This window comes from Micropterus salmoides, unplaced genomic scaffold (assembly GCF_014851395.1).
Source record: "Micropterus salmoides isolate LMB-PRFRI ecotype aquatic unplaced genomic scaffold, ASM1485139v1 Ms_hic_scaffold_14, whole genome shotgun sequence".
Classification (NCBI taxonomy): Eukaryota; Metazoa; Chordata; class Actinopteri; order Centrarchiformes; family Centrarchidae; genus Micropterus; species Micropterus salmoides.
Genome location: NW_024040485.1, coordinates 21,160,568 through 21,229,892, shown reverse-complemented (window position 1 = coordinate 21,229,892; position 69,325 = coordinate 21,160,568). Strand labels below are relative to the sequence as shown.

The following is a 69,325-nucleotide window of genomic DNA, read 5'->3' as shown; positions in this document are numbered from 1 at the left end:
GTTCATATTATTGACACTTTATTGATAAGTAAAGGGTACAAAGTTGATTATACACTCATTAATTCTGCTTCAGGGACTCCTGGTTACGTATACAACCCCAGTATTGTCATACTTAAAGTATTACGGATATCAATTTAAACTATCAAAAAAACAGTGTCTTGTCCACAAGATTACACTTATTTTTAGAGACAAGCATGTGTTTGATATCAGCCCTAAGATACCAATTACATCTCATATCTAAGATCTGTGAAATACTGTTTTATCATCCCATCATTTATGAATAATTCATCCTCATCGCAGCTGTGTCATATTGTGTTGTTGTCACAGAAGGAACTGGAGTGTTTGGCACTAGAGGGCAGCAAGCTCCTGTACTTCTCATTTTAGACCACCACCTCTTCTCCCCCTTTTTCTGTCTGTTATCCCAGCGGTTCCCAAACCAAACTTTTTAGGCAACTCACCCACTTCCACATCTTGGTTACTGCACCCCCCACCCCCCCCCCCCCCCCCCCTCTCTCTCTCTAGGTTTTATTTATTTATATATATATATATATATATATATATATATATATATATATATATATATATATATAATTTAAAACAAACAACTTATTTATTTATTTACTTATTTATTTGGTCAATGTCCCGCCCACAGCACTATCAGATTGGTTACATGTTGTGAATTATGGCCTATTAACACTTTGAGCAGCGGAGCTTTGAAGGGAAGGCAGTCGATATTGCTGAAGGTGCAATAAACATCAAAATCTGATGATCTGTTTCTATGATGACAGGCAGCACCAGTGAACATAGCCATAGTCACAGCTACTGGGTTTCACTCAGTGACACTCTTGAAAGTGACAGCTTTTAAGTCAGTCGCTCTCCCCTTACACCCACTCACTGCGCTTAAACACAGCATGCATATGCCTTCTCTGTCTTTTCACTGTAACTCTGCATTGCGATGTAAGATTATATATTTATTACTTTAAAAAGTAACAGTAGCAGAAAAAAAACCTCTTCTTAGACTGAACTTAGCAATCAATCCACAGTTCACCTGCGTGCAGAACCGTGCAGAGGGAGGTGGGGGATATTTCCATGACAAAAAAGAATGTTTCAAACCCCCCCCTGTTTTTTTTACAAATCACACCCTATTATAGCCTCATAAACAGATAACATGGACAAAAACAGGATCCATATGAGGATTTGTAAGTACAGTCTGTGTGGTTCAGCCTGAGAGAGGGAGAGGGAAAGAGGTGTGTGAGTAGCCATTTCCTGTGAACTAACTATTAATGATAACGTTTTTTAAATTTTTTATTAAATTTACATAGGAAAGTTTTCAATTCAGGTTTTTATCTCGTGAAAAATTCCACAAAAAATAATTGTTGTAGTTGTTACACTACTACTAGGAATGTGAACAAAATTTTCAACATGGTTAAATGCTAAAGCAAATTGTACAGAAAGAAAGTACAGAAAGAGCTTGAAATATCCTTTAAAATGATACCAAGACCATGTTTATAGGTTCAATAATCGCACAACACTGGTCATTTGACAGCCAAAAGTAGTCACTTTATTTTGTCCTCTGTTTTCCACTGAAGTCAAAGCAAAAGGTGTGACCCTGCGGCACGGCTAAAGCACACTCTGCTGGCTGCTTCTTACGTTGTTAGCCAATGGAAGCAGATTTTGCGGGCAATAAAACTCCCAAGGTCGTCGTTCAAATTCATTGAAAATTCGTTCACACGTAGTTTAGCAACTAAACTAAATGTCTATTACAGTTTAAAGAATGTTTTTACTCACTTTCAGCAAAAAACGAGACAATTTTGTGACCAACAAACTTTGACTTGCTCAAAATGCCAGTATTTTTTATTTTATTAACGGGAAAGACGGAGACTTGAAACGAGGAGGTATCTATGGTTTTCCTGGTGGTGTAATCAATCAGAACCCGGAAGTTCCACAAAAAACAAGCCAACAGGAGCAATTATTTTCATAACACTGCAAGTTGTCAGGGAAAATCCCGAGTTACGTCTGTTGGAACCAAGACGGCAGCCGCGATGGTGGAGATAGTCACGTACCTACTACTACACCATTACATTTTTCCCGTCGCGCACCCCTTAGGGGCAGCTCATGCACCCCCAGGGGTGTACGCACCACACTTTGGGAAATGCTGTCTTGTCCTATTTACTGTCTCTCTCTTTCCAACTCATCTTTTCTCTGCTGCATTTAATGTTTCTAAATCTGGCTGCCCAAGTCAACACCAACTAACATATAATATATGCTCTAGTATCTTTTGACCATGTTTCTTCAGTCACATGCTTATATTAGAATAAAAGAGCAGCTAAATTCATAAATTAGATCATGCTCTTGAGATATTGTAATGTTTCCAAGTAGCCTGCTTTCTGTTATTTTAATATAACCAGTACCCAGTCTGTTTTATTGCAAAATTCCCCTTTAGCAATGACTACATGTCTTCTCTGCACAAGATTTAATGCTCCACATCTGACTGCAAGAATCATGTGATGTCACTCTGTGCCATCTATTCTTCCAGAGCAGCGCTAATTTTCATGTAGACAAAGCTCAAGGCAAGGACATCTGTAGTGACTCCCCCTCCACCCACATTTCCTCCACCCTCACACACACACTCATTCTGCAGTACTCATAGCCGACACAGTACAGTAAACACATAATGCAACCCACTTTCTCAAGTGAGTCCCACCAGTGGCCCTAGCCCGGGGTTACCTCATCTGTTGGTGCGGTGCGTGTCCTCCATTGCTGGCGCAGGTGCCTGCTCAGCTGCAAGTAATACACAGAACAATGCAAGAGTATAGGGAGTGCTTAGATTGTATAAAACAAAGGCCTAACATGCACATACATACAGATCTTGTTCTGTGTAACCTAAATGTGTTGAATATTTGAAATAAGTATAGTACAGTAGAATCAAAAGTTTAAATTGATCTGAAATGTTTCCTTTAAAATATCATCATACTTGTACACCTGTTACGGAATGTATGGTTATCAGGGATGTGATTTTTCCGGATTAATCCGGAATTCCGGAAAGCTAAAGGAAGACAGGAGAACGGGGAGGAGAGGTATTTTCGACAGCTGTAAGTAACGTTGTTGCCTATAGTAGCCTATATGCTAAGTGACTAGGTAATAGCTATATTATTTCTGAGTAAGTTGCCCAACACTGAGTCGACAGTAAGGACCGGATAAATTGGGTATGTTTTGATTATTGCTTGTTATAGGCTATTTCTAATGTTTACTTTGAGTTGTGGATTTATCAATCATATAGCCTACATACACTTTGCTGTATGAATGGTTGCCTTTGTCTTTATGTCCTTATGTTAAAGGTTTTGGCAAGTTATAAATTAATTTCTTGTGAATGGTTGTTACGGGTTTATATAAGGCCTTTTCAGACGGCTTTGATCCGCAGGGTCACTCTGCGCTCCTCATCAACAGACAGGCAAACAAGCGCTCCGCGAGGTAACCATGGCAACGGCTTCTGTGTAACTGGCGCGATCACATGTGTCCAGTATCAGTTATATAGTCTGTTGTGTTTTGAGTTTCTCTGAGTTAGTGTTTTGTCTGTTCAGTATCTGCTATTTAGTCGGTTTTAGTTCCATGTCATTGTTCCCAGTCCTGTGCCTTAGTTATGTTTTAGTATTCACTCCTAGTTCTTGTTTACATTATTTTTGGGTTAGTCTCCTTTGTACTCTGTTCTAGTTCTGTGTTCTTTTAGGTTCTGGCACTTTGTAACATGTGTGTTCTGTCTTTGTTGGTTATTCATGTTGCCCCATGTCTATCTGAGTTCTGTTTTACCATAGCTTCTGTCTTTGTTCCTTGTTGGTGTTAGTTTATTTGTGATCTGTCCGCTTGTATTAGTTTATTTATATTACTCTGATGTTTAGTGTTGAGTAACTTGTGTTTTGTCTTTTCTCCCCTCAGTAATCTGCCTGCCTGCTACTCTCCCTGTTTTCCCTGCTGTCTCCCTGCCTGCCTGTGTCTCGTTAGTCTCATGTCTGTCAATTGTGTTGCTCCCGCCCTGCTTGTTATTCCCTGTGTATATACCTGGTGTTTCTGTCTTGTCTTTGTCGGGTCATTACCTTGTATACCTTGTGTACAGTGTGCTCCAGTGTGTTGTTTGCTCGTCTGCTCAGTCTCGTTTTGCTTGTCCCCCGTCAGTCGTTTGGATTTTGGATTTCGACCTGTTCTGGATTTTTCTGTTGGATTACCCTGTTTGTGTTGGATTGTAATTTTGGATTTCCTGAACTCAGCCACTCTTGTAAGTGTGCCCGCCCTTCATTTATTAAATCCTTGAACTATACCTGCTCCGCTCTGTGTCCTGTGTTTGGGTCCTACAACCTGCCCTGCTTCACCACACACAAATCCCTGACAGAAAATTAGTAGTTATATATATATATTTAGTTATAGAATCAATTATTGAATGTTGCACATTTAACTGTTGAAGCTTGGTAAAAAAATTTATACAAAATAATTATTATAGAGAGGTGCAACACATCCACCAAATAAGTTGTTGTCATGGGTCCTGCTTTACCATCCATGTTATAATAGAGCCGCTGCCAGTTTTATCGGGGTGTGGGGGGTTCTCAGTATATTTTCCTGCTTTTTTGCCCTTTGCCAATCACATGCCTGGGTTATAAAAGATGGGAATGGAAAGAGATAGTAAGTAATGCAGATGTTAAAGGAATAGTTTGAAATTTTAAGAAATTAGTTTATAGTAGTATAATAGAACAGTTTATTTGCTTTCTTGCCAAGAGATAAGAAGATTGATAGGCTACCCCATTCATGTCTGTCCATTAAGTATGAAACTTAGCTTAGCTTAGTACAAAGACTGGAAGCAGGTGAAAACAGCTAGTCTGGCACTAGTCTGCAGGCATGCTAACATCTCTGTGAGGCTGTAATTAGGCACAATGGCGCTTTGAGCTAAATGCTTACACATCTTAGTTTAGTGTGTTAGCATTTGTAACACTTGTTTTAGCACTAAACCAGACTAGAATTGAGATGATATTGTCAGCAGCTAACCTAAGCTAACCATCTCATGGCTATTTCCTTTACTGAAGTGGTTGGCAACTTACTGCACTGTAATGGTATCTCTGGTCTATTTTTTGTCTAATTGCATTTTCTTTTTTTTGATTTTATTCTGTTGATCTCATTCTAGTTTGGTTTACTTTACATTTCTTGTTATTATTAGATGTTGTTCTAATGCCTATCTTTGCCCTTATGGAAAGCATTTTGAATTGCCTTTATGTTTTGTGTTATACAAATAGGGATGGGGATCATTAACTTTTATTGATATTGATACCCTTATTGAGGCTGCTTAACGATCCGATTCTTTATCGATACCACTATCAATACTTTACTCTTACTTAGTGATGATTTATTTGGTAAGACCAGACCCAATGGGCATGAGGTAGGCCTGCACGGTATGAGGAAAATATGTGCAATAACGTATATTGAGATGACATATCACTTGCGATAAATAAACATATATTGAAGTGTACATATTAACTACCTGGTTGTTTTTAATTTAATATTTTAAATACAGCTAAATGTTGTTTCTAGAGCAGCAACATTAATGTTTACAACAGCAAAGTAACTGAATAACTTTATCTGACATCACAAGTAATGAGTGACGTTTAGAAAGAATCAGATCAGTCTGTATCAGTCCCTCCTCCTCTCTCGCTGGATGCAGGTGATGTTACCAGGTAGGAGGAAGAGGAGCGGCTGCATTGAGTTTTTAAGACTACAGACCAGTCTGTGCTCCAGACAGACAGCTTTCTATTTAGCTTGTTTTTAACATTTGGCTAATGCCAAGCTAGCATTAGCTAGCTTACAACATACAGGATAAGATACTGAGGACAGAGATGATTAAATTAACCGAAGGTTTTATTGCACGTACTTACAGTAACGAGCGTAGTTGTCATCAACTAACGTTACAGTAGTTATTATTCCACCGCGACGGCGCAGCCTCTCGCTCTGCTGCCGCTGCGTGTGTGTGTGTGTGTGTGTAGGAGCCGACAGAGAGCAGGCAGAGACTGCAGCCTGATGATTTTCTTATCCATTGCGTTGCAAAATAAAAACGAATTGACGCTCGAGACTTAACGTTATATCTCAATAGCAGTATCGATAAGCTCGAACCTTGTTGATTTTCGGGTTTTGAGAAATTTTGGAACCGGGTCCTTTTGGAACCGGGTCTCGATCCCTATCCAAATAAACTTGACTTGACCTTGACATGCCTATAACATCAGTTTTCCATTGACCTCCATGCATTTCTGACATTTTACATTTACTTTAGTGTTTTGCATTTGCTAACACTGCAAGTGTTTATTCTTTTCAAAGAGGTCAACTGTATTAATCGACAGCCTGACCTTGAGTGCCTCATTAAATAGTGATGTACTGGATGATTAAGTATTAATAGATGAAGCAGTGATGAGTAATGTCAGTCTTCAGTACAAGTTTTGGTGGCTGCATAGAGAATGTTAATGCATATAAGCACATTCACACTGTAGATACATGCATGTACACTTTCATGCTTGAAGTCCTGACACATGACTTGCGGACTCCGACTCTTTCTTTCCTTCACAGCTAAATGAAGCAGGGAAGCCATGGCAGCGTCCAACAGACAACCTCATTTGTATCATTTTTCATTTGTTCATTCTGCCTCAGATCTCTCAAAGAGAGAGAAATGAGCAACAGAGGAGGACACACAGATAGAAAGAGCTAGAAAGACAGAAAAAGAGAAAGGATGCTGAAAAAAAATGACTCTCAAGAAAGAACATTGGGTAGAATGAAAAGGCCCTTGACACCCACTCTCCACCACTACAACATTGTGCATTAAAAAGGCCAAAAAACAGGATCAAGACTCCTATTTTCTCTGATTTCCCCAAGTGTATGCCAAACCACGTTAGCTGAAAGTGATAGGGAGGGCATTAAGCTTAATGCAGCTGCTAGCTATAAGCTCCCAGGGCAGGCAGGGAGAAAAGTGGGGCCTCTAATAAATTAAATAAATGACTTCCCCTGCCTGCTGCAAACTGTCCCCGAAGGACCTTTTCACACTCTGGAATGATCCTCAACACCCAGTCATCTTCAGTCTTCTGCAACCTGCTTCCTTCTCTTGCCTTTTCTTACTGTGGACTGATCTTCAGTACCCTCTAGGGGAGATCTCTGGTAATTTGATTCTTTTTTCTCGTCTTTCACATTTAAACACAAGAACAAGTAGTAGCTGGATAAATTATCTGACATTAAAGAAGGAAATAATGGACAGCTCACCTGCTCAGGACATAAACTAAGCTGGGTATCTGTAGATAAACTGGGCATAACTGACCACCTTTCCAATTGGGCTTGCACTGTGAAACTAGATTCTGATCTACTAGTGTGTGTTTGAAATCACAAAAGATTTTTATCACATATTAAATGATAAAAACAAAACAAAAACAATATTCCATTTAATTATGCTGCACTTGTATGGGAGGGATAAAGAACAGAAGAGCTGTGCCCTCCTTTTCCACTGCTGCATATCTTTGGGATTGTACTGCAACAACTACAGGGTGACTGACTCTGCCATTCTTGTGGGATATCGGCCTGCTGCCAAGTCCCTCCTGATTTGGCAGTAATTAACCAGGCTGTGCCTTGTTTGTGCATGTGGACATGAATAGTAGCTTGTTATTTGAACATTAATGGCTGTGTGTGTGTGTGTGTGTTGTGGACAGACCATAGTTCACCTTGGAACAGCTCCTCAGCAGCTGCGTGTCCTCTGGAGCAATGTTTATGATTCGTCAATACATCCTCCTGTAATCACGTTTTAGGATGTCCCTGACTCACAGTTTTAAAGGAAGCATGATGTCTGTATCTGTCCACACACGTGTCAACCCACCTTTGAGTGCCACAAGTGACTTTAGGCTGCTGCCATTTCCCTTTTCCTTGGGGTAGACCTTGTGTGAAAAAGTTTCTGACTGGAGGACATGCAGGAGTATGGACAATTATTTTCTTGACTTGATGTAAAATGAAACACAATTTGATTTCAAATTAAAGGTTCATCTACAACTGCCAAAAAAAGAGGAAGAGAATTTGTGGTCATAGCTGAAGATAGTCTTTAATGATCTTGACCTTGGTGTCTCTCCTTGCTAGGACAAAAGTTCACCTGCAAAATGAAGGAACAGCCAACAGTACAGAGAACATGTTAAATCCATTTGCCATCCATTAAAAGTTGATTTATTCCAGTGCTACTACGTACATTATGCATCATGTGGCAGTGTACACAGAACAATGATTGGGTTACATTTCTTCACTTTTTCGGGGTTTTCACTCTGTTATTGTTCAGTAGAAGTGTGGTCTGATTCCTGCTCTAGGAGGAAAGCCTACTTTTCAGGATAATAAAAGACTCTGGGATGCGTTTATCACTTTGACTGATCTATCATCATCAGAATAACGTCATGAATGTCCCTCACTTCTACAAAATACTGCATATTTTTTATTGTCTGGTGGAGAAAATCGTGTCACTATCAAATATTGGAATGGTGTTTTGGCAGGACTTTGTTAGTAAGAATGAGGACTGAAGAAAACAAACCTTTACAACAGGGTCAAAAACAACAGAACCTGATCATACCGCCATCAGCAGAAATAAAGTGTGAAAACAATAGAAATGTTACCTTTAATTAACCAGAGTTTCAAACCCATCATGTCCTTTATAGATATTGTTTTTCTACTGCATACTTGCAACATATTGTGCATTGCACCCAGTTACCTAAACTCCTGCGGTTCATCATTTGTCCCGTTTACTTAGCGACATCTACAATGAGGTCATATTTACAGGACACCCACTCTTGCTGTTTACAACACCCCTGGGCCAAAACGGACATCTGTCAGTAAATGAGCTATTGCTCTCAGCTTTCCCCTTTTTTAAAATCTACTCTGTCCCTCTTGTCCTTAACACTAGTACCCTCACATCTCTCTGGGGAAGACACTCCAGCATCTGTGTAAATGCAAATGATCATTACACAGTGAGTGCAACATAGAACATGACCTGTCAGTTCCCCTGCTTCTTCCTTTCTATCTGTTTTTTACATTCAAACCACTCAAAGGACTTTGCTACGGGCCAGTTGGGAATCCTCTTTGTGTGTGGGGGACTGATGTTCTTAATGATGACAGATGGCAAGCGCGAGGCTAAACCTGATGTAATGAAGAGGTGGAAACCTTAGATATACGAACAGGCAGGTGAGGTCGTAATCGAGCAGATAATCTTCCATTAGCTGTCCTGACTCATTGGATAACACTGATTGAAACAGAGACTGTAATGGCATGATAGATCCCTTCATACTGGAAGGGTAGAGTGTAGCACTGTAAGAGAAGTGAAGAGAGGTGGGAGCAGTAAAGAGTCATGCTTCATCAACTCAAGTTGAAAGGAAAAAAGCTAATATTCATGCTTGATTAAGTTCCACTCGTAGCAAACTGAATATGTTCTTAAATGAAGTGCTCTCTGGCCAGTGCAGAGCCAGTGGAAGAGTGGAATTGCTGTCTCAAAGGGTTTGACTTGGTTTGACTTCAGCCTGAAGAAGCTTGGAAATAATTAAGATCCAGGAAATAATAATGATCCTATTTGTTTGTTAGCTTCAGGGGCCATAAAGATGATTTTTAGCACTAACATCCTTTCGGGACTATCTAACTATTCAAACTACTTTAGGACAGCATGCTAGCCCGCTAACCCGCTGACTTCCTGATCTGCCTTTTAAATGTACTGTGAAATCCTAAAGATTTCTCTTCACATAAAAAAAAATCTCAGCACAACTTTAGGATGCTTTATATACCATGCCTTTGATATTTAAAATGTTGTAATTTCTCCTTTTATCATAGTGAATGTGTTTCAGTGTCTTTTAGAAAGACAAAACACGGTCTTGATGCTGTAACGTTAAAGGAAAAGCATATGATAGACAATTTGGGGAAATGCACTTATTCACTTTCTTACTGAGAGTTACATGAGAAGATTGACACCACTCTCCTGTCTGTATGGTAAATATAAAGCTACCGCTAGCAGCCACTTAGCTTATCTTATTATAATGAAAAAATGGGGAAACAGCTAGCCTGGCTCTGCAATCCACTGACTGACTGAGCCAGGTTAGCTATTCCCAGTGCTACCAGTCTTTATGCTCAGGGTAGCCAACCGTCTGGTAGCAGTCGCTTCACATTTACACTAGAGAGACGAATGTGGTATCAATCTTCGTATCTAACTCTTGGCTAGAAAGTGCTTAAGTGTATTTCTCAAAATGACGAGCTATTCTTTTAAAATTGCAGAGGGACCAATTCATCAAAGTTTCTTCAGCACTTTTATTTGTATCCTTTCAGGATTCTTTTGTATTAGCACTTTGTCTTCATCTCATATTTTTAACAGGGAATGCATTACAGAATCACATTGCAACTCTCTAGGTTCTGCAACTCTACAAACCCTAGGTATCCTAGTAAAAAAAGGGAACTTTTAGTAAAAAATGATAAAAGAAATAGAGGCAACAAACAAACAAAAGTAAACTAAAATCTAAATCATCAAGCCATCCACGGAAGATTGTGTTCCATTGTTATTTTTGCACTAAACCATGCAAAGGGGCAGAGTTGGTTTCCTAGTTCGACCAATGATGTGCGCCTGTGGGTCCGTATATACCAGCAGACCTCAAGCCATGCCATTATCTGAAGACCACAGGAAGCTCTAATTGGTAGTGGTGAGAAAGGTAGACTACTACATATTTCATTGTTATGTGTATGACTGTGCAGCATTGAGTTAAAAGTGAACATGTTCTCTAACAAACACAGTCACAAATATTCTCTCAGTCTGTCTCACTTTCGCTTACTCTCTGAACTTTTTCATTTCTCATGGTGTTAGTAGAAATAGGGGGGAAAAAAGGTTTTCAAAACATTTAGAGTTGCTGTGTAATGGAGGCAATGTTATGCATTACATTAAGACATTTTCTTTAAAGTTTTGGAGAGGAATGTATCTGAAAAAGGAATGCAATGCTGTATTCAGACTGTTAACATCGTAAAAAAGCTCTGAAATTAGTAATTAAATAACCCTCTACTATTTATACATTCAGGCACTGAAAAATCACATGTCAATATGTAACTAAAAAAGATAGTCGCTCTCATTTTCCCTTGGTAAGAACAAGGAAGCTGAAACCTTGAAGTTGGCAACTGTGTAAATTTTTCCTACCCAGTAGTAATTCCATATGTATCCCCTTTGCTCTTCTTTTGTGTGACAGTTTCTCCTCCCCCTTTCAAACACTGACCTGAAGTCAGAGCTATCATAGCCTCCTCTAAAGCTTTCACTCTAACCTATGGGAAAGAATCCATGACACTAGTCTTTTGAAAGGGAAATCCAATGGTTTGTCTCGCTCTCCTCACCGTATAAACAGATAGACGGACGGATGGGTGGACAGATGTCCTCCATGGCCTCAGAGGGCCAGCAGGTGAGCCAAGGCCCTCAGCTCCACAGACCAACTTCCCCCCTCTTGGTTAAGGACTCTCCGGTGTGATAGCCAGCTCTCACCCCAGCGACCCTGAACTCAGTCATTTTTTAACTATACAAGGGCTTTTACAAAAAAGCTAACTTGAACAGCCATACAATGGCTAAAACATAAACCATATCTCTACTTTATCTCGGTTTTTCAGTCATTTTTAATTTTTTTTCTCTTTTTCTTTTTTCAGATGCATTTGTGTTTTTCTTGATTTAAGTCTGTTTGCTTTTCTTTGTTCTTTTGGAGTAGCTCTGATCCAGTCCTGTGCTGAGAGGCTCAGTCACAGAGGAATTGGTTTTTGGATTTGATGGGTGGGGAGGAAAGGGAGAGGGAATGGGTGGAAGGGAGAGAGAGAATAAGGGCAAGGATCAGGCCAGGGTGAAGATATGGGTTCATTATTAGTCCAGACGTTGGACTCGCCAGCGGTTACAGGGATGGCTTTGGATGGGACAGAATGAGGTGATGAGTTAGTTTGGGAAAGGTGAGGCTCGATGGTGATTGCAGAAGGTTTGTCAAGGTTATCCGCTATCAGAGGAGGTGTGTGGTGCTGTGGAGGGAGAGCGCCGCCTACGGGCGGTGGAAGTCCAGGATCGCTCAGAGCGTTCAGAGCGCTCTGAGGCTAGTGAGGCGGGTCGAAAGCGGTGAACAAAGCCGTCCAGGAAGTCCTGCTGCTGCTGGGTTATGGCTTGGGAGATGAGGCAGGGCAGCGCCTGCAGGCTGCCCGTCACCGAGTCCAGCTTGTCCTCCAATGTGCCGATGCGCTTGTCCAGCTCCTCACTGCGCTCCTGCAGCTCTGACACCAGGTCATACATCACATTCTGGGTCTAATGAAGGAGAGAAAATAAATGTGTTTGGGGAGGTGCAAGAAAAGAGGGCGGGACAAAGGAGGGAGAGACAAGATGGAAAAACATTAAAAATCTGTTTTACAACTTAATATCCACAAGGAGAGGCAATACATGAAGTTTACAGAAGGCACAGTATGTATACGTTGCCATAGGAAAAAACGTTCATGTCATAGTTCATCATGAATTACATGACTAGACAGTCTAAATCTGACTTACTCAGTCTGAAGAGAAGGAAATAATGACAGGAAGCAGTGTGAAGAGAAGCTGTATACTTTCAGAAAGTCAGCATAGATTTTATCTACCCACGGTTTCACAACCAGCTTCTCTGATCTATTTATAACTAGAGAAGGTCTTTCATGCTTTATGTATACTTCTGACACAACTTATTAATAAAATAAAAAGTGTCTATATTATTATATAAATTATTATTACACCTATTGTTGGGCAGTGGGCCCAGTGTTAATGTATGTTGTATCTGCATGTAATTCTTGTATTCAGACTATGACAATTTTATGTTATAGAATATAAATAGTATATTCCATTTATTTTGAGAAAGTACTTTTCATGTGACACAGTCTATGAGTAGAACTCACAAAAAACTTTATACCCATTTAAGGCATTTTTAGACCTTCATGTGTAAGCCAAAAATCAAAGGGTTACTTCTCCTAGGGGCTTAAAAAAGAGACATTGAGCAGTTGAACTACTGTAGGGTGTACACAGATGGATCTGAACAGAGTAAGGGCAAGTAAACACACATTAAAGGAGTTGGCCTTAGAACCTTTTAAAATACACACTGTAGTGCAAATGCCATCCACATCAAATAAGGCTGCAGTCATGTACTTCCCTTTGAACCCTCTCTCTGCTTCGCTTTGGAGGGTCAGCTGACGTCTATAGAGTAGGACAGTTAAGCTACCGAGGCATGACTGCATTCTTCCTCTTACTGTGTTGACAGTGCATGGTTAGGTTCAGGTTTCCTCAAACTCTTACACTGCCATATGATGTTACCCGGAAACAGGAATTCTGTCTGTGTTGAGTGTGATTTGACAGCAGGCTTCGGGGATACTTCTGACTACTAACTACAACTACTAAGAATGTTGCAGTTAATCTACACTGAACATTGTGTGTCATTTGGTGATGGGAAGGTTATGCTGCTAATGAGAGCGGTTAGAATAAATCAAAACAGTAAAGACCCTACAAAGCTCAGCAGAGCTATGGGGAATTATATTTTAGTGATAATTCTGTACAGGTGTGTTCATTACAAGCAACACCTTTTAGATACAAGAAGTCATATGATCACTAGTTAATGTGAAAATATTGATTATATCCACTTTAACTCCACTTACCTTCGCTAGGTCCACCAAGGTGTTGGCCTGATCATTGAGTTTCCTCTGCTCCATCTTCACACTGCGCAGTCTGGTGGAGGCACAGGAAGGTGGGAACAGGAAGAGGAGGGAAGGAGGAGGAAGACAAGGGAGAAAGGGGAGGGGATGAAGAAGAGAGGCAGACAGAATAAGGGAATAGAGGAGAAGAGGGCAGTTTGCAGGAGTGGAGCATAGAGAGACAGGTTGTTTGGGGGTTATGAAGGGGCAGAGAGGACCAATAGGGAAGAAAGAAGGAGGAGGAGGAACAACACATTTTTTATCAGGCGTGCTCTCACACTGATGACATTGAAAAGAGAGAAGACAACCTGCATGCATCGTAAATATATGTACCTTACATATGTATATGTATACATATATATATATATATGAAAGCATTCCTGGTCTTGGTCAACGCAATACCAACCAAAACATGCAAAATTGCGGAAGCATAGCACGCTCATTTAGGAAAAAATAAAGACTATGTTTATCATGTTTTATCTGGGTCTTTTTTGTTATAAGACCTTTTCCTCATAATGGTACAATGCTTTAAGTAGCACGTTTTAACTACATAAAGTATTTTTCACTGCAATGAGAAACTACTTGCTACAACCCAAAAATAATTTGTTTTTGAATATGGGGGAGGGGGGGGGGGGGCATTACTGTGACAAAACATGATGTTTTTTCCAGCAAGAACACAATATGCTTCCATACAAGAAAACCCCAAAATCTATGTTTGAAATCAAAACATTCCCATCTCTTTCCACCCAAAAGTAAAACGTTAAAAAAGGAAAAAGATGACATGCCCTTTGTCAGTGCTACACACAGCTCAGTGGTAAGACTTCATATATACACACTGGTCATTCAGTAAGCGTGCAGTGACTGTGGGTGACATTGTGCACAATGAAACGTGAGTCGTGTGTGTGTGTGTCTGTGTGTGTGTGTGCGCGTGCTTGTTTGTGCATATGTACGTGGGTTGATGTGTGTATGAGTGAATGCCACAGATAAAAGATGAAGCTTGCCAGAAATAAACTGTCTAATGACAATGCTGAACATAGACATTTGAAATAACTTGCGCAATGATACATCAGACATGTTTTGTGATGCTTTCAACATTGTGCCTCTTTACCTCTAATCAAATACATTATGCCACTGTAAGAAATGGTAACGCCGATGTCAGTAATGTGTAATTGTTAGTGGTGGCATCACACTGCCATCATTCTGGATGTGTGAGAGGAAGAATTTCCCTGTTCGGCAAATTATGAGACAGGATGACATTCAAGGGCATTTATTCATGTGCAAATCAGTATATCAGAGCAGAGTGAGACTGCTCGCTTACGGCACTATCTCTGTGGGAACCCGTTTCAACTTGCATGTGTCTGTTTGCTCGGCTTTGTCATCCCTTATGGCTGTCGAAGAATAGGGGCTAAAAGTTAAATGTGCTACTTATTAGTGTAACGCATTATGAGTACAATTTTATTCTACAACCTACGTGTCTATGTGTTTTGTGCTATGTCATCAATGTCATGTTCAAGCTTTGGCATTTGATCTTATATATGTGACAGGAAAAAAACAAATTAATTTTAAAATCCAAAATGTATATTAAAACAGCAAACATTTCAACGTCATTAGAACTACAGTACATTACAGTGTGTGTGTGTTCACGTCATCACAAAAACATCAGGAGTGTAGGATGAGCTCTTTTGATGCAGGTTAATATAGCCTCTACAGCAGCTATATTAATCATGGGCAAAATTATACAGTAAGTCGTAGATGATTATGAACCGCTGGCCAGGCCAACAAAGCTCCAAGCTCATTCTGCGCAAGATGCTTTTTCTTTCACACGTTCTCTCCAGACAACCCTCCACTATTGACACCGGTGGCAAAATGTTGATGCTTTTTTTTTTGTTTGTTTCATTCCATTCAAGGGGGATGGGAGGGAGAGGGAAGTAAATGGAACACGGAAGTAAAGAAAAAAATCAAAAACGATTCAGCATCCAGCATTTCTTTTTTTTTTTTGGTAACAAACGCTTTTTTTTTTCATGCATGTCAAACGCAGACATGGATAGAGGAGGAGGAGGAGGAGGATGTTGAGGAAACAGTAGGAGGAGGATACATAGAAGACTCAACTTACTTCTGAGCTCTGCAGTGATAGAGCAAAACAAAGACAGAACACAGTACAGAGTTTTAAACCCACAACATTCACGAAACGAGTGAAACCATTACACTTCTCACTGTAAGCACAGGGTAAAAGGGGGCGGAGGGAGAGGGGGACAGGGAGGGGAATAGGAAGGACCATTAAACTACATTGCAGTGTGTGTGCTTGTGTATGTGTGTGTGTATGTGAGAGTTTACATGTGTGTGAGCATAACAATCAAAGGAAATGGTATTCTAGGAGAGGACATTGTAACACTACGTAACGCTAGAGGTGATACTACCAAATATTGTCAGCTACGTCTGCATTTCATCAGCTTGTTAGCAACACAACTGTTAATAATACAGGCAAAATATTTTACTACATTACATAACATACTGCAGTTTTAGTTTTTGGGCATGCTGAGTGATTTCCCCTTGGTGACTGGTGCTGAACAACTCTGTCATATTTCTGTCAAACATTTCATTACACATTAGATGACACATAAACCATCGCAGTGCAGGACTTACTGGTGAATGGCTTGGAGAAACTTGCGCTGGTGTTTCCGCACCTTGGCATGATCAATCTTCTTGACCAACTTAGTGTGTTTGTAGATGAGCCATGTTTCCCTGAGTACATTGGCAGCTGTGTTCTTTACCTGTGAGACACAATTGAAGATTGAAAGAATCAAATTTGAAAGTCAGGCATCCATGGTTAATATTACTGTCTGAAAAAATTTTACTACAAAGGAACTAGTGAACTAATGGCAAGTTAGTAAGTAAACTTTATTTAAATAGCACTTTTCAAAACCAGAGCTACAGTGTGTCTTTGTTACAAGCTAACATACAATACAAATCAATTAATAATTAAATACAATAATTGCAGGGATGGATAAAAAAATTAAAACAAATAAACAAAAAAACAACTACTGGAGTAACATGTTTTAAACAGTTGCCAGGCTATGCAGGTGGATGGGGGTTCAAAAACTTTGAAATGTGTCTACAGATTTAAATGTGTCTAAATGTGTTTACAAGTTTACACTTAAGACTATGTAAGATAATTGGATTAGTAACAAGGTAACAACATTTGCCCTGAAAGTAAAATATGGACCCCTTGCAAACCAGTGTCTCTAACACTGAGGTTGAGGACCTCAAGATAAATCCAAAAAGTTGCAAGAAATTTAGCGGGATTCTTTTGTCTTTTAAATGGGTTGTTTTACCTCTGGACAGGTTTAGATACATTGACTTATTAAAGCCTCTGTGTTGGGTGCGTGGACCCCAATATACCTGTATAATCTAATTTTAGTCTAGTTCTATAGGCATCTAAAAACAATTAAAAATACATATCTGGAATTTAAGTTAACAGCCTTTGAAGGCGTTTACAGCACAAATCCATATCCAACCTGAGGGGTCATATGTAAACAAAATTCTGTTTTCAGGGGTTATAAACCAAAACATTCGGGTACTCTTAAAAAACAGTACTATACGATCACCTATACTCAAGATGCAATAGTATGCTGTGACTCACTCGTTTGCAGAGTTGTGTGTCCATCATGAAATTGTGGACATGCTTCTCAGCCTTGGTAAGCTCCAGCTTCCTGGCTACCACTGCAACCACCAGTGCAGTGCAACCAGCCCCCTATTGTACAAAGACATGGTAAACAAAAAAGCAGCATTTTGTCTGTGAAGTTCCAAAATGCAATTTGTTAACTTTTAATACTAATACATTAATAATAAAACAATGAGAACCAGTAAATAAACAAAACCGTGTCATGGAGTGTCCTGGATGTTATTTAACTAGGAACAGTGAGTTGCATTTGGAGTCACTTAAATCTTTACTGAAGCACCAGCTGATAGAATAGTGAAACTGTAAAGGTTTTTTAAATATATAAATTACTGGTTAAGTAGAGCACAAGAACTAGCAAGCTGTGTTCAAGTTTCAAAGAGGTTAGGCAGGCCAATGTGTATATGTACCAATGTGTAAAAAATGATGGGTAAGAGAGGACTGTACCCAATAACCAGGCATGTATATGTGGGTGAATACAGTAAACACTGTAAAAGGCTTTAATTGATTGTTGATCACAAATTGCTCAAAATTTTCACATATTTGGCAACTCAATAAAAGTTACACAAGTACAAAAAATACAGTTAGCTCAAAGTTGTGTTTCTTTTTGCAGTTCATCATGGTTAGAGTGTAGCTGGCAGCGAGAGTAGAGAGAGCTGAGGTTTAGTTTTATAACTGTTCCCGTCAGAGTTGTGCTGTGAGAATGTTATGTATTTATCTGAGTGAAGAAAAAAGGAACCCACCATAATCCCTGTAAGCAGACACACGCCTTTCCCACAGTACGTGTGTGGTACCATGTCCCCGTAGCCAATCGAGAGGAAGGTAATCGAGATGAGCCACATGGCTCCCAGGAAGTTACTGGTCACTTCCTGTTTGTCATGATACCTGAAGTGACGAAGATAAGCAGAAGTGGGATAGACACAGTCAGTAAAACTGCACGCAATTTCTTGAACTCGAGCATGCTGGAGAATGACGTGGTGCTGTATGAACCAAACAGGGGTGGTGCGTGGAGGAGGTGGAGGTGGTGAAGATCGAGGAGGAGGAGGAAAAAATCATGGTGCAAGGTGTTACACCAATTTTGTAAAGCCAGTTTGGCAGAGAGTCTAAAAAAATGCATCGGTTCATTCTGAGTAACAAAAATGAAGGTATTTTCAATGGATTTGTGAGAGACACTATAATTATTTTCTATCCTTCTTTAAGTCTTTTCTATCTGAGACAGTTTAATGGAGAAACATGTTTAATGGGGAGGAAACTTAAACTGACATGAAGGCAGAAAAAAGCAAATAGTGTCCATTTTTCAAAGAAATTGATGGAATCATTTTAAACCGAGAGAGCAAAGCCACTGAACATGTGTTTCATGTTTAGTGTCTGTCAACATAAAAATTATACATTTGGTTAGAGGAATGATATGAAGGGGCATTCAAAAAATGGGTGTACGCTAAATCACTTACTCTTGTCACACATTAGCATAGAAATGACAATTTTAGACATGTTTCAAATGGCAAAGAGACAGGCCATGTCGCTGTAAGTGACCGGATCAAGAGTACCGCAGGTCAAACTTGCTTTAAATATGACAACCAAGAAATGTAATGTCAGCGCATCCAAAAATGCATATACTGCTGCAGTAAATCAAACTAACAATTGGCTTATTGGTCACAGTTTGCTGCAGATCTTCCTCCATAGAGTTTACTCTGCCCCAAAAAAGGTTTGGCAATGCAAATCATCACTTCAAACATGTTGTTTGCTGAAAATAGCTGACAGCCATGCTTGAATTGTCAGTCCAAAGGGCCACAGTGTGTATGCAATGATAGTTCTATAAAAAAACACACTGTACAAAGCTGGATTGATGATGACATTCCCATACCTTTTGCAGCAAGACAAAAGTCCATCACAGAGGCAAATCTGCCTTATACACCCACCCTCATTCAACTCATCTCATTATTCCCAATGGGCTGTCTAGGAGGAGATCAGATAAGATTTAATTTTGGAGTAAAATCAAATATTCATTAAACACTTTGAGACAACATCTTGCTAACATCCTTCTGACAAGACAACGTAGATGGAGTCTAATTTCTTGGGATTTAGTTTAAGCTTTTCTAAAGGGGATTCTGAATGACCCAATCATGAATTGCTAACGATTTCGAACTATCCAGCAGTGACCCAGCATGTGGACTCACAACGGCCGGAACAATCACCTCTAATTAGTGGACAAGTACAGATTGGACCACTTGGGGCCAGGCAATGAATTCCTTAAACTTTCCTTTCCACGTGAAGGCAAAAAAAAATACACTCAGTTGGTTTTGTAGAAATGTCCGCTGCTCCTTCTCCTCCAAGACAGTTCATTGTTATCAAATATCATAAATTAACTAATCATGCCTTCTGCAGTTCTTAAAACTCCCACTCTCAAGTTTCTATTCATGCTCCAAGTCAGGAGGAGAAAAAAAATATGAGCACTTTTCCCCCCTTCAGAATGACAAAAAAGTGTGCGGTCTGTGGGATTCAAGCTTCTTAAATGACATGCAGAGAAGCAGTCTGTACAATACCATGCAGGAATAAAAAAGATGTCTGCATCCTGCATGCTTCAAAGCCAGTATATTGAGAGCAGAGGAGCGATGGGAACCTCTGACAAATACTGCAGTATTATCAGGTGGAAGGGGACTGTGCGTCTTCTCGGACAGGCTTTGTTTCATTTGTAAACAGTGGGGTAGGAGTGGGTAACAAAGGAAGAAGCTCATTGAATTTGACACCCCTGTCTCTTTTACCTGCATCCCAACACTTCACCAGCTGCCATTTGATAGCTGCCAGGGGGCTAAACTTGATCAGCTGGCTAAATATTGTAATTACAAGTGACTAGTATGTTAATTTCATTCATCTTGTCATCAAGGCGTGCAGAGAGTGAGTCACATCTTCAAGGCAGGCAGAAATGTGCTGCACCTTTTGGCACAGCGAACAATGTATTACAGCATATTATAGTGGCCTTCTCTCTGTTGTAAATACACCCCATAAATATGCTTGACAAAATGCAGAAAGCGTCGTTTTAAAAAAAAGTTTTTTAGAGAATGCTTCCTGTTTTATTGTCTGTTTTTTTTCTAATGATGAATGTGGCAATATATTTCCAAAGCACATATTTTAATAATTCTCTGCTCTGTAAAAAAGAGCAGAAGACAGCATTGTGGGAATAGAGACAGAGGCTGAATGGTGAGCTAATCAATAGCATTTTAAGGCTCTCAATATACTGTGTCGAGTTTTGGAATAGCATGGAGAAGAGCTGGCACCACTTTCAACCTATTCCAGGACAAGAGGTACGTCTAAAGCAGACAGTTTTATCCCCCACTGTTAAATCCTCCCTGACAGACACTCTGCAGTGGAAGCATTATCCTGAAATCATTTACTCAAATATTTCAGAGCTGATGTTATTTATCCAATAGTGTACATACAATAATCCTGTAATTCACACCTAAATGAGCTCTGAAACTTTGCGTCTGCGGTGGGTTAGAGGAGGGAGTAGAGAATGATTCACAGAACTTAGGACAAATAAGGTAACATCTCTACAGCTCAATCAGCAACAAAACAGGTCAACAATAATAGGTAACAATAACCTCTATGAGTTTGCTTCTTCATCGATCGCTCAACATATCACCAATGCATCAACTTCCTAGGCCCTGCCCATTATCGAAATGTAAAACCAACACTAGGATTTTTTCTGTTTATGTGCACTAATGATTGATTCCAATGAATTTCATATTTTAACTGCCATCATGTGTAGATGAGCTAATGATACGACGGGTAAAAATACGGCGGCCAAAGTTGACAACACAACCTCTAAACAAACATAATCGTAAAGATGGATCAAATGTTGAAGAAGCCACACACTTCCCTCTGCCAACACATACACACGCACGCACACAGACAAACAGAAACTATCAGGAATATTTGAAATGTTTGGCAAAAAAAAAAAACACTACATAAAATATTTCTAATTTTAGAACAAAGGGAACTGCAAGTACATGCAGTACTATAAAAAGTAACATAACAAGCTTCAATCTCAATGCCTTTCAGTGAAAAGAGTCACATTCTTTTGAGCAATAACTTTAAAGGTGTATTTTTAAAGGGGTATTATCTTTTGGAGTGAATCACCCTTACATATATAAATCCGTGAAACCGCCATGACACACTGCTTCAACATAAGGATGACGATGCACTACTTCCAAAGAAGAGAATATAGAAAGAGTCTCTTAATACATGCAACACAAAAATATACATTTCTACTTCCCTCTACTGGTCAACTGTTACTACGAAGCAAATGATTTCCTCCACATTCAAAACATTCACAATAACATCACTTCCCCTCTTCTTCCTGCATTTTGGTTTCATGTCAACAAAAACAAATTTAAAGAATGTTTCAGTGAGTGCAAGTCTTGTTGATATAAATGAATTTGAGCACTGGCAAAGATGACTTGGGGACAAATATGTTGGGATGCTCCTCCGGGAGTGTGTTAGTTGCAGTAAACATGAGCAGATTAAACTCAAAGTGATGATGACCTAATTAAAAACTGCAAACCTAAAAGTGTTTTTTACAGCGCAGCCACTATGGAAAGCAAGCAAGCAAGTAGTAGTACCCTCCAAGTGGACTGTAGCAGTTTTATATGTACATTTTATGTTTCCAAGTAAAAAACAAACAAAAAAACAATTCAATTAAAGTTATGTTGAACTGAGTCGATAGAAGTTATCCATCCATCCATCGTCAACCGCTTATCCTGCATACAGGGTTGCGGGGGGGCTGGAACCAATCCCAGCTGACATTGGGCGAAAGGTGGGGTACACCCTGGACAGGTCGCCAGTCCATTGCAGGGCCAATAGAAGTTATTTTAATGAAAATATCTATTATGTTTTAATTAAAGAACACAAGATAAAATCGATATACCAGAATTACAACACCTAAAACTTAGATTTTAATCTAAATGGAGTCAAAGTGATTTTTTAGTCATGCTGGCATTAGTGATGACAATATCAGTCTGCCTTTCGTTCTATCCACCACTTTGGTCCAGACTGAAATATCAACAGCTATTGGATGGAATGTCATGAATTTTGGACATTTGTTTTCCCCAGAGCCTGAAGTCTAATGATTTTGGTGACACACTGACTTTTCTTCTAGCGCGACCATGAGCCACTTTGGTGATGCCTTAACTTTTCATCTAGCCCCACCATCAGAACAAAATTTCCAATGCTTTTATCATATGGTTTATTACTAAATAACTGCAAAACTAATGACATTTCCATCAGCCTCAGCTTATTGCTAATTAGTAAGTGTTAGCATGCTAACACATTAAACTAAGATAGTGAGCATGGTAAACATTATACCATCTAAACAGCAACATGTCAGCATCACCATTGTGAGCATGTTGAGCACCGCAAAGTACAGCCTCACAGAGCAGTTAAAATGGCTGTATGTGCTTCTTTTTTGTCTTGTAACAATTTATACTGCATCTTTCATATTTCATATACACTTCTTGGAAGGTTACATAAAGCTACAAAAGGAGGGGATGGGGGGAGAAATTCCTACTTTAAACAAAATATGTATAGTCACACCCTATGTTTGCCATACATCTGTACTTAACTGTAAGAACGATTTTCATTGTACTCTCATTAGACTTTTGTGTTCCATTCAATTCAGTTCACACATACTGTATATATTAAGAGGACAGAAAGTAGTATCTGCAGCCATCTTCATCTCTTGGCTTTGTGCCTGAGTTTAACTGGTCAATGAATTCCTAAACACACTTGACCAGTTGAGGTGCTCAATGTCACAATGACCCTTCATCTGATAATCAAACATGGAGGAGTGGCGGTCTCACAAGGTGTGTTATAATTGTACTTTAGCCAAATAACATAAAATATAAACAAAAGAGAGGCTTGCGCTGCTGAAGAAACTGGACATCAGCTTTTGATTAAGTGATTTAATGGGCCTTTGTTGCATGACATTACTGCCTGGTTCACCTACTGTATAAGTGTTGAAGGGAATGTAAATATTTGGTTGCACCAATGGCAATATGACTGCGCTTTAATAATAAACTATACATAATATATTGGTGTCAACCAACTAGGGTGTGAATCCAAAAGTAAAGAGTTGTTTGAGTTTGCTGACTTGCAGATTCTGCAGAGAGGCAGGCTTCAGGCCTCCGTTGCCAGAAATGATCAAGTATGTGTGTATCTGAATCTCATCCATTTTAAAGATGCTGCATAAGAACTTCCAGAGAGTCCACTACACTGGTATAACTAGTGACATTTTCTGCAAGTCACCCTATTACAAATAAGGAAGTCAAAGATGTAAACCCTCGCAAACTCTCCTATTTAATCTGAGCTCTTCAGTCAATTTCTTGTCAGAAAAGCCTTTTTTGACCTTTTTAGTCTACAACGCCACCAGACAGGACGCTCTGTTCATGAAGCCCTAAATCTTAATGTTTTAGTGCTGGGAATGTGGTAATGTCTGTGGGGTTATCATATAGCGAGTGTCCTATTACAGATGTTTCACTGAATAATGATTCCTTACAAAAAAAAAACAGTGAGTTCTCGTATCCCAGTCTCTGTGGAGCCTGTTAGCAAACTAGCTATGCTCAAGCTGGAGTTCACAACAGTCCCCATGTAATTTTAAAAAATTGTATTTTGCTCCCAGAAATAATAATGTAATAATATGCTTAAGGGATTCCATCTTATACCCAGTAGTTTTTAAGTTTACTTGCTGCAAACTCTGGGTATCCAAACTTTAGGGGACACAGACGAGCTTTGAAACACCACCACTTCACCTTCACTGCCAACTAAGTACACCTAAGCATTTTCTTTCATGTTCCCAGTCTTCCCAATGCAAAATACTTATTTTGCTGTACTTCTTTAAGGTAGCACATGCTCATTAAAACCCTTGAGATTGCCGACTGTTTTACTAATCCTTACCTACATTCAGGTGTCCCACAAAATGCCTGCCCAAAAAGGTTTCAAGACGTTTTAGTTCTCTTATATCAATTTCCAGCACTTTATCGCTTGATTGCTGCTATGAGACACATTAACTTTCTTAAGAGAAACTCATTCTATATCTGACAAAACACATTTAAGAGTAGAGAGGAGTAATGAAAGGACTTTGTCAGCTCTTATTACCTTGTCTGATTCTTTATCAGCTGTTTGATTCGAACTTGTTAGGCGTATAAGAAAGTTTTATAGCATCAGTTTAGTTTTAGTTGAGTTCAGGTCAGTGTGCTTTATTGGCATGAATGTCAATGCCAGAGCAGTTTGCAACAAGTTTTATTTTTTTTTCTCAAATTTTGTTAAGAAAGAAATACAGTATAACTATCTTAATAATGTCTAAACATGGATCAGAAAGGTAACAACTAGTGGTCTTGACTACCAAAGTAAGTCTACTAAGACTATCTTTTGTCTATTATAGGTGGGGTATGCGATTCTGCAGAAATCTAATACCATGACATATACATCTACATGATACAGAGAAAACGAGGACACAGCAAGTAATGTAACCAAAGTTAGATAAGTTGTGATGCTTCGGCGCTAACACGTAGAGAAGATGAGATGGTCCCAGAGCCAGCACACCAGCTCCAGACAGTAATACTCACAACTCTCCTACTGCTATAGCTAACATCACAACAACAGCATGTCTTGGCAAACTAGAAAGTAAGCTGAATGTCCGTGGGCAAGTCATTTAACATTACCTGACACACAAATGTTTGTTTCTCCATTTACAGAGCCAGAACTGTGTACAAACACCAGCACACACATTGAATGGACAGGGGCAAATTTATGTTTCCGACACAATGAGGAAACCTTTCAAATGGTTCTCAGCAATGTGTTTTCCCTAGGTCAGATGTTCAATGTATATTTCCATGGGTCAATACAGCTACAACTTATACAGCTTACTGGTGTTAGACTCTAACCTACACCCTCAACTTTGCAGGCAAGATAGTTTCTCACAGTGGCTGATCAGATACCACTCAAGCTGCATTTGAAACATCCATCTCCCTTAAATTCTTTTGCAATTTGAACTGTAAAGTTAGCCCACACCAATCTCTTACTATGTTAATTTATAATGAGAGACACACATGCTCAAAGGACCCTGCAAACCAAATGATCACCCTGAACAGACAGCTAGCAGACCGTGAGGCGATCTTTGCTGAAATTGACAAAAATATGTGTATTGGATTAGAATCATATACCCCACCTTCCCTTATTACATGTTATTTGACTGTGTTTTTTAACATTAAACACAATTTAACACAATAACTTTTGTTAGAGGGGGTGCCTCCACCCTCCTCAACCTGCCAGCACATTCTGGGACATTTAGGAGCTTTTCAGCTTATATATATTAACATAACCAAAAAGTCACGGATACTGTGAGTGGGGGGAGGGGGTTACTTTGTAAAGTGGAACAACTTTGATATTATTACATTACCCAGCAATGACAGGAGTGTGTTTTGTTAAATGGGATCGTCTCAGCAAAGGCATTAGACACGTTTAGTGTTATTTCTGGGTTGACTTGAGCTTCGGCTTGGGAATTGCCGCAGTGTTTGCCTAGCGCTGTATCTAGTCAGTGCATTTTGGGCCCCATTAAAGCTTTATTGTAGCTCTAATATTAATGCATATTAGATTTAGATATAGATTACAAGCTGTGGAAGTGACACCAAATGCTTAAAGATACTTTTGGTTTTGCCAATATATGCACCAATACAAAGGCACATGTTTTCCTCTCTGTCATAGCTCAAATCTCGCATGAAAAGAAATCAGTGAGACATCGATAAGAGGAGTCAGTAGAGCTAACTGATTCTCCAAAATCAGAGTAGTTCACAGGAAACTGATCTCCTTCTAAGAGCAGACCCAAGTGCCTGAGAGGACTTCATATACTGTACATTAAGGACAGCAGCTAAATAAGAGTTTTGATTCTCTTAAACAGGTAGAAAACACCAGTGCTATTTTTTCTTTCAGAATACTAATTTCTTCTAATTGTATACCTTCAATAGATTAAACAACCCTACAGAAAAAAAGTAATTGTGTCTGAAACTGGATGTGGTGTCATGTCCCAAAGTAAAAAAAAATATGTAAGTAACATCTTAAGGAACTTTTTACTTTAAGCTGCTGCTACCTGTCTTTGAACAAAGAACAGCAGTGGTTCGGCTTATGATCTTCAGTGCAGATCATATCTTTGGTGATTATAACTTTCACATTCTCTGTTATGCAAACGTGCTTTGCGGGTTCTGTATACGACTTTGCCATAGGCTGCAATCGATACTATGCATGCAGAGCGTGCATTAAAAACACGGTATCAGATAAAGTCATCAAACCATAGAGAATCCACCTGTCCTTGGGGGTGCAACAATTTGCATAAAATCCATCTGTCTTTGTGGAAGAGATGCTCATTTTAAAGATAATCTTGAAGGATTCTAACTAGGGGAAATGTGTATTAGACACTTAGATTGACAATGCATAGCAAACAATATAAACAGATCACTTTGCGATCCTCATTGTTAGGTGCATTGCTCCAACATTATTGGACAACAACATTGTTTTTCAATGAGGTGTGTCAGTTTGCTGTTTAATGTCAGATATATGCCAGGATTTGTGGACAGCAATGCTTTGAAATAATGTAAAATTTTCAGAGTTGTCATCATATGTTTAGCCAGGAGGATAAGGAGGCATTTCGCTGTAATTTAAATCTAATGAAAAACAAAGGAACAGCATTCTTCTGTATTCTGTAAAGTTGTAAAATATATCTGAATGTTTTATGTAAACCTGTGGTTGGTGTGACAAGTTCAAGTTGCACAGGTGTGTGTTTCTCTGGTTAGACATTCGGACAGTCTGTTCTTGGCTGACACTGTTTGTGTCTTGTGGCTAAGTGAGGACACAATCTGGATGTCAGACCTTGGGTGTAGGTGTAGCTGACTAGTAACTCAAGCCCGATAATCCAGCGCTGTGCTCTGAAGGAAAGTCAGCTAAACTTTCCAAGAGCTTCATGTAGCCTACGGGTCCTCACCGGAGAAAGGGAGGTGAGAAACGGCAGTCTCACATCGCCTCAAAATAGAGCGTTTTGTTTCAGATAACACAGTTAGAACAGGAGAGGAAGAGAATTAGATAACAGTTAAAGAGAAAAAGGAGCGAGCAACCAGGGAAGGCAAGGCATGCATGCAAGTGTGTAACTGAGAGATTAGGCCTGCTTGTTATGGATAAGGGAAGGCAAAGGGGCAGGGAATCAGTAGTGGGGAGGGATGAGGAAAAACTGCAAAGCATGCCACGTAAGATGGGTACAGTAGGAGATCTGCAAAGGATCAGTCAAGAGTAAGAGAGGGAGGGAGGGAGCCTCGTGGTAGTGAGGGAGAAGCCCAAACAGCTTAGTTAAGGAGCTTAGATGAGGTCGGTTAGCTCTGATGATGGGCTGTATCAAGAAAAAAGGGAGAGGGGGCCAGTGACCAGCTTTAAGTCCATCTACTGTAACATTAGCATTCCTCACAACTCCACCCTCCCTCCACCCCTCCATCCCTCTCTGTCCCTCTGGTTGTGCGTCTTTCATTCCCCCCAATAGGCATTTTCCAGGTAGACTCCGTGCTCGTCCAATCTCACACCGTACTGCCTTTGACTGGCTCAGGAGCGTGGTCAATGTGACAGTGTAACGACGCATTTACCAGAAGATACAAAAGTCACACACAGCACTTTGGAAAACAAGCGCCTCTTTTTCTCCTTTTTAAAATTTTTTTTTATTGAAATGATGAGATTGATAAGTAAACATGAAAACTTGCATGCTGTTTCAATGTTTACCAGAGGAGGGGACTAAGGGGAATGAGGACATTCAGTTCATGGGCATAAACAAAAACTGGAGACGCTGCATTCAACCCAAAACATAGTCCTCTTTCCAAAGTGTCTCAGTTTAAAAAACAATGTGCTGTGCAACAATGGAAAGCAATGCACTCATTTACCTGCCTAGCGTCGAACTGTGTAACACTAGTCATAGTTACCGATCAAAATCATATTATGCTAGACAGCAAGACACACCCCAGACCAAAATGACATTAACAAGTACACAAGTAACTTGACATTTGTCCTCTCCATGCATACTCAGACCTTCTTTTTGGCTACAGGAGACAAACTGTCTTCACCTCTAGAACAAAATCCTTGGGGTAGAAGCAACAGAAATCTGTGGAAAACCATTACAACACTGTTCAATAAATTTTGTGTGAAGGGAGACACATAATGGGATGGTAATGTGAGAACTAAAAGAACAGAAAGGCTTTTGCTCCTCGACAAATCTTTTGGAGTTGCTGCTAAAAATACTTTTTGTGCAATATGGATCTATAACAATTGCATAAGGAGAGGGAGAGACAAAAATTAGAAAAGACAAATTGCCCTCTAGCAGATTTGTGAAGGTGACTTGAAGGAGCTGCTCCATTTTAGCACAAATTTCCTCCTCCTCCTCCTCCTCCTCCTCCTCCTCCTCCAGCCCCTACCGGCCTAACCCACAATAGTTAGCAAAGAGACGCTTGCTTCAAAGTGCTGCTCACACGGTTGGTCTCTGCTGTGCTCCTATAGCCATTAAAAGTCTGTTTTCTTAGCAGAAGGATGGTGCCACTTTCATGCCAAGTAGAGGGCCTACCTAATCCTCCTTTGCCGTACTGTGTTTGCAAAGGATCATCGCTTAATTGTTTTAGATGGGCTGCCCCTTCTCCCCACTACCACCCCACCCTCCAATCCCACTCAGGGCAGCAGTGGCGCCAGCTCGGTGCAAAATGATAAGTTGTTTTTTTCCACGGCTAGAGAACGAGGACTCACATGGTATCCCTATGGAGCAGCATAGTGGGGAAATAGAAAGTACAACAAAACATTATACAAACACACACACACACACACACACACACACACACACACAAACCTACATGTGCATGCTTGCACCCATCCGTAGAAACACACACATACATGCATACACAAATCCACCCGTCTGAACACACATGTTATTCTGAAACTGAAACCAACGGCATGCACTGCTCATGGAAAGTTTGTGTCAGAGAATGTATGTGTGAGAAAACCAAGACTCTGCTAGAGATTCTGTGCTTCTCATCTAATCATGTATTTAAGTCCAGATTTCCACATTGACCCCAGCATACTATAAAATTAGGTTTGTCAGATGTCCATTCTCATAGTTTTTTTCTAACATAATTCATACTGAATTCCTGTCTTATATAACAAGATCCTAAAAATCCAATAATAAAAAAAATCCCAATGTAAAGCCAAGACATGTTCAATTTAAATTCAATATTTTGGGAAGTACACTTTAGATGAGAAGATCGATACCATTCACATGTCTGCACCATAGCTAAATGTAGCTAGAGCCAGCAGCCGATTAGCTTAGTTTTGCAAAAAGACTGTAAACAGTGAGGCTGGCTCTGTCCAAAGATAACAAACCCCTCTGAAGCTAACTAATTAACATGTTAGGCTCTTTGTTTATCTTTAATACGGACAAAAACCTTAGTGGTGAAATATCACTTTGCTGTTTTATGGGGGTTTATGTGCCAGACTATTCCTGAGCTGGAATCAGTAACTTTCTGTATTTTCTGCCGGCTATCTGGCAGCTGCTTTCCCTCTGTTTCATGGCTTTGTGCTAAGCTGAGTGATATCAATCTTTTTGCATAAGTCTCAGTAAGAAAGCCAATTAGCTTTTTTTCTTAAATGTCAAACTACTGTATATCTTTAAGGCTGGCAATAATATAGAAATATAGATAGTGAATGATTGTGCAGCAGTAGCCAACAGTAATCTGCTGAGCTGAGACATTACTAATAGTATACAATCTGGACAATTTGTTGTTTTGAACATGTGGCAACATTAAAATGAGGTGACACCTGTTACGCCTAACTGCCTGCCTCTGTGTTTCCAGAGGAGCTGGTCAATGGTCAGCTGCTCTGGAGGTGCTGAGGGTCCAAGAGGATCCCGGCCGGGTTGGGCGCGTGAGAAGGAGTGGTTAGTGACAGGTGTTAACACGGGGGAGTAGTTAAGAGGAGAGGTAGAGGAAGGGACGGGAGGGGAGGTACTTAGTAAAAGCAGGCGAGATGAGCTGCAGGAGGACGGTGAGCATCTGTAGTCAGGGCCTGGCTGAAAGCCTTCATCTGAGCTGATGCTTGACTTTAACAGTGCAGCACATGTCCAATATCATATTGGGTCTGACAAGAACTGCTGCTATAGATCTTCCACTCTCCACCCACCCTACTTAAGTCCCCCTTCCACTCCAACTACGCAAAAATGACTTTGAAACATCAAAGCTGGCATTAACGTCTCATTTCCCTATGCAAATGCAAAACGAGAAAGGGAAAAAAAGCTTTTCATTTCTCCCTGCCTCTTTCATTTTCAGTGAGAATCATGCTGCCCCCTTGAGACGAAGCCCGATGTGCAGTTTTGGGGAGAAAACGGGTTAGGGGATCCTGGGGGCTGCTCTGCATTACCAAAACAAACCATTCAGCAAACAAACAATTAGACACTCATGAATTATGGACAAGCCATCTAGAATAGCAATAAAAACAAGGAGTGGGGATTGCTGAGCTAATGAAACGTATATCAGGGTGTTTTTAAACACTCAAGAAATGGAGTAGTATGTGGGCGTATCAGTGTACGCCTTTCTGTACACGTGTATGGTATTTATATGTAACCTAGTGAATCCACACCTTGAACCAGTGCAGATGAGTGACCAAAAACAAACACTGAGAAGCCTGGGACAAAACAGAGACGAGAGTGAAGGAAGAAAGGTGTCTAGTAATCCACAACGCGTGATTGTGCATCAGCCATTTTGATTTTCAATTTGTCCCCTGCAACATCCATTATTCACAACCCTGTGTTTACCTCTCACAGACGCGCACAGTCCATGCAGCAATGATCCAGGAGGATATACTGAACACCAGCAGAACAGTTCCTGGACAGATGGTCATGAGGGTCTTCATGACAAAGCGTGTGTTGAAGTTGATCTTGTTGAGGGCACCGATGCTGCGAGACGAAGCGTCCGTAAACAGCTTGCTGTGGAGTAACATGACCCTGCCTATCAGGTAGAGTCTCAGGAACATGGGGATGGAGAGGATGATGTCCACGTCGGCATCGGCCACCGACGGAGTGTAGGTAAAGGCCAGCCGCGCCGTCCATGTGAAGACGTACTGGCCCGGGATGGGATGGATGGCACACACCAACAGCTCCAGCACGATGAAGAAGATACGCTCATACGTCATGGCTATCCTCCAATCGTCCGCACCATTGTCAACCATAAACAGCTGAAGAAAAGCAGACACACACCAAGATCTTGTGTGAGAAATATTCGTCCACATGCCACATTTTTAGTTTGGTGTTTGAGATTTAGGCTTTTTCAGCATTTTCACCAATTGTTGCGTCCTCTTCAAAGTATTGATCATTACAAATTTAGATTGTGAGGCGCATATTATTCAAATCAAACCCACAAATTTAGTTTGAAACTGGAGTTCTGAAAAAGCCAGCCTGAATTAGAGTAAAATGTGTACAAAAAGAAAGAGAAGACATCTAGAAATGTTCCATTTGGTGTAATTTTGTAGCCATAAAATGGCAATCAAGAATTGGATATTTCATTTAATTCAAATGTTATATGTCTGGTGCAGCTCAAGCAGATAAAGAACATACTGAATAGGGGATGTAATTCAGTGTAACTTGAAACCAAGCATAACAACAAAAAAGAAACTGTGATGCAATAAAATGATGCAAGAAAACCTCATATAATATTAGACATTTGGTCTACCAAACATTGTGTTTTTGGATTACTCTTAAGTCATGTAAAAGGAGGTGCTATGTATAAGCAGTGTTATAGATTTGTAATTGTGAATGTAAAAATAGTACTTCAATATTATTTATTAGATAACTTTTTATTAGCTAAGCCCAATTGCCAAATGAGGAATCCTTGTTATCAGCATCATCTTCACAAAACAAATACCAAAAGCTGCTGCTATGACAAATAAAACAACATTATTTTTTCTGTGGTAGACTCACCTGGATTTCCCGGGCATGGTACATTATTATAAGACCAAGCAATATAACAGTGGAAAGGCTGATAAGGCATTTCAGTGCAAATGAGTATGAAGATTCCTATGGTGAGAGAAAAAGACATGAAAAAAGGTATTAGAAATAGCCATGTTAAATTCAAACCCAAAACTGTTCCCTGTATTTATTGTAGACCTGCATTTTTCCATATTTCCAGAGTCTATATTTAGCATCAATAGATAGCAAAAATGACTTATTACAATATAATCAATTGTTTCTGAATAGTTACTGCTTAGCAACAAGGTGAAATAAGGCAGTTGAGCAAAATAGGTAAAATTCAAGTGAAAGCTGTGTGTATTTAATTTAATCTGTAAATTATATTGACAAACAATTGCTCCAAAGATTGGCTTAGATGAGTAGCATAAATGTCCCAATATAAACATGCACATACAGCGTATGCCCACAACAGTATACAGCTACACACACACACACACACACACACACACACACACACAGTACTTATTAGTTTAAAAGTCTAACTGAGACCAGATAATGGGGTTTTACACACAAACAGCGCAGTCAGGATGTTGCTAAACAATGCAGCTGCAGGTGTAGGTGCAGCCTGATATTATCTAGGGATGCTGTTCCCCACCATCTCAACTACCAATTAATCAAAGCCCAGCACTAACATGGGGACTTTCCATTTAATGGTAGTTGTAGAAAAGGAAAGGCTAGCATTAGCAGGGGGGGCACCACAGTGGTGATAAATAGGCCAGCTGGATGCTGCAGTGTGTGTGTGTGTGTGTGTGTGTGTGTGTGTGGGTGTGTGTAGATATGTCCATAGATCTAGGAAAGGAGAACCTGTGCTACTCAAGTCTCCCCTCTATGTTGGTAAAATGCCATTTGATAAATCAATTTAACAGCCATGGTGTAAAAACCCTGCTCTGCAGCAGGCTAATGATCCTAGGGTTATTATAATAACGACAGCGACAACAAATGACAAAAACAACAAGTGGAAATATCGTTCATAATCGTCAGTGAGAGCTGCTCAATATTACTCTGTCCTTCGGTGGTCCATATTACAGAATGTATTTTTAGCTATCAACTAGATTGCTTTGCCCCTCAGGTCGGCGACATGTTCTCAAGACATTCTAATGTCTGAAATTGTTTTGAGAAGTCCCTAGTGAAATAACATTGAGTAAACCAATTAATCCACCTGCCAGAGGTTCAAGGATTTTTCTGTCCCAGTGCTCACTGCCTCTTAACGTGTTTCCCTCCTTCAGGGCTCAGAAATCCTTGGCTGAGCTTTAAGTGTCTGCTGTGTGATGTGACGTGAGATGGAAAATGGACCATCCACAGCACATGCTACCTGTCTGGTGTTGGGGGGGGGCATACTAAGGAATCGGAGGTCATTTCCATTTCAGCTGAGGTCAGCTTGATGAATGGACTTAAACCCGCTGAGTAACAGTCACAGACATTCCTATTGACTTTCTTTAAACCCCATACATCATCCTATAGATTACTGCACTGACTTACTAAATAGTACAGACACACACTCACACATGTCAACAAAAGCATATTTAAAAATTTTAAATAATCTGACAGAGACAACTGGAAGAAAAATCAGTCCCTCGTGGAAAGAAGATACCAGTGGTTTTGTGTGCTTTAGCCCATTACCTACAAATGTACTTGACATTAATGTAAGGAATAATAGATGCAAACTATAGATAGAACTTGAGATTTGTACCAGTCAACTGACATACGTTTTTGACTGTACAGATCATTAATCCACAGTCAATATTTGGATGCCAAAGCAACCTTCACAGTACCGGAGAATTAAAAATAGCCACTTGTCACAGCCACAGCATCATGTGACAATAATGTATACATTGACAACAAAATAAAGGTGACAAATTATTTACCTTAAAGGACATTATACCAGCAAAAAGGAAGTACTTGAGGCCCCTAACCCTTGTCTGAAAAGACACTGAAACTCTACCACTAAACGCACTACCAACACCCACTAATGTAGTAGTAATTACCTCTGGATTATAAAACCCCTGTCCCAGTTGTTAGACCTTTGTCTTTTGAACAGTCTTAAAAGACAGGCAAGTTTCAGGACTCTGCAAATCCATTTTATTACATAGTGAAAAGTGTAAACCTGAAATTTAAAAAACAAATGCAACATATTGGGTTTTGTTTCATACAATATTCTGCAATCATGTTAAAGTTTCACAATAAAGGTGAGAAGTGACAGGTAGCACTGGCAGGTAATTATTAAGTCTTAGCGCCTTTCAGCTCTTGTTTTGGTTTTACAGCCACAACGTTTTGGTACAGTCTTTCGCTTTTATCAACATAGTTTCCAGCCACAACAGGTAGCTGTTTTCAATGAAATGCTCTGATAAACTCACTGTACATTGTCCTATTCTACACTAAACGGCAGAGGCACAAAGTTAGCAACTAGCCAGTGAACAGGTAAAGTTAGCTGTTAGCCAGTGAATACAGTGTAGCATTTACTAAGTTAAAGACCCCCTCATATTTCTAACAAGTTGCTGAAGACCAAAACAGAGTTAAAACAAGAGTAGATATTGGACAAGCATTTGATGGGTTGCCAGAAGTATGACTCCAAATTAATGCTAAGGCTGGATCTGTAAATAGGTAACTGCTAACTCATTAGCCATATAAACTTTATAATGCATACATAAGTCAGTCATCTGTGATGCTCTTGTGGTAGTTGGACCCCACATGATCAATAATGTTTAAATATACACATTCTATACAGTTTGTTGTTAGTGTGCTTAAACATATAAAACCACATAAGGTATTCAGTCATGTTCAGTTTTTACTCACGTATTGTTAAAAAGATTGTTCTTTTTAACAATACAAAGACACCGTGACCTGTTATGTGATGTCAGTAAGCAGCCCTGTAAATATGGTGGTGGTAGCTGCTCTAAGTGCACTGAGAGATCAATATTCTAGCCAAAATGCCCTGACACAGCATAACTGAAGGGCTGGTGCACTGGGACAGTAACAGGTCAAGGGGCGGTGACCAGGTCACCACGACCCTGAAGCTAAGCTGCCTTGTTGATACCCTTGCTCAAGAGTTCCTCTTGTTCCTAAAGCGTGTTGTGTTGTCTCCACTTTGAAGAAAAGTAAAAGATGCTGTCGGGCAGTTTTAAGCATCTGAAAGTTCATTCCCATCTTTTATTCCTATTGACCTTTCTCGTTATCTCTACTTGTCTTTATCTCTCTTTCTCTCTGTAAATCTCTATGTATGTTGCTCTCTTCATCCCCTTTCCTCTGCTATCCCTCTCTTCATCTCACTCTCCTGCTGTGAGGTAGTGATTTTAGATGCAGGCTTCACAGGGAACAACAGACAGTCACAATAGCACCAGTAGTGTAACCAATTATTTGGCTAAACTCTGATCTGATGGCAAAAAATGAAAAACAAAAGCAGGCCTGTAGCCTAGTCAAGAAATTACTGAATGAAAAATTTAAAAAAGGCACAATTGGAGATTTTATCCAATCGATAGACTGTTAGTCATAGATCACACAACACTCCTTTTGTGCTTGTGCAATATTCCCATCACCTTTGTTAGATAATGTATGTCAATGTCTGTGCTAATAATTGCTCTTCATAAATCTGACAGCTGCCAACCCCACACAAATCAAAATTAACAATCAATGACAACACACAAAGCTCCCACTCATGCATCACACACATGCACAGCCTACCTTAGTGTAAACCCCCCATGACAGTTCCGTCTCTGTCACCATGACAACAATCCCAAACATCCCGAAGATGAGTGCGTAGTCGCTGAGCCGCTTCCGCTTCTCAAACAGTGCCCTCCGGTGGCCGAGCTTGTAGCCAATGTCCCTGTTCTTCTTCTGCGGCGCCCTGCCTCCGCCATGCCCGCTGCCCTCCCTGACCAAGCTCTCGTTGGACGCCTTGCTGGGGTCTTCGCCGCCGTTGCCCTTGGACACCACCACTTCCAGGCCAGAGCTGTGCAGCGTCTGCAAGGGCTGCGTCTCCGAGTCGAGCTCCGCGAGGTTGCGGCGCGACGAGGACGCCAGGCTGCCCACTAGTGGTCTTACCACTCCGCCATTGTACTTGCAGGTGTTCATGGCTATCTGAGGGAGTCGGCCGCTGCTCTCGGAGAGGGAGGGCTTGGATCCAGCATGGCTCAGCTTCTTGTTCTCAGTAGTGGCCTGTGAGCAGGAAGAAGAGTGATAAATACAATAGTATCAACAACAAAAAGGGTGTAAAAACAGTAGGTGGGAGAGACACAGGTTTAGACTTTTAATAGAGCATTGATGTGGGAGTTACATCTATGTGGCTCTGGAGAGGGCAAACAGAGGGAAGGAGCTTGCAAAACAATTTTGGTTATAAAAGCAGACAGATTTAGTGCTCAGCAGGACATGTGGCCTAACATAACCAACAAATCAACACTTCTTGTTTACTCAAAGTATTCTTTCTTGAACATTGTATATTGGGAACTGGTAAGACGTGGTTGTTCATTAAGAATAGTTATAGCCTGTTCTAGGAAGTGTTGAAAAAACATAATCACACAGCAGTCAAAAGTTCACTTTATGTGACAGTGTGCCAGCTTTTCCTTCAAGAAAATGGCATCAAAATGTGTTGGCTCAAAAACAAATAAATAATGAATGGACTTTGATGTATAAATAAAATCATATAACCAATAGTGGACCCTACAAAGTGCAGAAAATTGAATTTTTGCGCTGGACAAATTTAGATATGAATGATTAATGCTCGGCGTGACCCTGTTTCCTATCAGAGAAACACTTCCGCAGCAGAGATTAGGAGCAGGCTGCCCACAAGAGAATGAAGAAGAAATGTGGACCTTCTCAGATCAGATGTACCACAGAGACAAATGTGAGATTTTTGAAACTCAAAGAATGATGTCTGTTGAGGTTATGGGCAACTTGGGGGCAATAAATTGTTTATTTTACATATTACATTCTACTGTATTTTACGTATTTTAACTTCTTTATCACCTACACAGAAAATTCCTATTTGTCTTTTTTGACCTGGTGCCATACCGGCTCTTCTCTTCTCACATTGAGTCGTCTATCACTTCTGCTCTTCTTGGCAGATAGGAGTGAGTTTCTGTCCCGGTTACGCAGACAGAAAATGTTCTATCCACGCAGAGGCTGTAGAGCAGTCACCCCAGAAGCATCTATCTGCCTGTCTATCCCCTGCCCTTCAGAGACTCGTGCAGATTATCATAATGGGTTATGAAAACTTCACATGGAACAGTGCTTTTTCCGAAACAAGTTGGGGGTGTGTGATAGCACTGCTGGCCCTTTTTATTAGCCTTGACAAAGCATGCCTAATGCCTTTAAATGTGCTGGAGGGAATAAAGAAGGGCAACCCTAATGGAAATTTACTAACTCTAGTCCTGTGATGCTATCGTCTTCCGCATATTGTGGCTCCATGAGAACAGGACTAAAGGTTAAGGATTAGTGCAGCCCATAGTGTTTCTAATCCCCTTTTCTGTATTAAATTGCTTTTTAATCTGTGCCATTAGGACCCCTCTACACTTTTGAAGACTGTGCAGTGAGTGAACTTTAGGTTTGAATGACAGGAAATACTGAATAAATAGATGCTGATATGGCAATAGCGACCAAGATGCTGTTATTTTGTTTAAGGATAAAAATAGAACAGGGAGTGCTGAATTTAGCAAATTTGATTTTAGTTCAACATATCAAAACAAAACAGCAAGTTCCTTAAAGATACTGAGTGGATTCAATGTCTCGTTACTGATTTTGTTCACACCCAAAGGGTCAATTCCGGCTATTTACAACTTATTTCTGACAAATGGATGCAGCAACAAAGATTTATATCTATAGCTTGATATATCGACAGATTTAATTATTTCACTGAACAATCAAAAGTGTTGACGCTTCTCTGAGTTTCTCAGCATCAGCACTAACTTGCAAATATGACAACTTAATATCAAAATGTCACTGAAGCACAGGTTTGCACAGACTATGACAGAAGTCCAACAGACATGATGAAAATATTGTTATGGTAGCCAGTGCATGTTCTGGCTGAGCAGCATAAGAGAGTGTAGGACAATTACTGGAGTGAACTCAACTGGTGCAAGCAATCAAACTGTGCAGTTCATTTTTGTAGGCCGTATTCAGGGGTGGACTAGTAATCTGGCATACCGGGCAAACGCCCGGTGTAACATAAATTATTTATTTATTTAACTGTTTTTTTAAAAATGGGTCAAAGACCGGCCTATAAACCACGGACAACGGCCCATTGGGTAATTTACTATATATGCACTGGGCCGGCCCAATCACAGCCTTACTAACCCCCACCCTCTCCCCCTCTGCCCTCTGTTTCTTGCGTTGCAGGTCAAAAAAAAGAAATCTTGGCCTACAGCTCTCAATCACTGTCAATCTTTCGCCAAATGACTTGCACCAAAATGTTAATTAACAAATGAAAATGTTTTGAGAAAGGTTTATTTGCACAATAGGAAATCCTGCAATGCAATATAAATATAGAAGAAACAGATCTGCATTGTCCAAAAAAAAAGTAACTTAAATTAAAAAATAAATTAAGTGTTTAATGCTCAAAATCTTCTGGGGAGGAAACCCCCAGGCCCCCAATCCCAAATTCATGAATACATAATTTTTCTAAATTGTATTAAAATATATTCTGTGCAGTGTCACGTCTCGTGGGCTAAGTGTTTTGTCACACCCCTAATCTGAGCCCTTAAATGTCCCCACCACTTTTCAACATAAAGTGACGCCCTTGGGTAGGGTGTGTGCCATGCTGTAGTGACAATGACGATTACTTCAATTAAGGTCAATGATTATAACATAATCATAGCGCTATCATAAAGTGAGACTGTCCCCTACTGCTGGTGATCACTCACTGTCATACAGCGCTGCATAAGCTATTTGACATTGTTTTTGTAGCTAGCATAGTTTCCTAATGCAGTCTTAACTTTGGCCCTGGCCATATTAATACTTTTTGGTAAATATTTTTTAGTCTTTACGAGTGTGTAAATAGCATAATCTTTTCCTGCATCAAGCGCTACAGCACATCAGCCTGCCAGACTGTACTGATTGTCAAAAGAGGATTTATTGCTTTTGTGTAGAAAGTAAAAAACTCTGAAGTCCTGTGTTGAGCTCAGAGTATTTTTAGCTTTATTTTTTTAGGTCCTGTGTTGCTTGATATGTTAATGCAGGTCCTGGACTATAATATCTGAGAAAAAAATTCAAGACAATTGCCTGTGCATGTTTGTAAAAAAAAACACTGTTTATGAGTTTTTGTGAATTTATAGGTTTATTTTTACACTGTTTATCTTACTCTTGTCCTACCACAATATTAGAGAATTAGAAACTACTCTACTTGACTGGGGACTTTTATTACATAAAATAAATTTGACAGATGATTTTATCCAAAGCAACAACACATCAGGCGCAACTTATGGTTCAGTATCTTTCTCAAGAATTGAACCTCTAAATAACAACCTACAATAAATAGCCACCCTGTTCTTCCTCCCGAGCTAAGTTGAAGCCGTCAACTGCCATTAACCCTCAGAGTGAAACAGACTGTCTAGTTGTGTCCCAGATTAGGAACTCCCTTCTTCAAAAGCTTTAACCTCTTTAATTTATCTGCTAAAAGTAAGACCAAATAACATCACTATGAGAATGTTGGTACAGTTATGACTAACCTCTTACTCTACGAAACTTAATAAATATAGAGAGTGAGGAAGATCATTGTCAAATTGAGGCATTTCTGTGGTTTTAATTAAATGTTGTCGTGCTAGCTCGTGGCATTTTCCAGCACGTATCCTTTATTTTTCTGTGTGCAATTGTAGTTCTTGTGTTGTGTGTGTGACTGTAAACCAAGCTACATGGCATCTGTGATACACTTGGTGGTTTCACCTGTTGTAATATAAATTTATGCAGGTCATGGGTTATGAGAAAGAAAGTGACAAACCAAAACTCATTCTTCGTATTGATTAACGTTATGTATCCATAGAGCAGAATGAACTCGGAGAAAGTGTGACTGTACAATTAATGACTGACAGACATGAATCTTGCCTCCTCCACACTGAACAAACAACACTCCCTGCATGGGCCCTCATTTATTTTTACCTTGGAATTTCAAACTGAACACAGATAATAAATTCCTCCAACCTTTCTAGAAGGCATGGTTTGGGTCCCTCCGTTCATTAATTTAGTTTTTTCTTAATGAAAATGAATCCCCCTTAAAACATCCCTATATATTGTGAACAGAAATGCTGAAAAATAAAACTCGTAGTTTACCCCTGATTTGGTTCCTAATTACATGCCAATTGATCAGAGTAAAATGGCCAGGTCATGGGACCACAAAAGAGCCTGAGATGTAAAAGGAGACCGTTCAAGGAAGTGTTGTTCCAATAATGTAAAGGAACAGGATTGATGATGGACACCAGGAGAGCAGGGTTGCTGTTACATCCTCAGCTTTAGTTACCTCTTTCATCAGTCACTGAACCAAGTCAAGAGTGACCCAAACATGGGCGACCGTCCCATCAGTCAGTTTGTATGAACACTGAAATATTTTGTGCTGGTGGAAAGAGGGACAAATAAGAGAGAGACTATCTGCACAGACACATTGGGGAAGTGAGACACAAACAATAAAATACTAAAATATATTTAAATAATATAATAATAATATTTTTTTTTACTAATATTACAAAATACCAAGATGTATGCCTGACCTTCTACTCTGTGAATAAGTCCTTCTCATACTTTCCAGAGGTAGTCCTCACATCACATTCCAAAACCTCAAAGCACTCAAACTCCCACCCACTTAGCCAGCCACCCAAGCTCCGTCACTTTTTGCATTGCCCCTGCAACCCGACTAAACAGTGCAGCGAAAAGGGCACGGCTGGCAGTGTTGCCCTTGTCGTCCCCTTATGCCCCCACAGAGGAGACACGGGGAGGCTGCCTGTCCAGCCAACCAATGGCTCAATTTCATTCGGAATGGCACGCAGCATCCAGGCTCTATGAAATGGAGCCTCATAATCAAATTGAAAAGCCTCAGTGCAGAACAGTTTAAATGAAGGCAACTCTCTGCCTCGCTCCTCTCTCTCTCTTTCTGTCTCTCTCTCCAGCCAGCTCAAATCTAATAGAAAATCCTCATTCTTTGGTGTTGTATAGGGCTACTGTGCTGCGGTGTTGAAGACTTATACATCTTAAAAATGTGTGCCTTATAAAGTTTGTGAGTTTGAGCATGTGGGTGCCAGTCTGTTTAATTATGTGTGCTTATATGCAGGGGTTGGGTGGGTGGATGTGTGAATATGTGTACTAGTTGAACAAGCTGAGCATCAGCCAGGCACTGGATTAGGTCGGATATTGACGCAGACAGTGTGCGGCAACGAAACAAGCACAGGGAGGAATTGTTTGAGAAGAGCCACGTGTATGTGAGATGCTGACAAGGCTGATATGAAAGCAGGAACCCGAAAGAGAAGGAAGAGCGACAAAATAAGGCAGAGATCTAGAAAGTGAGGGAACATGAAAGTTAGAGAGGGTGAAAGAGAAAGAGATAAATGAAAGAGAGGGAAGACAGCTCCCTGTGGGTGTCTCTGCCAGCCCCTTGAGTGATTGAGAGCTGTAGGCTACACACTCCAGTTTGTCCCTGCACACTAGACGCTGTCACATTTCTCTGACAGGCCAGCAGGCATCAGGGCTCCTCTGTCCATCCCTGACCAGCATGTGGATCATTACTCAGCGCTGGTAAAGACAGAGGAAAACCAGAGGCTGCAGCCCCTCATTCATGTTTAGGAAAATCCTCCATCACAGCTGTGTCTTGCAGTGATGGAAATAAACAATATATATTTAATGTGATCATGTTAGAGCATCTAATGTTAAAAAATGAATAGCCCAGGCGTACGTATCATATCTTAGTAATAACAGCATATTTTAAAAAGTTGTCATCTTTATCAGCGTCTAAGTAGAAATGCTATTTCCTTGCAGTAGTAGAAAGGTGAGCCTCTGTGTGCCAAGTCTTATCACCCTATACTTCATGTCCTTATATCTCTGTAGGGATGTCTGCCGTTGAATAATGGCTGCATTGTGTTACACCAAGACACGACAGTCCTACAGATTGAAGACAGGCAGCCTATGTTCAAAGAGTTTTCACAGAACATTGTCAAACTGACTTCACATGTCTGGGACAGTCAGCATTTGTGTGGACAACTGCTTGATGTGCACTGAAGTGACCAGCTCCTGTATCTGTGGGATAAGGCTGAATTGTGTGTGTTTAAGCACATGAAAAGCATGTTGCCAAGTGTGTTTTTCACCTCAAACATTTAGCTCATGTCTGATTGTGCATATGGTCCATGTTCACCAACATCTGCAACTGTATATTGATTTAATATGGATACTATGGAATGACATTTGATATTGTCAGTGATTTTGGCTAGGGCTCACATTTAATATGAAAATCAAATTACTGCTGGTATATGGGAAAAATGTTTGATTTGTAATGATTTGTTTGAATTCTCAGCGTAGAAGGTTCCTAAATTTACTGCTCTGCCGACCATCTAGGCTATTGTTGTTGTCAAAAAGGCTACTAGCAAGCCAGCTGAATGGATAATCATGACACCAAACCATCCACGAAGCAATGCGTGGAAACATTTTGGATTCAACACAATAGATGGAAAAATCGAACAAGGTAAGAAGTTTTACTGAGTAAACAGTAATGTTGTAACAATGCTTGTCACGTTAGCTTGTCACTCAAGTGAGGTAGCAGAAGCAACGTTGAATGCTCAGAGCACAGTTACAATATAGTTGATCAGGCAACACGGGTTGTGTTTGAATTAATTTAAACGCAGTACTAAATTGCCAAAATGTTGCATTTGTCTGGTTGTAAAGGCTACAATGCAGTTAAATAATGTTAGTTCCTGGACTTATCTGGAAGGTCTAATCTATTCTGATTCTGACTGCACTTATTTTAGGCCTTACCTCGTCACCAGATAATTATGTTAATATACAAATAATATGAGCATAGTGAGGAAACGTAAAATTGAACGTAAGTTTAAATTGTTCAACACACACAGAGCACAAAACAAAACATCCATACACACCGTATCTGCAAAACACTTACATCAATGTATTTAATTTGTTCTTTCTACAATATCTGCACCTGGCAGCTTATTAAATTATTTAAATGCTTTTGTTTAAACAATGCAAAGCACTTGGTTAAGGTAAGGGAAACACTGATAAGTCTTGAAAATGTCAACACTGATGAAGTGTGAGACAGGCCACAATGACTTTTTTGATATTTAACTAAAACCACAATAATTACATATTTTATACATTAAATACATTTTGGTAGTTGAGCTAATTATTCTTGGTATTACTATGGTCAAAGATGGTTTTGAATTGACCTTTGAGCACTGAGTAATACTCTTGAGGGCGTAACCATATGATCCATCTGTAATGGAAACTGCGTATTTGATATCCCAACTGCCACGACCACCATCTTGAGCCATTTTCAAATGCTCTCCATCATTTAGTGAGGACAGTTAAGTGGTAGGGGTCTGCCCAGGGGGGAGACCCAACACAGCGACTCAATAAGAGAATAACATGCAACTATAGAATCTACACACAAAATATTGTGACAATACTTTTAATAAAATCAAGCTCAGCACTGTAGTCGCCTCAGGGATGTTATAACCTTTACTGAGGCAATGAACTAGACTTAAAATATAGGATAATAGCATTAACTCACAACAGAAACAAGATGTGATTATTTTACTGTTTAGTTCAATGTTGTCATCATTTATAGATCATATTCAATCCAGCTACGAACATGAAACATGATGTGGCCATAATTAGTTTGCTTTTTGTGTATTTTACAGTGGTAAAATATACAGTAATAAAACAACAAAAAAGGACAAGAGAATAATAATACGTACAGAGAACAATATTGCTACTATGTGCACATTAGATTAAAAAACTGGAGAGGACTTCAAAACAAGTAAATAATGCATGATAAATGCAGGGTTGTGGCTACAGTACATAAAACAGCTACTGTAGATGTTAGGATCAAAGGAAAAAGAGTCTGAATGAATTCTGTGTCAAAATCACTGTCTGTAGATTTCACTGTCCACAAAACACAGTTAAAAATGATGGAAGCTTGATAACAGAGACATTTATTGGCTTCTAGCAAAGCCCACCCTCCCCCTTTCTCTCATTCTCTTGCTCTCCTCTCAGAGATTAACAACAAAAAAGTAGCCAAAAACAAAACCTCCATGGAGGAAAAAGGACATAGGTACATTGCTTGTGGGAATGTGTTATTGTTAGGACTAATAACACGCTGTATTCAACAGAGACACAATGCTATTATAATTAGAAACCAACAAGGTTACTCCATATGTACTCATGTGTGTGTCTTATAAACTAGGTCCTGGGGAGATTGGGGTTAGAACTGATGGGGGAGGTGGTAACTTTCCCTGTGGGATGCCCACTGTCTCATTAGGAACAATTTCAATTTCCAACAAATTAAAGGAGGGCATTGTTAGAAACTTGATTTGTAGATCAGGGCCATAATGGATGGACTGATCCTCGTAAAAGCTGGTTTGCTTCTCATTCTCAGAGTCATAACTCGGTCAAATGTGAACACCACCTATTTTTAAAATCAGTTTGACCCGAGGACAACATTATATGTGATAGCCACTGTAAATACATGTTCATAAATCTGCTTCAAAATCATAAGGCAACTCCAAAACTTGCCTAAGAATAATATTTATCAGTATCAAAGTAATCCAGTGATAGTTTTAGTTGTATGTACATCCGCTCACAGAGTTAGACATTGAAAACCCTTGACTTATAGTAAAAGAAAGAAGGGCTCTGATATGCACAGCACACACATTAAACCCAATCAATCATTCCACCACAGGTAAACTTTTGACAAAAAAACCCCTGCATAAATAACATCCTAGTTGCTTAGTGCTTTCTAATGAAGCAACGGGTTTATTAAAATATGATTATTAAATGAGAAAAGTGAAGGTATCCACAGCACTCACTATCGCAGAATATCCTAGAAACTATAAATGTCACTTAACCAAAGATGCTTACCCAGAGAAAGACATATAACTTGGAAAATGGCCAGTAGGGCCACTCAAAGCTGAGTAAGTCACTCACTAGTAGTAAAAAATGCTCATAAATGACACAACAGTGGAAAGCACCTCAGACATAACTCAGATGTGTGAGCGTGAGCAAAGTGCAGCTATAAAGACTAAAAGAAAGTAACAAGAAAAGGCTTAGACCACGCATTTAAAATGGATTTATATTTATTTAGAATTTTTAGTTTTTTGAACTGAGGGGAATTTTTACTGTGTTCAGGCTGCTATCCAATTGTAATTGGTTTAATCATGAAGAATTTGCAGTTTTAGTGTAGTTTTTTGGTTTCATTTTCACAACTGGGAAAAGCTGCATACAAACTTATTGAAGTATTTGCTGTACTGACCTCTTATTATTTAGTAGTACTTAGTAGAGTAACATTTTTTACAGAAAATGTGAGAAAATGACAATTCCTAAAATGTAAAGAACAAAAGACTGCCGTAAGTATTTTCGGGGGTACAGAGGGCAAGAGCACAAAACTTAAAATCAGACAAGACCTTTGAAAAATATTGCACTTTACTTGTCATTGGAATTTAAAAAGAGCAGTTTCCAGGTTAGATGGGTGATGTCAGAAGATAATGTCTTGCAGTATCTCGCATCCGATATTCTCGGTGTTAATGCTGAAGTGTGAATGCCGCCATAGAACCTGCTCCTTGAGGTTTGACATTGTACGTGGAAATGAGATTAGAAGAGCATTTCAGAGTTGCACTAATCAACTCTCTAAAGTGACATTTTTATTTTAGCTAATCAACAGTATTGCCCAATTTCTCCCCATAGACTCCCATTATGGCTGATTGCCTGATTGATGCCAGATTTGTGCTGATAACCGCCTCATAAAGAGGCCTTTGCGGTCCTTGACACATTCCCACACAAACTGAGTCTCATGAGAGGAGGCCAGAAACTCATTCTTGATGACACAACTCATCCTTCATAGTGGGTTATGTACATACATACATCCCTCTGTCCATCCCATTCTTGTGAATGCGATATCTCAGGAATGCCTGGAAATTGTGAATTTCTTCCGATTTGGCACAAACATCCACTTTACTCAAGGATGAACTGTTTCAAATTTGTTTACGTTTTCGGCCCCAATTCAATAATTGATGACCATAATTCACAGTTGATCCAAAATTACCTTGACGAACACGTTTTTGGCTCAAAGGTTATCGTATCTTACAAATAGTTTTTTTAGGCCATAATTTAAGAATTAATTGGACAATTCCAGATTTCGCACACACATTGACTGGGACAACTCAATGAGTAAACATTACCTTATCCATTCTGCCTCTAATAGGTGACTTCTGATTTGTTGTCACAGTGATGTTACTGTAAGGGAGCTGCAAAAGGCAGCACACATCCTTACTCTACATTTATTCACATTTTTTCCATCAGCGTCAAATTCAAAATGCATCCACATCTGTTCAGCACAGCTTGAAAGCCTTTTGCATTAACAAAGATAGCAACAATTGTCTAGTTTATTGACTGGCAACAGGGCATGCAATAGATCAGAGTGAGTAAGTATAACAAAGCTTGTTGTACTTCCAGCATACACACAGCCAGGTCATATTGTTAGTATCAGCAAACTGTTCTCTATGAACTTTTTTTTCCTGTTTTATTTGTTTTCCCTCCTGGCACCCGAAGCATGATCAAGGCTTTTAGGGTTGTGTTTAGGAAACAGAGGGGAAACATTGTGATTATGCTAAGTGCAGCATGGTTACTGTGTGACTGAGGTTAAACAACTAAGTTTAAGACTTGTTTAAGATTAAGAAGTCAACATTGACCTGAAGCATGTATTAAAGATACATTAACACATGCTTTGTACACTGAATTGTCCGCCACAACCTCCTCCTCCACACTACTTCCTACAGTAGAACAATTTTTTTTCCAGGGACTGCAAATCACAATTACACATTAGTTACATATGAACATAATTCACAAGTTTGGAAGTGTGCACGAGAGAGTAATGTGTGTGAGTAGTGTGTTCGTGATGAGTACACTGCTATTCTATGTGAGGTACTGTGATAGTTTGTGTGAAAATGTATGTATGAGATACTATGCATGATAACCTTTAGAGAGATAATTTGTGTGAGAAATGACAATGTTGTATGTAAAAGAGACGGTAGTATTTAATAGAGTGTAAATATATGTGTTTGAGCACAAAAAACTTATGAGGGTTGAATGTGTGTGATACATAATATGGCAGAGTGAGACTGTAGCCACTCTAGTGTACATTAATTGTCATTCACATGTACAATTACCCTCTCATACTTACACTGTAACACAATGAGTATAATTCTGTGTTAGAGAATAGTGTATATGTAGTAGTTTGTGACTGCACATGTAGGAGGGCATAATAGTGTGAAGGAGAGTATAACATTATGTAACGTTATGATGATGTGTGAGAACAAGTATGATTTATAACCTAAATGGACTCTCATACCAATACTTCTTCCCACTCAAAACCAATAACACATGTGGTCAGAGACAGAAGAGACAGAAGACACACACAAACACACCAAACCACAAAAGTCTGAACTATAGCTTAATCTTTGTGGACCCAGAAGATTAAACCATCTTCATTAGGTGACAGTTCCCCTGGCGGCTATTTGTCATCCCAACAGGACCACAGTGGCCATATATTCCTCACATAGATTATCACCCTTAAGTGCCCCATAACCCACACTAAAATTGCACAATTTGTACCTTTTATCAAACCGCATTCACTATTGTGAGGTCCAACAAGAGTATCAATGTATAAATGCCACTGCCTGACAACTTCTATTTTCATTGTGAGGTGATTGTAAGTCATTTGAAAACGAGCCCTCTGTAAATTCAAGCTCAGGCAGTTTCTTTCCTTCCCCAAGGCAAAAACATCAATAGCGGAGAGAGAAGCCAGGACAACCTATTGCACAGGACAGATCAATAGCGCAACAAACTCAGTAAAGATTGACTGGAGAGTTGCCTGGAAACGTCCCGCTTGAGATTTATGACGGGAGGAGGACACGAGCCAACCGGAGACGCTAGAGGACATGAGAGGGAGAGGAAGAGAGAGTGATGGAGAAATCAGGTGTATTCTCATTTTTTAGCAATTCACGGTCAAAATGAATCCTCACCAGTGCCTTAGAGAAAATATATCTAATTTTAAATACCAATGAGTAACATAAACAGGATTGCTTTGCAACTGTGTGCAGTTTTCCACAGAGAATAAACAACAATTTAAAAAAAAATGTAATCTGAAAAACTGCTCAGTTTTAAAACCTGTCTTGTTCCATATGTTTCTTTTCCATAGAGAAAACGGGGAAAACTACTGAACCAGACCGTATATATGTTTGACATTCAAATGGGGAAATTACTGCAACAGTGACATGATGAAATGAGAAGATATCAGGTTTCATTGCTCCACTCTCCAGTCTAACAGAGAGCCCTTACCATATGTCACCTGGCTCCATCATGCTCTGACTGGTGCCGCGGTCTCCCATAGACTCAAGCTAATTGAATATCCTTATCTGCCTCTGAACCCCTCTTTTCTCTGATGAAATGAAACAAGGGCCGGTTGGAACAGCAGCACATTTGTATTCACCCACAGACACTTCCAGACCAACTGCAACACACATACTTACTGTACTTTGCTGCACCGCACCAAACTTGTTTTCAGGTACAGTAGGTGAACCATAACCAGACCCCCTATACTGTACTGTACTACAGTCAAGAGTAGCTGTCTTTCATGCTAGTCTATTACATCTCACATGATAAAAAAGTACTGGGAATTGTGCTAACAGCCTCCAGCTGTGATTTTTTTCCTTTGATTATGAAATTAAGTGCTGCAGTTTTCTAATACCCCCTGGGCCCTTTAGTGTAAATTGATTCTATTTTAAAAGCCTTTTTTTCAGACTGACAGAGAAGAAGTGGAGGCTGGGGAGCGGAAACGGGTGATCAAAAATGGACTCTCAAAGAAAGAGAAGGGAGCGATGGAAGGCTTTGTTTGTGAAAAGGGTTAAAGGGAAAATGGAGGTAGCGAAAGGGGAAGTGCACAGACCATGACGGCGGCCCATTAAGGGGTTAACCGTCGGAGGGAAGCCGATAATGGAGGCTGGAGCAGCTGTATGGGAACTACAGCATGCAGAGAGCCACACACCAACCACTAACACAAACCAGAGACAAACAGAGAGAGAGTGAGGGAGGGAGGAGGCGAGGTGCTACATTTTTCTCATGTCAGCATCACGTGAACACTCATAAACCAAACAAGATAAATGAAAGTAGCATTCGCATATTGTCATAAAAGCAATGCTGTTTTTTAGGTACTTCTCGAACAGTACTGCAAGCACATGCACATGTTCACACGGATACACGTGGTACGTTCACTCCCTTTGTACACACGACAGCAGATGCTTAAAGGTGGAGACACGGTGCTGCGACTCAAATGGGAAACAGGTCAACAGTGCAGTGATACAGTGGAGGATTACTGAAGAAGAGGGTCTTCCACGAGACTGGAGGCTGCAATACAGATAATGTGACCTTTGCATTCTGAAGACAAGACTGTCCACATGATAATGATATAGGCTACTCAAGCTCTTCTCTCACTCATTCACTCGCTTGCTTGCTTTCCCTTTACACATTAACACAGGTACAAACCAACATGCAAATGTGCGGGATTACACAAAATACATGCAGCAGAACAGGTCGGGCTAAATTCTAATCCCCATAGAAACATCTTTTGTTTGTATAAAGGTAACAAATAGTACTCACATTTTCTATAAACAGCTGAAGGCAGAGTAGATCTGACTAGATGTGGATCAGCTAAATCTTTCTTGTTCACTGAATATTTATCAGTGGCCAGAGGAGACTGACTGAGTTTTACAGGGCAACGGTTGTGTATCATGTGCTGTAAATTAAGTAGTACAGTAGCTCAGGGGATCAGCAGTCAAACTCTGACCTGAGGGCATAAAGACCTAAGAAGGACAGGCAGGGAAAAAGTCATGTGTGTATGAATATATACACACATGTATTCTAGCGTAGTGACCCTGCCATACACACTCACACACAGTCTCTGTATGGAATATCACAACTGTGGGAGAAGCTCTCCAAATGTGCATTTTCAAGGGCAGGCTGCAAGTGAGGCGTTAGACGATTGTGTGAGCAAAGAATGATGAAATCACACATCTCTCACATCTCGTTACTGCACTCTGCCCTCCTACCAAACACTGTGTTTTACAAGCATTTGAAAACAGCCAGCAGGCAATATTGAAATGACTCAATGAGCTGACACGTCGGCAATATCATAGAATACGTAGAAAGACGCACACACGCACACCTGAACCTTCACATACATATAAAGCCATCACTGAATCTGTCCCAGCACTGTAATGAACGACAAATATCTGCTTACAGCTGCATTACTCATACTCTCACACTCTTTTGTGTTGTGATCATGCCCTAACGCAGGAACAGCCTCAGATCAATAACCTAATTAGCCATAAAGCATATGCATTGCGGTGATACATTATATGCCTGGCATCCCTTGGCTAGCATCTCACAGGAATTACCATATAAATGAACTGTGGTCATTTATTAAGCAAAGAGCCGTGGTGGGGACTTGGCATGCAACGTAGCAGGGCGAGAGAGAAAAGAAATTGTAAGTTACAACACACATTAGAAAAGGAAAACATCACGAGAGGTCGAACAGTCAAGTTACAAATTGCATTGACTGCTGGCAGAGCGAAAACATCTGCCATCCTGTGACTCTACCCGTGGAGTAAGTAAGCAACAAGGCTCACAGCGACTGAGGAAACCCCCAACACGCTTTCTTTCCACTCTTTGTATTCAACTGGACTGCAAGTAATTCAATACACCTCTCCTTGTGCAGGCTCACTCAAACGAAGCGCAAGGCGAATGAACTATATCAAGTGGAGCACTATTTGAACACCACTTACAGTAATGTCAGTGTTTGTGTGGGCTGTACTACAGTGTGTGTGTGTGTGTGTGTGTGTGTGTGTGTGTGTGTGTGACACATGGACATGTGCGCAAGCCTGTACTGTATGTGTATTACGCGTGTGTTAAACCATGTGCGTGAACGTGTGAAATGAGTCGTAAATCCAAAAAGATAGTCTTGTTCTGCACATGATTCCTTGACCAAACTCAATACCCCCGAGAGAGACTGCTACACAATACCAGGCTGATCTCTCCATAGCAACACACATGGTAACACAAATCTATTTCAGAGCAGGAGCGCAGTGCAGCACTTAAACACAGCCGACAAAAAAAATAGGGAAAACAGCAATCAATTATTAAAAGAGCTTCATGTTCATACTTACTGCCTGTGTGTTGCCAGCTGCAGACGAAACTAAGAGGCTTCTACGGCTCACACCTCTCTTCATGCCATTGTTATCAGAGATCTACAGCAGCGCCACTCCTTCGTCACATACAGAGGATGTAAACTAGGATCTGCCCCTTGTCTGACATTTAATTTTTCAGCAGGGTGTGTTTACTTTCAAGGTGTTGGCTGCCTTGGCAGACTTGAATGCAGGAGGCAGTGGAAACATGGACGCCTAATGAGAGAAAAACAAACGCAGGCCCTGTAACAACAGGGGAGAGATGACCGATAGAGAAAGTTTAAATCAACAAAATGTCTCTCCTGGCAAAAGCCCGCTAGCAAATCATAACACTGTGCGCAGATCTGTCGACATCAATTGTTCCAAGCCCCAGCGTTCAACGTCACCTCTGCGATATTACAAAGCCAACACAAACACACAGCTGAAACTACTTTAAACTACTTATTTTTTTAAAAGAGATCCGGCAGCCCAATTACCTCGGCATTTTCCTTCATTTAGTCAAGAGGAAAGCTAAAAAGTAGGACTCACTTAAAATTAATGATCTTAGTTACAAGAAAATCTGAACACTGAAAAGAAAAAACAGGAGCAAAATGAAATACTAAACACTTTAAATGGATGAAAGCAGCAAAACTGAAAATATTTAAAAAATAAGAAGTGTTAGTTTGTCTTTCTTTATGAAATACTTCCACATCTGCTGTTCATGTTTCTGGGGAACAAAATTATTCACTTTCTACTGTACAGAGCTGTACACACAACCACCACTAAACACGACTCCACTAAATCCTCCAGACAGCATCGAAGAGACACTAAGTTTGTTGCAAGTACCACTTTGATATATATTGTGTTGACCTTTGCTTGATCATATAGGGTGATTACACGCGTGCTGGAATGCAGTTTGGCACGATATGCAAAAAGGCTTTAATGTAATAGCTTTCCCCCTATTTCGAGCCATCCATTCTGCAATGACACACACAACCTTAAGTTCTCCAGAAAGGTGGGTTGGCACTCGCCTGACACACACACAGCTACAGCAGAGCAGCTTACATGCCCGGTGCACCCAACAAACATGGGTGATGTGACAGGAGAAAAGAAAGACGGCAGCAGGCTGTAAATATTTTTATTTATTCTTTTTTACTTTAAACCCTTGACCTAACTTCCACATTTGTTTTTTTATTTTCACATCCAATTTTATAGATGTGCATCTCATGACAACTAAATGGTGAACATGCAGCAAAGATTTGTTGCATTCCAAATTGTGATATAGCTTCAGATAAGCTCAGTAGAGCTCAAACAATTTATCAATCAATCGATTAGTTGATCTACAGAAAATTTATGGGCAACTGCTTCGATAATCAAGTAAATTTTCAAGCAGAAATATCACTTCGCCAGTTTCACAATTGTGAGTATTTGTTGGTTTTCTTTTTCTTATACCAAAGTACATTTTACAAGCTATCTGAAGATATCAACTCAGGCTTAGGGAAACTGTAACAGGCATTGTTCACTACTTTCTAATATTTTACAAAGCAAACGAGTAATCCATGAATAGAAAACCTAATCGGCAGATTAATTGATAACGAAAATACTTGTTAGTTGCAGCCTGAGCTGGGCAACATCATTTCATTTCATCATTCATTTCATGCCTGCTAACATGTGTTCTGATCAAATGTGTAGTGCTGAAACTATTAGTTGATTAATCAATTAGTTAGCTGATAAAATTGATTGTCAACAATTAAGTTAAGTAATCACCTATCAAAGAAAAATGCCAAATACTAAAACTGAATACTTTGAGATTTTGAACTGTTGGTTTTACAACATAAACAATGTGCATCTGTCACACTGGGCTCTGGTAAGTGGTAATGAGTATGTTACACTATATTATCTTTATTTGACAATGACTAAAATTGTCAGAATGAATCGATTAATGGAATAGTTTGATGTTTCAATCTCACTTTCTAACTCTTGTCAAGAAAACAAGTAAGCATATATCCCAAACTGTCAAACGATTCCTTGATTTATATAAATATTAACAGATTAATCAATAATGAAAAGTTGCAGCGCTAAATTATTGGTCCTTCCTGTCTCCGAGAATGCACCAGGCAGGATTCTCCACAAATCATCCATACTGTCCCAGCAGGGGACAGAAGCCACATAAACATGATAAAAATATGATCTGGCAAAAAGTGCACTTCCTTCCGTTGTTGCCTTCTCATTTTGAACTTTTCTGGCATTTCATTCATTTTCAGAGTTGTTGATATCTGTGCCGTGGATGGCACCAAATCTGACAAACTGTACAGTGATTAATCACAGGCTTCTGCTAAACACGACGTCTGGGTATCCTCTAATATCTGCCTTGTTAAACAAGAGCAAATCCACCAGTGTTTATGTGCTAGTCCCAGCCGGAGATATCACCATAGCAGTAAGTGGCAGGCATTAGAGTACTTACACAGCCTATCACAATAGAAGCAGCAATGCGCCTTTCAAAGCACAATGTTATGAGGTAGGACACAATATCGTACAACCTGCCATCAGTTCAGTGGGCTAGCTATTGAGTTTCAGGTTGTGCTGTGGGATACTGTAATCGTATACACTTTGTCAGGCTTGTTCTGTCACAAGTGTTTTGTTTAAGGGATTTCAAATGGGGAGCGAGGGCAGGGACTGTCTCATTGAGGGCGAGTCAATATGTAACCATGATCCCACAAATATCCGTGAATAGATAAGCATGTCTAGCCGTATCAAAATACTTGCCACGCTCGGCTGTGAGTGGAAAAGGGTGGACACTTAGGAAGAGTATGTCATGGGAATACTTCTAAGATTTGTCTTTCAGATTTTTAGTTTCATGTTTGAAAGTGGATTATGTAATAGTTTTGTAATAAATAAATGTCTTGTTTGCAGTAAAAATATATGAGCTGGAAAGCTGCAAAACAAAGGAGAACTACTGTAAGTCAACATACCAGACTCTCAAACTAGTGTAATGTTAACTAAATCAAACTGTAACGTTACATCATCAACAATAAACCTGTCCCTGTTTGCAGTCAACATTAGCCTAACAATTAACGTGATGACAGCCAGCGGGAGGTAAATGATTATGTTAATGGACACCACAAGTTTGGCAAGTAAACAAACGCTCACTCATCTTTTCATAACAAACGACAGTCGGGGTTGACCTTCGGTAGGTCGTAGTTAAAGTAAGAAGCAAGCTAACGTCAGCTGAGCTAAACATGTTCACTAACCTCAGGTTGCTAACCTATTTTGCGTTCAGCGCTTCTTTGTTTGGGTCTTGTATATGAAGTTTTAAAGCCAAAGTTTCTGATGAACGACACAGCAGCTGCTGGTTTTTGTTGTCCTCTCTCACATGTGGCCGCGCGCAGCAGATTCATAGCATGTTTTACGTGGGCAGGTTATAGGTAACGCAGGGAGGGGAATAAACATTGTTCAGGAGCCCTGCACCTTGAGTCCGAGTCAAGTCTGAAGTCTTTTGAGGACGGGTCTCAAGTCGAGTCTGAAGTCACTGTGTGTCCGACTTAGGACGAGTCTCAAACTCAAGTCCCCATTTCTGTGTGATGCATCTATGATGCAGTGCATAACATAACATTTAGGAATTTTCGACACCAAATAGCAGACCCTTTATATGTCTGCTCAATATTACATGAATTGTAACTATAAGAATAGGGTTCCAGTAGGCCTATTCTTAATTTACCTCACACTGGGTGTTCAGCTTCTCTCTCAGCAAAACCCCCTGTGATTTTAACTTGAAACTTGGCAACTTCAAGAAAAAAAGTTTACTTTCCCTTCAGTCATTTGGTCATTCCGGTGTTCTGCTGATGCTCCAAAATCGAGCCAAGTTCAGAACAGTCATGTCAAGGTTGTTCGATGTACCACCTTTTGCTACTGGTGCCAGCTCAGCCCCTGAAAACAGCTGCAGCATTTTAAAAGGCAGTCTGATGCTCTTATTTAGATGCTGTACCCTCGTCAGTTCCTCCTTTTGCTTTTTTCTTTTCTATCCTGTGATATAAAAAAACTTCACATCGATTGCACCTGGAGTAAGGAAAAACAAAAAGATTGGTGAGGACTAAACTGCTGCTTATTTGAAAATAAATACAAATTAACATCTGTTCACATGTTCATATGTCCATTCGTATAATCAGCCAAAAAATTAGCACATTAGTGTTTCGTCAAGTAGATTTCTCTGGGGAGATGACTGGTGAAGCATGAGGTGTTAACGGCTAGATGCAACAACAATGTACTTTAGCATCTTGCAGTTTGATTTAGCTTTCTCTGGTTTGCCTTTCTCTGCAAGATCCACACTGTACCAAAACAAAAGAAAGAACATTCAACTCACTAATTTTTTGACAAAACACTAAGCAAATGTACTTGACAATGACCTGTCTTGTTAAAAACACTTTCCCAGATCACCTTGTGGGTTTTCTATAAACGCCAATAAGGCTGAGGGGATAGTAACATTTATACTGCCAGTTAATCTTCTTTTAATACATAGATTTTTACATCATTTGAATCAGACTGCTTTAAATTGTTCTTATTCTTATTCTTTTTCCTTTCTTTTTTTTCTTTTTTAATACATAAATGCTGACACACATATGCACACCTTCTCACTTGTTACTGCCACCATATTTGAACTTATTTTGTCTGACATTACCTCCTCAATATGTTATCATTCATGTTGTTACTTATTTTTATGTAATCAACATGCTTTTCTTTTCATAATTTGTTTGGCCAGATCTAATAAGTCCTGTGAGGTATTTTCTTTTTTATCATACATGTAATATAGGTCTAATACAAATAGTAGGCCTACCCTGTTGGACAGCTCTCTAAGCAGAGCATACAGCACATTTTACTGTATAAAGTGAGGTTGGGAGTATGTGGAACACCCTGCCAGGAGCTGCACTCACTGGCAGGTACAGGCCTAACGGTTTAAAAGCCAAAATATTAAAATTCCCCGCTCAGATGCCCCTCTGTTCTGTGGAAACAACAAACGCCTTGTTTCTAATTCGGCTGCCAGGGAGCGTCATTTGAATATTTTCCGTGGGTTACCCCAAACAACACTGCAACATGGAACAGGTGTGTGTTCGCGTTTGTGCGTGCGTGCGCGTGGTTGTGTAACCAAATTAGACAAATGGCAGGTTAAATGAAAAACATCACGCATTGGGTTACATGTAGTTGCATTGGTGCTTTTGGAACAGCTGCTCAACATTGAATAACGATTCAAATACCACCCGCCCCCCCAACTCCGCTTTTTACATACATAGGCTACATACACACACACACGCACCACGCGCGTGCACACCATACACATAGGCGAATGTGCTCTATCAAAATCATATGACAGGCGTGGTCGTTGAGTGAAAACGTTAAGGCCAGTTTGTTTTTGTCATTAGAGGCTACTTAGATACGATATCGCAGGATAAAATGTGAAAAATCTACCTTATGGAGGTCGATGCGTATCCTCTCCTCTCCTTTATGCGGGCTCTCTGGCCACAGGTGATAGCTCGAGCCGTAGTTGGGGCTGTCTTTGCTGCTGTTGCTGACAGTCGCAGACGAGTTCCCCGCGTATGCCTGTTGTGGTACCGGGGGGGTTATGCGGGAGTCGCGGCTGTGTGGCTGCGCCTGGTCGCCTTGCGCGGAGATCCTCCCAGACTTATTGCGGTCTTGTTCACAGTGCTGCGGACGCTGGGGACAGAGCCCCAGTGCGCTTTGCTGCTGCTGCTGCCGCTGTTGCTGCTGCTCTTGCTGTTGCAGCAGTGGTGCCTGGTGAGTCCTACATAGCTCTCCTGAGCCGCTGGCGCAGTAGTTGATAGGCAAGCTGCTCCCCACCAGTAGCTGTTGCTGCGCTCGTAATTGTGGGATCTGTTGCTGCTGCTGCTGCTGCTGCTGCAGGTCCTGAGTCTGAGACTCGAATGCTCTCCTGTTAGCCTCGGTTGACTCACATACATTTAAAGAGCGCCCTTTCTGCGAGTTTGCACGGATTCCTTCAGGGGAGGGGTCCCTCTGTTGGAGTCTTAAATGACTGTGCTGTTGATGCTGTTGTTGCTTCTGCTGCTGCTGCTGCAACAACTGCCTGTGGTCTCGGTGCCCTCCTGCTCCTCCTCCTCCCCTGCAGCGTTCCACGATGCTTGCCTGTTGGTAATTATTGGCACTCCTTTGGAGACGATCCCCTCTTTTAGATTCCCGGGTTAACAGCAGAGAGGAGGAGGACGACGTTGGTGGCGGTGGTATAGGCGGCGGAAAAGGTGGGGAGGGCTGCGGTGGGAGAGGATCGAAAGGATGGTGCTGATTTTGAGAAAGGCTCGCCTCCTGCTCGGAAAAACTGCAGTGGCAGCTTGGAAAAACAGGCTGCTTCTCCGACTGCGGCGGCGGCGGCGGCGGCTGCTGCGGCTGAGAACCGGTCGGGGCCCAAGGATCCTGCTGCAGGTGCGCCGGCTGCCCGGTGCTGGGTTCACCGCCCCGGTGTGAAGTACGCTGGGCGGTGTCGTATCTCGCCAGAGGTAGAGGGTCGCCACTGTGAACAGGTCTCCGAGAGGGCTGGCTCAGACACGGGAGCTCCTGGAGGCTCTGGCGGTGAGCGGCGGCTGTTGAAGTGCGGTCTCGGTGATGAGAAGAGGGCGGGGGCGGCAGGCTGAAAACAGGAGCGACTGGGTCTGGGTTCTGCTTGCTGTTTCCTTGCTTTTCGTCGGGGATTTGGTGCTGATGGACAGCTCCAGCGTACCGATGCCGCATCCCCTTGATCGCCTCGTCTCGCTGTGGTTGCTCCTTTGCCGTGCAGAGCTCCGGCACCCGTTCATTGCGATCAGTCCCAATAGAATAGGACCGACTTGTATCATTGGTAGGTTTGACCAGGACCTGCCTTAAAACGTCACCGTACAGCCAAAACACCGCCTTCGACTTAATATCGGTCCATTGCCTGCTATGCGCACAGGTTGCAGCTGATCGATCACTCCCTAAGGCTGTTAGGATATTACAAGAACGGGATTATCAAGATGTAGAAAGGTGTTCAAAATCTTGCTCACATGGTCGATCATCTTAATCCACTGTTAACCCAATAGATCGACTTTATCAATGTTACCATAACCACCCTGCAAAACAAAATATCACTTTTACTGCTACGTCACCCAAACAGATCCATAGGCCTGTCAAACATTATGCTTTGCCCAAATCCTGAACGTCACTTTATGATCAACTCTAAACGATTACCTTCCCTGCTACTTTGACGCCCATAAAGTGGACCCATAATATAAAAATCATGAGAGGAGCAATAAACACACACTCTTGAGATCTATTTCCAAAACCCATTTCCACTTGTTGGTACCATGGCAAAGCATAAAACAAACCGGGCTGTAGCGATTACCTCATGCCATACAGCCCGAGCCTTGCAGTCTGGTATTAAATAATTTAGCACAATATGCCTGGTTTTGTATTACCAGGCAGAAATATTTAGAACGGGAGCTGCATGCAGAGCCTGCAGTCGGTTCGCAGCCTGCTCTGTGTGTGTGTTTGTGTGAGCCGCTGCTCTCGCTGGTGTTGCATGCTCTCCGTGTAACATGGTAAAGGCTTTACTGTCACAGCAGTCAGGAAACCAGCTAGATGGAGACAGAGAGAGGCTGGGCGCAGATGGCGCTGTCCGTGGTGCTGAAGGAGTCAGGAGGCGCATTACTAAAATAGCCTTTGTGACGGTGTCAAGTAGCCAGAGGATAGACAACTGTCCATCAGATTATGGGCAGACATTTCTCGCAGCTGTGAGGATTATTCATTTGGTGACACAACTTGGATAAAAGGATAAATTCAGATTGTTTTTCAAGTTGTTTCACTGATAGTAAAATCACACATGTAAACATTTACAGTGAAAAAAGTTACTGGTGGCTGTTATAATTTCTATTGCAATACTGGTCATGTACTCATTCCTTCATATGACTTCACTGTAACAGATGGGTAGCAAAAGCCACTCCACAGTCTTCCCTCTGTGTTTCCCCGGCAGCTTTTCCAAGCTGAGCCATAGTGCAGGGAAAGTAACACAGAGAGACTTTTGTACTAAAGAAGAAGATACACTTGATTTAGTATGCATCCTTCTGAAGCCTTAAATGCTGTTTCTTCAGACCAGGTCATCATGTGATGGTTTTGTAAGTAAGCGAACTTTATGTCTTCAGCAGCTTTAAAAAAAAAAAAGAAGCTTCTTCATTCCAGGGACACAAAAAAATAGGCTACACCATAAAATACAACAAGAATCTCAGAGAATGGTCATACATAGGTTTTTAAAAGCTTTTTAAAATACAGAACAAACTTAGGACTGCAGAACAAGATGTTCTGAACATCTTCCATCCCTATTCCTTTAACGCTCTATAGAAGTAGGTTAGTATTTGAAAATATAAGCATGAACACAAACACACCATTTTACTGCAAGAGAGAGAAGTTGAGGCTGAGCCAAAGAGACAGGAGAGGATAGAGATGGAGCGGGAGCCAACGTTTACATCATACATTAGCCATTCTTAATAAGTCATAATCCTTTCCTTAAAGCTGGTTCAGCCATTTGGGGTTTTGATGGGTCTAAAGACTGCAGCGGTGGCACACTTTGCCTAAGCACTGGAAGAAAGCTGCAGGTACACTCTGTTTTATAGCTACATGAAGTACTGCAGGAATTTAGAGATGAGCTCTGGCCAGGGCTGCATTAGAAACCTGATCATTTTCATTAAGTAATTGGTCACTGTGACCTGTGTGAGTTCCTTGGCAAGATGGAGTTTCATTTGCTAGTTTGGGAAGCAATGTTACTGCTTCCACATGAATAATTAAATAAAACTTTACAACTCCTGGAAACACAGAAACACTTATTCACCAACCGGCTATGAATGCAGAAGCCCACATTTTCTCTCCATCTTGCAGTTTTTCCCCTCTCTCTCCCTTACGCACACCCACAACCATAACGACACACCAATATTTCACTCACACAGCCCCTTTCTAGCAAAAGCTGCCACCAGAATATAGTTCCTCTCTTGGATTTGTCCCATGCAGCCGTCAAACTTGGCCAGTTCAGCCGTGTTAAAGCATATTGTGTGTCCCTGCCTTGTTGGCTTCTGGAGGGAGAAGCAGCGGAAGATCTGTGACACTAAAATGGTAGAGGAGGAAACACAGAGGAGGCCAATGGCTTCAGCACGTAACATAGGAAGTAGATAAGAAGCCTGTAATTACAGAGAAAGAGAAATCCAACCAGGGCGAAGCAGAGAGATGTGTAAGTATTCGTGTGTGCTTGAGAGAGAGAGAGAAACTGATAGTGTGCACTGTGTGTGTGTGTGTGTGTGTGTGTGAGAGCGAACCACACCGAGAGGGAGAGATATCTAAAGAGAGCAGGTGCGCCAACACAGAATAGATCAAAAGAGTTCAATTGAAAAGAATAGGAAGACAGAAAATGTGTTGTGAAGTGAACCAAAAATAATTAGGTACAGAGATTAGCCTATTATCTTAACGCAGAATCACCTACACTGAAAGATAAGTCATATGTTTTTATAATCATGGTTCTTGCAGATAATTGTATTCCTCTATGGGGTATTTTCTAAGCATCTTACTGTATGTTGTGTTGTGTGTTTCCACCAGGTTAGTAGGTAAAGTCCATTTAATCTGAATTGAGGATAGAGGGTGTCATATGTTATACAGATTTTAAAGGCCTCTGAGACAAATGTGTGCTCTTGGACTCTATAAAGAAAATCGTCTTGGGTATGGTTGCTGTCCTTTGAAAAGCACCTATCTACAAAACATCAACTTTTAATGAGCTTAGAACAATGTGCCTGTTTTTAGCTGTTTGACAGTAATTTGTTCAGATAATCCATTTTTAAAGTGGTTTATTTCACTTGACAAGTAGGAGAGTAAAAGTAAAAGAGCTATTAAATTTCAAAAAATTGAAGAGACATCCTTTTCCCCGGACAGCACCAAAAAGACAGAAAGACAAGAAAGAAAGAAGAGGTGTCGAGAAGAGAGGTTTTCTAAAACACTTCTGCTTGGCCCCAAATGCCTCAAGTGTGATAGCTGTATGTAAGGCAGCCATCTTGAATTAGTCTGTCAATTCACTGCATGTCATGGCTATGGCTGTCATCTTACTCAACTATGACTAACTGGAGTGATGCTTCAAGGATGGAGAGTTGTGGTGCTGCAGGAGTGACAGCAGGGCCTTGATACAGTGCTATGACCGGTGAATAATGTGACACATATTCAGCTGGACTGATGCGTCTGGCCTGCGTAACAGCATCATGATCATTAGTAAGATTTGCTCCATCTACTCAAATGACTAAGCAGCTTTACCATCATTCAGGAAGAGACAGGTACAGAGAGAGTCATTGTTAAATATCACTTGACATGTTAGCATCCCAATATCACATAAATGGGTGGAAAAGACTGTGCAAGGCAGACAACTGTGATGAGGTGTTTTCTGTTACCCCCACAAGCAAAGCCAAGGTGCAGAGAGTGATGAAGTGGCAGTAACGCACAGGCATGCCAGGTAACATCTGCGATGAGATGAGATGAGATGAGATCCCATTGAAAGAATAAGGGGATACTCGAGAAGCATCCCGGGTAATCCTGACACACAGCCATAAGCTTAGAGGAGCAGAGGGGCGAGTGTTCTCATCCATCTCAGAGAATGAACAAGAGGGCAATTAGTCACCTTTCCCACACAAAACGCCCCCCACTACACACACTCAGATACCGCCACCTAGATGTGGTTGTTTCCTCTTCGGCACGCTGAAGGAGAGGCTATCACAGCACAGCTCTATTAATTTAGATTTGCTCTGGTTTTTAATTATGAGGTTATGAATGACAATAAGAGGAAAATCTTATTGTCAGTGGCAATTATTTCCACAAGAATGACAAAAATATTTAGCAACAAGACAACTGCATTCCAAAAAAACATATACAGACAGTTATGGATAGATTTTAAGCTTCTTCAGAGATTTGTTTGTCATTCAATAGCTCCCACTTTAATTTACATTTTTTTCCAACTACTTACGCACATTTTCAAAACTGTCTCCATTTTTTAAAACTCTACACACAATTCCACAGATTAATTGACACTGAGAGTCACTCAAAATGAAACACCGCTTATAAAATGCCATATACATTTCAAAATGGCAAACACTTTTTGGATATACCATGTAAATGCTCCGTATTTGTATAGCACCTTTCTAGTCTTTTCGACCACTCAAAGCGCTTTTACACTACATCTGCATTCACCAGTCATACACATTCACACACTGAGGCTAAGTGCTCAAACGGAAACTAACATTCACAAACATTCATACACTGGCGGAACAGCCGCCAGGGTCAAATCGGGGTTCAGTATCTTCTAATCGACCTTCCGATTAACAGCTAACCCGCTGTACCTCCTGAGCCACAGCCGCCATGTACACACTATAGTTCTAAATCTAAAGCTCTTTTGTCTTTCTTAGGCTAATGTGTACATTGTAGTACAGCATGATAACCAACCTCATTTATACAATGCAGTGTAAATTAATGGATGACTTAGAGCTACAAATGTTTCAATTGAATTCAATTCAAAACTTTATTACAGACTCAAGGTCCAAATCTTACCCACAACAATGCATAAATACATACCCACAAACACACATGCACACAATACATACATATATACATATAAAAAACACCATAGTAAACCATGGTTAGAAAATTTTAAAGTATCAAATTATTTAAAATGATTAGAACACATTGTTCTACCAGGAGACAATTATACCAGTGTTTCCAAATACAGGATTGGTAGCATGTAATATTTAGCCGCATGTTAGTTAAGCCCAATATTATTTCATTTTGTGACCCATTGAGCCCGCACATGAATTTAAACATTAGGTTTCTTAAAACAGCATGAAAGGTCGTTACTCCTGCAGCCACAAACATCTCATCTCACTTGCAGTACACCATCTTGGTCTCTTGAGTAATATTCTCATTGCATCGTTATGTGCTACTTTAAGTTTCAGTAGACTTGCCTTTCTATAATTTGACCTCAATTAGAGGCATAGAACGGTGTGCTTAAAACAGCGATATCTTTACACCAACTGTACATTACAGTACAATACTCTTATGCTCAAATAATCATTAGATAGTTGCTTACCTCATGTTGGGCTGAACGATCAGTCCATCTTCCTTCATGGTCAACATGTGGCTGATCACATGATCAATATGTGTGGCCCTGATCTCATCAGAGATGCATCTCTTTCCTTCTCTTCTTTGCCCTCACCGTCTTCCTCTTCTGCCCTCCTCCTCCAACTCTTCCTCCTTGAACTTGCCCTCTTTGTCCTCCCCTGCCTCTCCCTCCTACTCCCCTTGCTCTCTGTCCATCGTTGGGATCCATTGTTCAAAACAGGTAATCTGACCTTTGAACTACGCGTACGCCTAAAACAGTGATTGCATAGTGATCAGTTAAGCATTTAGTGTTTGCACATGTGAGGAGTGTTACCTGGTGTGTGTAGCATTTTGATTGGTTGTGTTTGGAAAAGGAAAGCAAGTCACTTCCTGTTAGATGTTTGTGTCTTATATAGACAATTGTGTGTGGTTTTTTGAAATAGGTGTTTTATGAAATTGAACACTGAGTGAAAGCCTGAGAAATAGGCTGAGAAATATCTTATGGAGCTTATTTGGAGATTTGGTGTGTAGTTTTGCTATTTAAGTGAGAGGTTTCAAAAATCATGTGACATGTAAAGATGCTGTGTGTAAGCAGTTGTAAAAAAAACAAAAAACAAACTACAACTCATTTATCTCTATCTGAGACGTTATCTCACTAGCTTTACAACCCACGTTTTAAAGCTAGTTAGATAACGTCATACGCTCTCCTACCTCTACACAAAGTGCAGCAGCGTCAATGCAGCAATGACAGAAGTGTCTCCAGGTTTAGTCTGCTGCTGTTTGTACATGACGTCTTCTTGCTACACAACAACAAACACCTGCCTTGTTTTCTCCAGCGTGGCCTTGGCGCAAGCATTGGACCATCAACCTCTGTTCATAGAGCACAATATTGTCACTGCATTAAATGGAGCAGTTAATGATGAGTGGAAGTGAAGAGGACAAAGAGAAAGAGAAAAAACAGGGCAAGGTCCATTTATAATGCAGTCTCTGGTGTGTGTGTGTGTGTGTGTGTGTGTGTGTGCCCGTCATATAGGTGTAAAGATGGTTATGACATTATACTTGTGTGAGGGTGTGCCTGTGTGTGTGTTTGCATCAATGTGCACATGTGAACACGTGCATACCTGTGTGGGCGGATGGGACCAGCATTTGACAAGAGAGACTCAGTTTGCCCAGTTGTAAAATATGGTGTTGAGAGATAAAGAGAGGAGAAAGCTCATCACTAATGCAAAGGTTCAAAGACTCGGTCCCCGTCTCATCATCAGAGCCACAAACACAAAGGAGATGACCAACTGACCCCCCATTTTCACCACCAGCAGGGAGAGATGCACTGTACTATACTATAAAAAGCACGTCTTAAGAGGCATCCTTTAGAAGCCATTTCAAAAAGACCTCACTTATATTGATCACCTTAAACCATCTGCACAAGGACAAAAACATTTGAAATACAAATGTTTTTACAAAATAGCATTATCTGATCTAATTCAGGGAATATCCCTGTATATTCCATGTATATTCACAGACAGGGTTTATTTCTGCTTCCCAAAGGTGTATGTCAGATAAGAATCATGCCTGAAAAAAAGTCATGCACTAGTGCTGCAGGTGTGAAAATACAAATGAAGTGCTATAAAGGTTTTTAGCAACAGATATTAGACCCTGCGATTGCAATTTCATCATGCAATCTTTTCACACCCCTCCTTTTTAACTAATACTCAGAAAAGAGAATGAGTTGAAAGGGAAGGCAGTGAGGAAAGGAGAGGGAAGGGAAGCACATACCTTTTCTCTGATGGAGGCTGCATACTCTCTCCTTGCAGAAGACACGTCAACGATGATTATAAATGACAGCAAGAAAATCAATAGTCTCCCACTAAGAATAGGGGCTCTCCCAGTTATTGCAGTTTCATGTCTGCAAATAACGGGGAATACTCGCTCAAGATTTTTGCAAGCACATGCTCAGGTTATTGTTACAGCAATTGGCTGCTCCCTCTTCCTTCCTCGTGTATTTTTACCCTCCACCTGTTTGTGCTCTGATAAAACCGGGTTTCAGCTAAGTCCTTTTTTATTTTTTTGTTGAATTTAATTTTATTTGCCTTGAGTCCGCAGTGAAATCTCATTCCCAACGCTGTGTCATAAAATGAATTCCAGGAGGGGCGTTTAATGATGATTTACACGAGATCGATGCGATTTGGACTTTTATCAATTCAGGACGATGGAATAAAATCTGACAGGGTGTGGGTCTCCCGGAAGATATAAAAAACGCTGATGGGAGCTGTGACAAACCAAGAAAAGCACGGGAGGGGGGGTTTATGACCTTGTGTGCGCTGACGTTTCCCCCATCACCCCCTCCTCCCTCTGAATTGATGCGGGGATTCCTGATGCTATTTTTAGCCTCTTGGTCGTGGAGAGCCGTGCGTGGGTAGAGGAGAGAGAGAGAAGAGAGAAGCGGGAGGTGGAAGAGGAGCAGCAGCAGGGGGATGAAGGGGGGGGGGGGGGGGGCAGATGGAAGAGAGGGAGGAGAAGAGAAGATGAGAGGAGAAGGAGGGATTTGTATGGAAGGGGGTGAGGGTGGGTGTTGGGGGGGGGGGGGGGGTTCCCATGCGGACTTCAACTGCAGCAGCATCAACACAAATCTCCCTGCTGTGAGGGCTTTGAATCGTGACCAGACAGCCAGGAAAAACAGAAAAGGGGAGCGCCGTGTCATTTTCTCCACACAGGAGGGTACTGCTTTCTTTCATTTAGCAGGGTTTTCTTTTTACACCAGTCTTAAATTACCCAGGTCTTTGAAAAAGGTGGAGAGTTATATGAGAGTGTATAATTATATTGTGGAAAATTTGAGGGATATGAGAATGAGTGTTCAGTAATAAACCTACAGTAATAAACCTGTAATGGCATTTCGTTTTATGATATAGGGTGTTTTCACAGCTATTATTACTAATGCAGGCCTAGATGTCATAGCTCTTTGTCATTTAAATGTCTGATTGTAGAGAGATCTCTTAGGTAATATATTATGTATTTGTCTGTAGAGGTCTGTAGCCTACTCCTTAAAAAGGTTCAGATTTAAACAGGCTATAGACATGCGCACATGATGGTGTTTTCCACACTTGTCTGTAATAATAGACTGCCTAATGCTTGTGCTTGCCATTTTTAAAATTTATTCAAGATTAATTGAGGTGTTTAGGTCAATTCTTCTAATCATATAATAGCTTAACAGTGTCTCCTTGGTGTTAAAGAATATGTGCATTTTTCGTTCACAAAGGCCAGCCCATGACCACCATAAATAAGACACTTAGAGGCTACATTTCTTTACACGTGTACCCCATTGAAATTAAGTCATGGTCACAATCTGAAATCGGGAGGAAAGTAGCTTGGCATATGGGGAGAGGTTTTATTATTTATCACCAGCGGGCTATTTTTAGCTCACGCTGCCGTGTTGGCGTCGAGGGTTTCCGGGCACATGGATGGCAGGTTTCCCCGTCACCCGCGGGTCACGCGGCGGGGGGGGGGGGCCCAGGCACACCATACTAGAGCAAAAATAAATAAATAAATGAAAAAGCGGGCGGGGGGGGGGGGTGTGTTCACCCAGCTGGTTGCATTATTCACTCACGCAGTCAATCAGAGGCGTGTAATTACTGAGAAACGACCAGCCACACTGCCGCATAGGAGGCGTGTAGGCTTTATAGGCCTCTAGATAGATACATAGATAGTACCAAACCTTGAAGACCACCAAACAAAAAGCACACCCGTAACCACATAATAGTTAGGCTAAATAAATGTCATATAGATCTAACATTTTCAGTGGCATTTTCTATCACTGATTAAAACTTCTGAGGAGAGGTTTTATTCTCCTTGCTTCTTGTCTGCCATTAGTAGAATTAGCATTTACATTTATGAATTGCTTTATTATCCTTGGGTGCATATGACATTAAGCTGTGGCTCAATTACAAACAAAACAGGCCAACACATTGTAAAGTTTCTTCAGTATCACATTCATTGCATTATTTAGCCTACAATATTGCTTAAACTTAATAGTGAAGTTGATTTCTTTGAATTTTGAATGGCTAGGGTTAACAGATCTCTTCAAGTGCGTTGATAATGCACAGTGAAATAGCAACCTATCCTGGATATAAACAGATACCTTGCTTTTATTGCTACAAAATAATTAGCCCTATAACGTGTGGGAATGAGCAACATCCAGGAGCAAGGAATTATCAAGTTCTCACCACAGTGAATTTAGGCCAACATTGATGGGATAAACATAGCTGGAAGGATCTTGAAAAGTACACTTAATGGTGCTCTTTCCCCTCCTAAATAGGAAAAGAAAGAGAAAGAACAAGACCAAGAGATGGCTAAAGTAAAATACATCAAGTGAAAAGACAGCAATTGAGGAGTCTGAGGTAGTAAAGGATGAAAACAGGGTTGTCTGATTGAGTGGAAGACGTGGGAGGAAAAGAGGGAAAGAAGAAGAGGGAGACAGAGTGCATTAGAAATGATTGGAGAGGACCGATAGAAAGAGTGTATACAGGATGGGGGTGAATTCAGATGTGCTGGATGATAACGCTGCCTTGTGTCCTACTGAAAAAACACAGATGTTATCTGGCTTCTGGAAAATGCTGGACCTCTTTCCTAACTGGCTAAACACTGTGGGGATTAGCTTTAGTTTCTCTTTCCTGCCAAAGTGTCCTCGAGGTGGGGAGAGGTAGCAGGTCTGTCCCTGCTGCCTGTTGGTCTACTCTGCATGAATGTCTGCATTCCCTACACCCTGCCTGCCTCTGCCATGAGCGTGTCAACTCGCCTGTCTGTCTTTGTCTGGCCAGCTGTTTGTCCAGTCTGTGTATTATTTGTATTCCATGTGTATCTATGGGCTGGTCTGGCTTCTCTCAGTCTTTCTCCTTGACAACCTCAACTTCTCTCATGTCTGTCTGCATGTTGATGCTGGGTGCTTCTCTCTGTTTGACGACCTCCATTTTGCTGGACTTCTCCACTGCTCACTGCCTGCCGGGCCGCCTGTCTGCTTCACTGCTCTCTTTGCCTCTGTTCTGCCCCAGCAAAAATAAAATGTGTAGAGAAAGAAGGCTCAGCCCTACCCAAAAGGAACATTACTTTTGTTATTCACAATGCAACCTTTAAGTTTACCGTTTGACTGCTCTGCATGTGTAAATGTGGGTAACTGTGGCTAATTTAAAATGGAGCTGAGGGAAACACCAAACAATGACACAGACACAGTTCTAATTAAGGAATTAACGCAGCTTAGGTTAATTTGTAGCAAGGTCCATTCATCAGAGAATTTAACTC

The 69,325-nt window shown here is 40.6% G+C and overlaps 1 protein-coding gene across 2 annotated transcripts; it reads right to left on the bottom strand.

Moving 5' to 3' along the window:
• Positions 1–10,309: 10,309 nt before the first annotated feature.
• On the bottom strand, positions 10,310–58,822 carry kcnn1a (potassium intermediate/small conductance calcium-activated channel, subfamily N, member 1a). Of its 2 annotated transcripts, XM_038718303.1 has the most exons (10): positions 57,350–58,822; positions 36,162–36,635; positions 32,436–32,531; positions 31,275–31,693; positions 18,148–18,289; positions 17,369–17,479; positions 16,372–16,499; positions 15,842–15,850; positions 13,693–13,762; positions 10,310–12,328 (listed from the first exon to the last, which is right to left on the bottom strand). In XM_038718303.1, exons 1-10 carry the CDS (start codon positions 58,640–58,642, stop codon positions 12,023–12,025), a joined length of 3,048 nt encoding a protein of 1,015 aa, XP_038574231.1. In that variant the 5' UTR covers positions 58,643–58,822; the 3' UTR covers positions 10,310–12,022. The 2 variants fall into 2 exon arrangements, with proteins under 2 accessions (XP_038574231.1, XP_038574230.1); XM_038718302.1 differs by lacking the exon at positions 15,842–15,850 and having other exon boundaries at positions 57,350–58,737.
• Between the last annotated feature and the right edge of the window lie 10,503 nt (positions 58,823–69,325).

Excerpts from the sequence above, each read along its gene's own strand:
- kcnn1a (XM_038718303.1), bottom strand. The coding sequence starts at position 58,642 with ATGCGGCATCGGTACGCTGGAGCTGTCCATCAGCACCAAATCCCCGAC. Across the intron at positions 36,636-57,349 it reads TACGCATCGACCTCCATAAG|GCCACTACTGAGAACAAGAA; the intron begins GTAGATTTTTCA and ends TCCTGCTCACAG. Across the intron at positions 32,532-36,161 it reads CATGGGGGGTTTACACTAAG|GAATCTTCATACTCATTTGC; the intron begins GTAGGCTGTGCA and ends CTCTCACCATAG.